Source organism: Pistacia vera, unplaced genomic scaffold (assembly GCF_008641045.1).
Source record: "Pistacia vera cultivar Batoury unplaced genomic scaffold, PisVer_v2 Contig344, whole genome shotgun sequence".
In the NCBI taxonomy this organism is placed as follows: Eukaryota; Viridiplantae; Streptophyta; class Magnoliopsida; order Sapindales; family Anacardiaceae; genus Pistacia; species Pistacia vera.
In genome coordinates this window covers 971,786-1,043,874 of record NW_022196162.1, presented here as the reverse complement: position 1 = coordinate 1,043,874, position 72,089 = coordinate 971,786, and the positions used below count along the sequence as shown (strand labels likewise).

At 37.2% G+C, this 72,089-nt stretch overlaps 3 protein-coding genes across 3 annotated transcripts in view; 2 read left to right on the top strand and 1 right to left on the bottom strand.

The window, feature by feature from the left end:
* Positions 1-38,793: 38,793 nt before the first annotated feature.
* On the bottom strand, positions 38,794-44,264 carry LOC116138876 (protein BOLA4, chloroplastic/mitochondrial). The gene is made up of 3 exons (XM_031424543.1): positions 43,983-44,264; positions 40,135-40,202; positions 38,794-39,130 (listed from the first exon to the last, which is right to left on the bottom strand). The coding sequence occupies exons 1-3, from the start codon at positions 44,262-44,264 to the stop codon at positions 38,977-38,979; spliced, it is 504 nt and encodes a 167-aa protein (XP_031280403.1). The 3' UTR covers positions 38,794-38,976.
* Positions 44,265-62,600: 18,336 nt separating this feature from the next.
* Positions 62,601-70,233, top strand: LOC116138873 (DNA-binding protein SMUBP-2-like). The gene is made up of 7 exons (XM_031424540.1): positions 62,601-63,452; positions 63,573-63,881; positions 64,042-64,325; positions 66,079-67,110; positions 68,221-68,389; positions 69,095-69,252; positions 69,939-70,233. The coding sequence occupies exons 1-7, from the start codon at positions 62,720-62,722 to the stop codon at positions 70,179-70,181; spliced, it is 2,928 nt and encodes a 975-aa protein (XP_031280400.1). The 5' UTR covers positions 62,601-62,719; the 3' UTR covers positions 70,182-70,233.
* Positions 70,234-70,506: 273 nt separating this feature from the next.
* Positions 70,507-72,089, top strand: part of LOC116138874 (DNA-binding protein SMUBP-2-like) — a 4,368-nt gene continuing 2,785 nt past the window's right edge. Inside the window, exon 1 of the mRNA XM_031424541.1 lies at positions 70,507-71,625. Coding sequence (XP_031280401.1) covers positions 70,522-71,625 — 1,104 coding nt within the window. The 5' untranslated portion in view covers positions 70,507-70,521. The remainder of the gene's footprint in view (positions 71,626-72,089) is intronic.

Below are 72,089 nucleotides of genomic sequence, written 5' to 3'. Positions count from 1 at the left end.
CTGTTCAGTAAATAAAGTAGCTGACCTACTGCGATACAATTGAACCTCTCTCATAAATGGATGCTTTTCTTCTATTAGAAGCAAGTTTTCATGAATGAAATTGATGTCAACTTTCATCTCCCTATCTTCTCTAAAATTTTGTAAGAAAAAGTAAAATGGATTGAGAAAGGTAGCTGCAGCATGTATCGGATGAATGATGTTGTTGATCCGATGGTTCTCAAACAATTCCCAAATTCTCTCATACTTGTTTGCCTCACTACTACATATGTCCTTGATTGCAACTTTTGCTCTCATCATTGCTTCATATAAGTAACCAGAAGTAGATCCATCACCATCAACCAAACGAAGAACTCGAACCAATGGCTCAATAGTTTTTATAACCTCTCTTCCTCTAGCCCAAAAATCAATCTGAATAATTTCAGTGACCCTTTTACTTGATTCGGTCTTATAATAATCAAAACCCCTCCATTCAGATGAGGCCATAAAGAGTCAAAGTTCATTTTCCAAATCCAACACAGATTGAAGCATTAAAAAATTTGAAGCAAATGTTGTGGCACAAGGTTGTCTCAATTGTCTATCTTTGGTATACTCTTTCATTGCTGCATGAAGAACTGTGTACTGTGTCATGAACATAACCATTATTCTTGCTTCATCTGTGGCAACTTTTACCTAATTAACTTTTTCATATATTTCTTTCAAAAGAAGCTGAATTCCATGAGCAGCACACCTCGTCTTATACATTCGAGGATACAATCCAATGAGCATGTCACCAGCAGATGTGAAATTACTACCATTATCAATTATGAAGTGCACAACATATTCTTGTCCAATTGATTCAATCATAGAAGCAACGATTTCTTTCAAATAAATCCCAGTTTTTCTTTCCTAGGAAACATTCAATGATTTAAAAAAATTTGCACCGCCAGGTAAATATGTCACAAGATTAATGAAAGATCGGTGCCTTATATCAGTCTATATATCACACATTATAGTGCAACCAGATCCAGATGTAACCCCAGAACGCTTCACCATAAAAACACACTCATCAACACCTTTTCTAGATTTTAGAATTAACTTAGCTCAAAGAGTTGAGCAAGATGGAAGCTTGTATGCTGCACCATATTCAGCCACTACCTTAAAAAATTCTCCAAAAGCACCAGTTTGTACAACATTAAAAGCGATATTGTTCACCACAAAACACTTAGCAAGCATTTTATCAACAAACTCCTTGTCATTTTTCTTATTCATTTCTAGTAAATTCTAGTAAAGATGCTTGACTTTGACGTCTTTGGCTACCTTTAAAAGTGGTGAAAATGGTGAATCTGTTTCTGCCTCATGATTATTAGAGTTTAAAGCAGTAGAAGAACCAGCAGAACTTTTTAATTTTTTGTTACTTCCACTGCCAGACATAGCCAAGAATGCACTTGCTTGTGTCTCATGATTGACTTTATTACAAATCTCAACATCATGACCAGTAATTCCCGACAAGTGTGTTTTAATTCTGTAAGCCTCACCACTAAATACTTTTTGACAGAATTTCCATTTCCATTTATTCCCTTGGAGCTCCTCAACATGCTTCCAAATTTTATCTTTTTTTCATACTATATTGATTTGAGTCTGCATTTACAATAACATAAAAGAGAACCACAAGTAAATAAAAGGGTAGTGATATGAATCAATTTGTTTAAAATAAGAGTAGCATTTGCATTAATCAATTTGTGGACATAATAAAGCCACGATATATGGGATTTAATTACTTTTCTAATATCAAAAAATCTATTTCTTAATCTTGATTCCCTAACATCTAGGGAGAAAGAGAGAGACTGTGGATCATTTCTACAATATCCCATTTCAAAACAAACAATATTATAACTCTTATTAACATCATGTAAGATATATATATGCTGCAATCTAGCTATAGAAATGTAACTTACCCAAGTTTGCAATGAGGATGCTGATGAAGAATACAGCGAAAAACTAAACAGATTTAAGAGTGTTAGCCATTTTTTAACTTATAATAGAGACATTACTGTTTCTAGCTAGTTAAACTTTTTGCATATGGTTTGTACATATCAATATATACTGAAATTGAGTGGTTTAATTAAATCAGTTCAAGAGACTAGCTTGTTGGTCATAAACTCAGCTTTACATGGATGTTTTCTGTTTTGGCTTCTCTGGTTTGTACACATCCACTCCAATTATGATAAAGCTCGATCTCTTAGCTACAATTATAACATGAAATTTAGTTCAAGGTGTAGCTTCTACTTCAGTTCAGATGACAAATGCTTTTATGTTTAGAAACCCTGAAGTAAAATCAATTAAGTGAATAATAATCAGTTATTGAAGCAATTTAAGTAACTCAGTTTGTAACTCGAATTAATCCCACTTCTACGTATGAGATTTGGAAGGCCACAAACTTCAGCAAGTTCAAGAAGTTTTGTTAAAAGAAATGGGTTTAGTTATTTTGAATTGATGATGAAGACTGGTTCGCTTGGTTTCTAAGTTGAAACTTTCATGGTTATTCTTCTCGATTGGAACCCTATACTCCTTTGTACTAATATCAGTCATTGACCAAGCAGCTTTTTACAAAGAAGCTTCAATTATAATTTAGTAGTAGCCTTGGATGAAAATTCAACCTATCATAAGCCTGACTTGTATTCTAGTTAGTATTATTAAATGTCAATGACTTATGAGGCTTGAGTTGAGTCAATCAAACGCTTTCACCTCTCCTTAACAATTTTAAGTTTCTCTTGGTTGTGCTAACTGGTGCGGTGATTAGGGCTATTTATGGAGTTGCTTAATCAGGTCTTGTTCAAGTTTGTACGCTAGCTGGAAAAAATTGGTTGACTAAAATTATTTAATGAAGTTGACAGACATGAAATTCTTTAATAGTTATTAAATTAAGAAGTCAAAAATTCAAAGAATCTTTTGATATTTAATAATTCAAGAGGCATGACTTAAGGACTCTTTGACATTTTAGGATTGCAGGAGTAGTGTAATAACTGCTTCATACTAGGATATGTATAGAAATACATCAAGTAAATATATTTATATTAGCAAAAGTAAATGGGCCCACAATTTTCTTTTAATACATTTAATCATTCTTTATACAAAGGAAGGCATCATAAGTAAAAGTTATCAAAAACAGTGGACAGTGTAGCTATTACTCCTCGCTTGCCGATGCCCATCCGACCGCGTCCTCACCTAGATCCTGCAAACACAAAGAAAAACAACGGGGTGAGCATAAAATAATGCTCAGTAAGTAAATCCTCTACTCATCTATCCCCGTAACTCTTTCTCTTAATTCTTTCCTTACACTCTTCTCATCTCATTTATTTTCTCTTTCTGTTTCTCTTTCACATAGCTCTTTTCTATTAACTTTCTGTTGTATGTCACGGCCTCATCTTACCGGAGGCACGGCTGAGTGGAGATCACAAAGCACCCACCCACTCTTCGTGACTTCTACTCATTCTCTTCCTCTATTCTTTCTCATATTTTCTCATTCTTTCTCACTTGAATGTCACGGCCTCATCTTACCGGAGGCACGGCCGGGTGGAGTTCACAAAGCACCAACCCACTCTTCGTGACTTCCGGTTGGAGTTCACAAAGCACCAACCCACTTTTCGTAACTTCCGGTTGGAGTTCACAAAGCACCAACCATTCTTAGATTTTCTCATTCTCTTTACTTTTAGAGTAGCCCATTCACAAAGTTCTTTACTCTTTCTCAAACTACTTCTCAATGCACAATTAATGCATAAGGATGGTTCATGCTTAAAGTTTCTTACTTAATGCACTTTTGAAATGCACAAATGCAATATTGCATCAAAACTGTCATTCTGCGCAGGTCACACTCAAGAAGGAATAACTTGAGTTATACACCTCGGATTGCTACGGTTTTGGTCTCGTTTTAAAGCTTAGAGACAGGGCTACAACTTTTATGTTTTGGTCTCAGCCCAGTTCAAACCGTAAGTCGCCCAAAAATTACCTAGAAAGTCACGGCAGTGACAGGGCAGATTTCACTTAGGCATTTCATCAAACAACTCATATGCATAAACAAACCCTAATTCAATTATCATTCTATTTAGTTCTCAAACCATCCAAAATGAGAGAAAAACTCTCTTGTAGCATCACATACCTACATGGCAAACACACTCCACAAAAATTTCTCCAATTCTTCCAATTTCAACCCATCATCAAATCATCACATATACTTCTCATATTCAAATATATCCAACAACAAGCATAATACATCATACATCTCATCTCAATTTCTCAATAATCACAACATATGCATATTTAAAATAAATCTCTACTCACTTGAATTCTTAAATTTTAGCTTGAGTTGGATTTTGAGTGGAATTTACTTACCTTGTGCTTGAGTAGTCTCTCCTAAACTCTCTACTCTTGTTGGATTCCAATCTTCTCTTAACCCTAAGCATAAACTTTATAAGAACTCAATCTTTACACAAATAAATCATAGATAAAGAGTATGAATCCTTACCTTTTGATACCTAGAATCAAAGCCCTATGAAAAACCACTTAAAAGCCCTCAAAAACCTTGGAGGATTGAATGAAAATTTGAGAGAAAATGGGGGAGGAGTGTGGCGGTGGAATGAAGAAAATAAGGGTTTCAAACCCTTAACACTTTAGTTTATAACCACACTTTCCCATTATGCCCTTATTCTTTCTTTGAAATTCCATCTATGTCCCTTAGTCAATGACCATAATGCCCTCATTTTTAATGCATTCTCTATGAAATTCTATCTCTTTTCACTCCCCACAATTTCAACTAATTTTGAGTGAAAAGACCATTTTACCCCTAATGAAAGTTTAAGGGATTTTCTCTACATTTTTCTCAAAATAACTTTAACAAAAATTCAACTAAGGCCAACCAACCAATATTAACAATATATCGACCCAAATAAAAGCAAAACAATAAACATTTAAACAATACACCATAACTTAACTATGTACCTCAAGTGGGGCGTTACAAGTAGAGATAAGAACATTCATCATGTTCACATTGCGTAAACTAGGGTGAACATTCATCATGTTAATTACTTAATTTGAAATCTCTCTCTTTTTTTTTTTTTTTTTTTTTTTTTTTTTTTTTTTTTTTTTTTTTTTTTTTTTTTTTTTTTTTTTTTTTTTTTTTTCAGTTTCAGTTTCACTCTTTGCAATGTGTTGTAGTAATTTCACTCTCACAAGCATTTCATCAAACTGGTTTCAAACAAATCTATCAATCCATCAGCCCCTCTACTACTACTACTCACACACCAACACAAATACAAGCAATCAACCAACATAAGAGATTCAAAGAAAAGAAAAGAAGTGTGTACCTTGAAGTCTTACTCTTGGGCTTGAAGCTTGGAAAAGAGAGTTAAAAAGAAAGACTAAAGAGAAACGAAGAAGAGATCAAGATTTAAGAGATGAAGAAAGCTATAAAAGAAGATTTGAAGAAGAGCCGAACTGCCAAAGACTTCAAAGAGAAGAGAACTACCAAAGACGTCAAAGAACCAAGGATGAAGATGAGAAAAGAGAGTTTGAGTAATTTGAGTCAAACCCACCCCAAAATGACATCGTTTTGAGGTGTTCAATTAATTTTTTTTCTTCAAAAATTCACGAATAATTCGCAAATTATATGGCTGGTCCAATTATACACAAATAATTCAGCCAGCCGTATAATTCACAAATTATACGGCTGGCCATATAATCTATGTATAAAACGCGTATTTACTAACTAGGTCTCAAAGTACCCGTAAGGTATCTTCAAACATAAAGAACATTGTCTCGATGGACGATTTGAAAATTCATGGTTTGAAATCTAATGACTGTCATGTACTTATGTAACAATATATTGTTACCGTTTTCCATTAGATCTCTTTTGCCCAAGAACGTGAGATATGCTATCATTAGGTTATGCTTCTTCTTTAATGCAGTGTGTTGTAAGGTGGTTGATGCGGGCAAACTAACCAAGATACAAAGTGATGTTGTTGTGACATTGTGCTTGTTAGAAAAATATTTCCCTCCTTCATTCTTTGATATTATGATATATTTGACAGTGTATCTCATTAAAGAAGTAAGGCTCTGTGGGCCTGTTTACTTTAGATGGATGTACCCTTTTGAGAGGTATATGAAAACACTTAAAGGTTATGTTTGGAACCATAATCGGCCTAAGAGATGCATTGCAGAGTGTTATATAGCAAAAAAGCATTAAGTTTGATGAACAAATTCTAATTCCTCGCAAGTGCATGAATTGCTATCGTACTCTAGTGTGCAAAAGCAAAGGTCGATCCCACAGAGATTTGTAAGCAATTTACTAATCCTAATAACTATGCTTCAATTAAATCTAATAACTAGAATTAATAATAAAGAATTCAGGAAAATCACTTGAGAAGTAACAACTGATTAAAACTAAAATTAAACAACTATTAAAATTATCTAAAACCCAATTGACCAAAACCTAGGGCTCCAATTTCATAGTAACTATCCAACTCTATATCAACCATCTATCTATTGTTTATCAATTCACTCTCTAGGGTTAGCACTCACTAAGTCAAGGTATTACCGTAAGGTTTTTAGGATTAACCTAGTATTTTTAACACAAGAGTAGCTAGGGCATATAGTTTAGCCTATGAGTTAAAAACCCACTAAACACAGGAATACTTGAAATCAAGAACAAAGGTGCATCTGTTAGGGCGTATGCACAAAGTACTAATCATTCATTCATATGAGTTCTTCAAGATTAAAACATAATATATGTCTAATCTCAACACATACAACATAATAATTCACACTAAGTGTTGTCACACAATAATGAAAATTAATGATTAAATTAATAACATGAATGAATCAAGATTTCAATTGAATTGATAAAAATAACATATGTTTAATAGAGAGCCTTCCGATTAGGCTACATTGGATCCTTAGGAAGAATTTAGTTACACATTGACATAAAGAAAGCAACCCTCAATTCCCCCAAAAACATGAATAATCCAAAACCCTAGGAAGAATCTCCTTTTGTTTCTTGCTACAAATTGGCTCTCAATTTAGGTCAAAGAGATTCCTCCCAAAATAAATTACAATGTCTTATTTGTACTTTTCCTTTGCTAGGAGTGTTTTAGGCGCTGTGGCGCCAACTTCTCCCACAAACCTTAAAACCTTGTCATGCCGTGGCACCAGCTTCTTCACGCCGCGACATAAACATTCTGCCTAAATCAGCTTTTCGCGTCGCGGCGTTGAACATCCATGTTGCGGCACCATCCAGTAATTTCACCTTCTCTCTTTTGCTTGACGATTCGATGTCTCTCTTTAGCACGTACGCTTCCAACCATCGTGTGAGCATATAATCATCACTTTTCCATCTAAAAACCTAAAACTCATACACATACCCGTGATTCTTGAAAATAGAAATATATAAAGAAACTTGTGTAAAAATAATCCATTAACGTCCTGAATTCCTTACTGTCTACCCATATAATCATGAAATATACATATCATTTCATCACTCATCACAACCCCCAACTAGCATTTTGCTAGTCTCTAGCAATCAAAGCGATCGACAATAAACTAAACCTATTATGATGACTTTAAACTAAACCACTTCCGTAGGTTGACATAATTGCATTTAGCGTATGCAATAAGTCTTTAAACCCCTAGGTCTCCTTAGTGGACAAGCTATAGTCTCGTAAGGGTTTACAGCGATGTTACCCACAAACATCCAACAATTCCTAACATAGAAACATTCACACATAAAATTAAAAGAAAACAAAAGTTTCCAAACTAATTCATATATGTGTTTCAAAAATCGTGCACACACACACAACATAGAGAATAATCAAACATCATCTCAAATCTAGGAACATCCCAAACATCAATCTCACATTTGTTCTCAACTCTCTAACGTCCATCAATCCACATCTGTCAATCATAATACTAGAAATAATTCCATATGCAACATCCATAGACAAAAAATTGATCCCAATAATTATGAAATATGAATAAAATTATGTAGCTTCAAACTCCAGAGGCCTACTTTTCAAACCACTCTCCACTAAATTAGAACAATCACACAATTTTTGATCATTAGGACTTTATTGAGCTTGTAATGTTTAGGCTAAGGTATTGGGTTATGAAAGAATGGAAAGGAATCAAACAAAATAAGAGGATTAATCTTACTTATTTGCAACAACATTGCTCAAAGCATATCACATTCTCTCTAAATTTCCCAAGCCTTTGTTACATCTCTTTTCCCAACCGCATTTGCATTTACACACTTTCCATACTTCCTTGATTCATTCATTTTTTTGTTTCTTTTCTTTTTCTTCCTCCTTTTTTTTTTTTTTTTGGTGGAATGAAACTATAGTTAGGAAGCATGGATATTACAATCATTCCCCTTGTTACCTTGATATTCACAATACACCACAACCCCCAACCTATTCTTTTGAATACCCTTCAAAATTTTGAAGAAACACTCTAAGCCACACACAAACACTCTCACTTTGCATAAATTTAGATTAAATCCTCTTAAAAATCATGGGTAGATTAGTGTTTAAGGGTTAAAAGGGTATGTTTTTGTGGGATAAATGAAAAAAAAAAAATCATGGCTAATATAAATTCAATATTGGCACAAAAGGGTGATAAGAGATAATAAAATATAGGGTTGGCTTGAAAGGCACTAACGGTCCAACAATGGCCTAAGTCATTTCTTCAGTCATGTGTTGTTTAGGATTTTGCCTCAAGTGGTCATCAAATAGGTTCTAGAATTTGGGGATCTAAAAAAAATGTCATAGGATAATTACACACAAAACATCCCTAAATGCTAGAACTAACCCACCAGACAAACCAGAAACACGAGAGTCTCAAACTTAGGCAAAACCAACATCCAAAATTATTCCTAAACTAAAGTAAAATTCGATTTGTTCTAAATGCCCATGTCATTGCAATCATGTTATTATCATTGACATATAAATTAATTTAGAAAAACTGAAACACACTCAATTAAAAATAAAATAAAAACACACCAAATCTAAAAAAAAAATCAATTAAGAAAATTCAGGAAAAGAGAACTTCCCCACCCCTAACCTAAAACCTACATTGTCCTCAATGTAACAATTAGAAAGGAAAAACAGAAAAGGAAAGAGAAAGTTACCCCCCCTTTAGAGACATCATCAAAACCTGTGTGGAGCAGAAACACCATTTTCATCACACCGCGACATTAAGTTGCTGCCCAAATTGCATTATGTCTCTTCCTTGCTCCATTGCGATGTGAAGTTCTTTTCCTACAGAACAACTAAACCATAAAATACAACAAAATAACCTAAAACAAAAAAACGAAAACACTTGAAAAACTAAAGAAAATAAAACCATAAATGAAATTAACATAAAATTCAAAGTAAAAAGTTGGGTTGCCTCCCAAGAAGCGCTTTATTTAATGTCTAGGCTAGACAGAGTGCACGATTTATCAGGCTCAATCATTGGAATTTGAGGGAAATGCCAAGGAATTGAAAACTAAGAACTCCACTATTTCATCCAAAATTGTCATAGTGAGCTTGCCATTCTGAACATCAATCATTGTCTTAATTGTAGCCATAAATGGGCGGCCGAGCAAAATGGGCAAATCTCTATCATGAGTTGACGACTTCTCCATATCTAAGACTACAAAATCAACAAGAATTATCAGTTTATCAACTTAGCTAAGACATTCTCTACAATACCTCTTGGATATTTAATTGAATTGTTAGCCAGTTGTAGAGACATTGTTATTGGCTTTAATTCCCCTAATCCTAATCGTAGATAAGTAGAGTAAGGCATGAGATTAATGCTTACCCCCAAATCTAGCATTGGTTGTTCTTCTTTCTATCACCACAGTAAAGTTGATGATGAAGCTACCTGGATCTTTCAATTTGGGTGGCAAATTCCTTTGAAGCACAACACTTACCTTTTCAGGAACCATTACTTTTTCATTAGGTTTAAACTCACGCTTGTGAGTAATCAAATCCTTTAAGAACTTTGCATAAGCTGGCATATTCCTTATCACATCAAGCAAGGGTAAATTCACATTAACTTTAGATAAAATATCATAAATTTCAAAGAATGACTTATCCCATTTTCTTTTCTTCAATCGACTCGAAAAAGGAATAAGTGGAACATAAGGCTTCAATGGAGCAACGATAGGGCTGATCTCTTCATTTTGAATGGATACACTTGATTGCTTCTCATTCACTTTTTTTCCCCTGCGTTATCAATTAAAGGCTTATTAGATTCAGAATTAATTACCTTGTGAATTACCTTACCACATTGAAGCACTATGACTGCTTTCGCTTGCTTAGGTTGGCTTGGTAATTTCCCAAGAACATGGCCTTGTATTGCCTCTACTATATGTCTTATCTGAACCTCTAGCTTTCTAATGAACACTCTTACTGCTGAAACCTTTGTTCAAAATTCTGTTGGTTTTGTTGAGACGTTTGGATGAAGTTATTCAATATCTCTTTTAGTGAAAACATCCTTGATTAATCATTTGAGCTAGACTGCTGATGATTATTATTCCATAAAAAATTAGGATGACTCTTCCAACCCGGGCTGTAAGTATTTGAAATTGAATCATATTTAGGCATTGGGTTGTAAGAGTTCATCGTATTAGCTTGCTCTGAATACTTTGAAAAATTCCCACCAGAAGGACAAGAGTTAGTTGCATGACCAATATTACCACAAATAGCACTTACCTGGTTACAAGAGATCTTATCTCGGTTAGATGTTTGGTTAAGAACTACGACCACAAATCTGTGGCCACAGTTGAATCAAGTGGGTGCTCAAATTCGATTTTATATAGTTGTAGATTCGACAAGGATAGTTTGAAGTAGACACTATTTCTGTACTTCAAATCTTTATGAGATAAAATATAATGCACGGTAACCATACTGTAGAAAAGGTAAGTCACTTTGCTAATTCTTTATTTGCTAGATAATCAGGAGGCCTTGCTAGAGGCCAATCTTGATCGGTGTACAGAACACTAATTAATTGATGCTTAATTAGTTATCAAGACACTACCACCAAAATAAAGAGCCTTCAAGTCACACACATTAAAAGCAGTTAAGAGGAGAAAACAAATTGAAGGGTATAGTTTCATCCTTTGGACGAAACGGGTATTATGGTAATTTTACTGTACAATTAAATTCGTTGTAAGGCCATTGCCAATATTCAATATTTATATTGAAGTTAATTTAGCAAAATTGGATTTATATTAATATTAATTTAAAACATTAATATTAATATGGAGAAATATATTTAATTAATTAAATATATTAAAAGCGCATTAAATAAATATAAATATATAAATATATATGGATTAAATAAATAGCAATATTTATTTAATTAGGAATATGTATTTATATAGGAATTAAATAAATAAAAATATTTATTTAATTAGGATACATATTTAATTAGGGATCCCACCTAAATAGGAATTGGGAGATTTATTCTCCTAATGAAACTCCTATTAGGATTGCACTATATAAGGAGGCCTTGGATTTTAGTTTATGTACATGCTTTCATAAGTTAAATAGGTTTTTAGTTGAACTAAAAACTACACCCAAATTAAACCCTAGCCGCAAACCCTAAAGAAAAGTAGAAGATTTATTCTTCTGAATTCCGCCACCCTCTTAAGCAATTGAATTAATCTAGTAGTCAATTTAATTGTGATCCCGTCGTACTTTTGTATGGATACTGTAGTGCTCAATTCTACCTTGGATCGATAGCGAAGTGTCAATGAAGAGTAATCATGAACAATGTCAGCAAACAGTAACTGTGAATAGTGTGGTGAACAGTAATTGTGAATAGTGTCAGTGAATAGTATGTGAACAGTGATGGTGAATAGTACTAAAAATCATCTAGAGAAGGAGCCACAACGAAGGTATAATTACTAAACATGAAATAAATTTTGGTTGTAACTCATCGGATTTTGATCTTGGGAAACGGGGTTCTATCGAAGTAAAAAAATTTGTTATTCTAAGCTTTATTCCAATAGAATCCCTGCACTTTTGTCATGCAAATAAGGAATCCATTCAACACATGAAGAATGTTTTGAACATTTTCACGAGTTGGGCCAGTCTCAAAGCAAACAATGCCAAGAGCAATATTTTCTTTTCTAGGCTCAAAGCTAAGTGCTTATCATGCTTCTATTGCGACAGAGCTTTCGTCAATGGGTTTGGTACATTATCATTGGTTGGTACTCTACAAATTTTCACATCACCCCTCTAAACAATTTCTCTGATCAAATGGTATCATCTAAGTATATGTTTTAATCAATGATGAGACTGTGGTTCCTTAGCCTGAACTATGGCACCATTGTTGTCACAATAAAGCTCTACCGAATCAACAATTCTCGGAACCACTTCAAGTTCTGAAAGAAACTTCTTGATCTAAACCGTCTCTCTGGTTGTATCAGATGATGCTATGTACTTAGCTTTCATTGTAGAATCCACCACAATGCTTTATTTTGAACTTTTCAAACTCACTACAACCCCATTGAGACAAAACACATACCCTAACGACGATAAAAAATCATCGTTATTAGTCAAGAAACTAGCATCACTATATCCACTTACGAGAGCTCTTTTTCTCCTCCATAAACCAAGAATTGTCCTTAGTCTTTTTCAAGTACTTAAAGATGTTCTTGACATCTGTCCAGTGTTATTCACTTGGATCTAATTAACATCTACTACAAACGCTCAAGGCACATGGGACATCAATCCGAGTACACAATGTAGCATACATAATAGATCCTATTGTCGGGGCATATAGAACCTTACTTATATTATCTATCTCTTCTTGTGTCCTAGGAAACATGTTCTTTGAGAGATATACGTCATGTGACATCAAGAAGAAATCTTTTCTTGGACTCTTTCATGGTAAATCTCTTCAGTACTTTGTCTATATACGTACTTTGACTTAGGCCAAGCAACCTATGAGATCTATCACAATAGATCTTAATGCCAAGGATGTAAGCTGCTTCTCCTAAGTCCTTCATGGAGAAGCACTTGGATAACCAAGTCTTTACCGATTGCAAGTTCGGTACATCATTCCCAATGGTTAATATGTCATCGACATATAATACTAAGAATGCAACTGCGCTTCCACTGAATTTCTTGTATACACAAAGTTCGTCTTCATTTTTTATGAATCTGAATTCCTTAACGGCTTCATCAAAATGAATGTTCTCGTTCCTAGTCCTAGATGCTTGCTTGAGTCCATAATGTTAGGATTTAATCAAAGATAAAGGCAGCGGAAAATAAAAATTTACCAATTAAAACCCTATAAGCCCCAAAATCCATATATGAGTATAATGATATTTACGTGCTTTAAATCAACCAAGACCCATGAAAGATTCAAAATCTTACCAAGGTTTGGAGGCTCCACCTCTTTTTCTTCTTGGATGAAAATGCTCACAATCCAAGTGTAGGATTGAACCGATGATATCCACACAAAGGCAAGATCCAACACAAATGATTTACTAGATGATTTGTGTAGTCTAAAGAAGATGGGTGAGTGAAAGGGTTGAGAGAAAAATTTCTCTCAATGAACCTTTCCTTAAACGGCCAAGAAAGGAAATAATGAGAGAGTTATTTGATTTTAGGGAAAAGTGCCATTTTATAGGGTTGCCCTAAAATCCCTTGAAGGGTATATTACCATCAATAAAATAATGCTACGGACACCAAATGCTAACACCGAATTTTTGTACCGACGTATGTGGCATCTGAATCAGACGCAGCCACGTTGGACACTAACAAGTCTTCCATGAATGAATGACCATCCATCAAATATGGACAAGTGCCCATGATTGTTGGACGACCGTTCATTTCAAATGGACTCCCGTCCATCTATCTCGTATGAAAATAAATATATATGGACGAGAGTCCATTTACTATGGACGACTGTCCATAGTTTAAATTATAAAATTATAAAACAATAAGAATGGACACCGGTCAGCCTATGTCAATGGATGGTCGTCCCTATTAGATGGACGACCATCCATTGACATAGGCTGATTCTTCTTCACTCTCTTCAACATCTTATTCTTCTTCACTCATGGCTGATTCTTCTTCACTTTCTTCAACATCTTATTCTTCTTTCTCTATTCCAAATATCTCTCCCTTGTCATTTTCTTCCTACTCAGCAACCTTCTTTATTCTCTTATCTTTTTGATCATGCTCTGCAACCTTCTTTAATATTTTATCTTATTCTTCCTGCTCAGCAAACTTCTTTAATCTCCTATCTTTTTCTTCCTGCTCAAGAACCTTATTTAATCTGCTATATTTTTCTTCCTGCTCAGCAACCTTCTTTAATCTCTTATCTTTTTCTTCCTACTCAGCAACCTTATTAAATCTCTTATCTTTTTCTTCTTGCTCAGCAACCTTTTTTCTCTTATCTTTCTCTTCCTGCTGTAGAGCCTTCTTCAGCCTTTTCTCATACTCTACTTGTTCAACATCCTGTTTAAACTTGTTCTCATTTTCTACCTGTGCAAATAATTTTTTTTTTTTTTTAACTTTACAACCTTTTTTTTCAATTTACAAAAAAGATTAGCCTGAATTATGGTACTTTTTGCAAAGACAAAATGATAAAAAGCAACATACAACAACCATAAGGTTGGAGCAGGTTTTCAAGCTGATAAGTGTTTTTGGGAGCAGATATTCAAGTTTTTCTGGCCGCAAGCAGGGAAGAACTCAACTTCTCACAAATGGAAAATTGATAAGATGGGTGAAGAAGTTAAGTTTTCTTGGACTAAGCAAGAACAGGAAAAATTCAAGAATATAGTGAGATTAAATCCTCCATCTCTTGATAAGTGTCTTTGGGACCAGATATTCAAGTTTTTTCTAGCCCAAAGTGGGGAAAAGAAAAAGCCAAGAAGAAGAACAAGAAAAGAAAGAGAGACAAACCACTTATTTTAGATGGACGCCCGTCCATATAATATGGACAGGCGTCTATTATGGACGGGCATCCATATGAGGTGAACGCCCATCCATAGTAAATGGACGGAAGTCTATTTTTATTTTCGTGGATGCTCGTCCATTCGTGATAAATGGTTGTCCATCAAATACGGGCTAGTGTCCATAATTGTTAGACAACCGTTCATTCATGGAAGACGTGTGTTATATCTAATGTGGCCGCACCTAATTGGATGCCACGTACATCAATACAAAAATTTGATACAAATTATCAGTGTCCGTAGCATTATTGATATTACCATTATGCCCTTCCACTAATTAAATAATTAGTGTCCATGATTTCCAAACAAAATCATATCCTAGGTATTGAACCATTATTACTTTTAACCTTTAATAATGTTCTTTCAATTTTTAAAACATATATACACCAATATATACATGTAAATATTGATGGTTTATTTATTTACAATATATATGAGACAGTATACATATTTAAATTAATAACCAATCTTACATATTAAATCCAATACCGGATTGGATCTAGGCAATAGCCTTTCCAGCAAATTTAATTACTCTGTAAGATTTACCAAAATACTCCTTCGTCAACAAATGACAGGTAAAATACTCCTTCGTCAACAAATGACAAAAATGCCTCTCACATATGATCTTCTTTAGATTTCCTTTTATGTGTGTGACCCGAATGCTCCTCATCACGCCGGTAGTGTGTAATATCGCGATTAACACCAAATCAATCATCTCATTACACACAGACCAAGATTGGCCCCTAGTAAGGCATCATGACCACCGGACGAATTCAGATTCAGTGTATTCGCTACCTATCAACAATACAGTTACTGTGCAATCAAATCATTTCATCATCTATTATCTCATCAAGGTTTGAAGCATAGAAGTAATGTTAGCTTCAAGTATAAACTGCCTTGACATGTTCAAATTCGGTTATTAGACCAATCAACCAATCGAGCTTCAACTCGATTCCATTATGGCCACAGATTCCAAGGTCGTTTTCCTTTACCAGAATCTCACTAAGATAATATGTCATATACATAGGAGTGATGAATTCTTTGTTGATCCTATTAGAGTAGATGCCCAAGAGCCTACCAATTATTGTAAAATTGACTCTTTGTAATAATGTTCATTGATCAATAAAAGACACTTTATTCTATATGTGTAAATCATATCTGTATATATTGATATATGTCTTTAGAATGGTAGAACCATGACGAGGGTATCAAGTGTTTCAAATCTTGATAGTGAGAACCCTATGAGCACATATGGTGACCATTCTAGAAATGTCCGTAGCCTTAGTGTTATTCTGACCAAGACACAAATAATACGGTAAGACTATCATCATAGTGTTGAACGACCATGTCAAAAGGCAGTGATTGATCTCACTTGTCAAGGTTGTTGCCGACAACCTGGTGCAACACATAGGTGCTTGCTATGGGCAAGTTCACTAGAATGATCAACTAGAGGATTCCATATAGATGGTAACCTTAGTGTCTATGGAACAAATCCTCTAACGAATGGTGGTACATGTGATCCATAGACTTGAGATCAGTGGAGCGTCTTGTGCACCGATTGGTGTAGTTTGACACTAGCCCAACGTAGTTCTATACAAAGCTATTAATACAGTAGTGATTAGCTGCATCAAGGAGTGTATCAAGACTATGGTGGATCGACAGAGGATTCATCACTCCCAAGTATGAGAGAAGTTATCTCATTACGCAATTCAGTAAATGACAATGACACTAAATCTATGGCCATAGTGGGATTGAGTTGTTGCCCAATCCAATTTATTATTCTAGCCATTAGTCTAGTAACTGAATACAAACATATCGAGAATAACTGAGGTTGAAACTATTTCTGTACCTCGGTCTCGATGAGATAACAGATAATGAAAGGATTTGATTGTATGGTAACCATATCGTTGATAGGTAGCTATTTCGCTAAAAATGAATCTATCAGGTGGTCATGATGCCTTGCTAGGGGCCAATCTTGGTCTGTGTGTAGTGAGATGATTAATTGGTGTTCATCACGATACTACTCACTGCCAATATGATGAGGAGCCTACAGGTCACACACATAGAAGATAATTTAAGAATCGGTTTGTGTAAGGGGCATTTTTGTCTTTTAGGATGAAATGGTATTTTGGTAATCTCACAGTGCAATTAAATTTGCTGAGGTCGTTGCCTATATTTAATTTAATGTTAAAATTAAATGAGTGAGATTATATTTAAATATATGTATGCATATATTTAAATGAATTATTATTGTTAATTAAATGTTAATATATTTCATAAATATATTAATTGACTTTAATTATAATAATAATTAATTTAAAATAAAAATACCACATGAGAGGTGTTTGGATACAAGGGTTGGAGCTCATGCCTATTCCTCGTTGGAATAGGGTTTTGACACATGCACTATATAAGTGCATGTGTGTTAAAGAATGAATAATTAATTCATTCAATCAAAAAGAGAGAAAAGGAGGCAGCCCTCTCCCCTCTCATGTTCTCCCCTTTGCTTTGAATCGAAGTTTTTTCTCGGATTCAAGTTTTGATTCTTAAAGCTAAAGAGGATCTAGCAAATCTCTCTTTGATTGTTCGGATTTTCTTTGTGTGGATCATCATTCGTTCAATCATATTCTTGGATCGGTAGCGAAGTAAATTCAAAGATATTTGAAGGAGCTCCAAACGTGCGTAAGATCTCTGATCCTTGTCTGGATTAATGTTACATTTGTTCTTTTCAATTTAAGCATGTAAAATATATACATATCAGACCCTGATCTTGGGTTAATTAGAGTAATCAATGGGAAATATTTTTTTTTGGGTTGTGTTTACCCCATCGATTTACTTATAGATCCACCATAGTCGTCATGTACTTCTCAATGTAGCTAATCACTACCATACTAATAACCTCATCAGGATTACGTTTGGATAGCGTTAAACTACACCAATAGGTACACATGGCACTTAGGTGATCTCAAGTCTAAGGACCACATGTACCACCATCTGTTAGAGGATTTATTCTATGGACATTTGTGTTACCATCTATATGGAATCCTCTGATGGGTCATCTGGTGAACTCGTGAATAACAAGCACTCATGTGTTGCACCAAGTTGTCACCAAACAAACTTGACATGTGAGATCAGTCACTACCTTTTGGTAGGGTCGTTCAACGTTGTGATAGCTTTACCGTATTATTTGTGCCCTAAGTCAGGATAATACTACGAGTACAGATGTTTCTAGAATGGCCACCATAAGTGATCATAGGGATCTCACAATCAAGACTTATCACTGTTTGATTCCCTTATCATGGTTCAACCACTCAAAGGGCATATATTAATACATACATATGAAATATGCATTACATAATATATACAATGTCTTTCACATATTGAATAATCATGATTGAGTCAAAATACAACAATATGATTGGCTCAAGGGCACCTACACTAACATATAAATAGATCTTTGTAACTTGCTTACCTTATCTCCTTGTCCATCAAAACAAAACCACCCGGTTGCATCATATAGATGGCCTCTACAAGGTTTCCATTTAGGAAAACATTTTTGACATCCATCTGCCAAATTTCATAGTCATAGTATGCAGTCATCGCAAGCTTAATTTAGATGGACTTTAACACCGCAACTAGAGAAAAAGTCTCATCATAGTCAATGCCATGTTTTTGCTGTTAGAATAGATGCCCTAGAGCCAATCAATTATTGTAGAATTAACACTCTGTAATAATGTTCATTGATCAATAAAAGGCATTTTTATTCTATATCATGTAAATCATATCTATATGTATTGATATATGTCCTTAGAATGGTAGAACCATGACAAATGTATCAAGTGTTTCAAATCTTGATAGTGAGAACCCTTTGAGCACATATGGTGGCTATTCTAGAAACGTCTGTAACCCCAGTATTATTTTGACCAAGGGCACAAATAATATGGTAAGGCTATCATGGTGTTGAATAACCATGTCTAAAGATAGTGAAAGATCTCACTTGTCAAAGTTGTTGGGTGACAACCTGGTGTAACACATGGGTGCTTACTATAGGCAAGTTTACTAGACTGACCCACCGAAGGATTCCATATAGATGGTAACCCCAATGTCTATGGAATAAATCTTCTAACGAATGGTGGTGCATGTGATCCTTAGACTTAAGATCAATGGAGCGTCTTGTGCCCCGATTAATGTAGTTTGACACTAGCCCAACGTAATTCTATTCAGAGTTGTCAATATAGTAGTGATTGGCTGTATCAAGGAGTGTATCAAGGCTATGGTGGATCGACAGAGGATTCACCACTCCTGGGTATAGGAGAATTTATCTCATGGCGCAATTCTGTAAATGGCAATGGCACTAAAACTGTGGCCATGGTAGGATTGAGTTGTTGCTCAATCTAAATTATTATTCCGGTCATTGGTCTAGTAACTAAATACATACATATCGAGAGTAACTGAGGTTGACACTGTTTCTGTACCTCAGTCTCGATGAGATAACAGATGATGAAAGGATTTGATTGCACAGTAATCATATCGTTGACAAGTAGCTGCTTTGCTAAATCCAAATCTATCAGGTGGTCATGATGCCTTGCTAGGGGCCAATCTTGGTCTGTGTGTAGTAAGACAATTAATTGGTGTTAATCGCAATACTACACACTGTCGGTATGATGAGGAGCCTACGGGTCACACAAATAGAAGATAATTTAAGAATCAGTTTGTTCAAGGGCCGTTTTCATCTTTTAGGGCGAAACGGTATTTTGGTAATCTCACAGTGCAATTAAATTTGCTAAGGTTGTTGCCTATATTTAATTTGATATTAAAATTAAATAAGTGAGATTATATTTAAATATATGTACACATATATTTAAATGGATTATTATTATTATTAAATGTTAATACATTTCTATAAATGCATTAATTAAGTTTAATTGGAAATAATAATAATTATAATTAAAATATCATGAGTGGGAGTGTTTGGATATAGGGGTTGTTTGGGTTAAAGCAAAAGCCTATTCCTTAATGGAATAGGGTTTTGTGAGCACTATATAAGTGCAAGGTTTTGTGATTTTTTTTTTTTTTTTTTTTTCGATGTGAAGAGATTATTCCATTCAATCATTTATTCATTGAAATAAAACAAAAACACATAGCCCTCTCCCAAGTCTCACGCCACCCTCGTTATATTGAATCAAAATTTCTTGATTTTTGATTTAGTTCTTGAACCTAAAGAGGATCTAGCAAATCCTTTTTTAGCTCTTCAGGTTATCTTCGTGTGGATTACCACTGGTTTAATTCTATTTTGAATTGGTAGCGAACCTAGATAGAGACAAGTTTGAAGGAGCCTCCAAACATGCGTATGAACTCTAAACTTTACTCTGAATATTCATATAGCAGATTTTGATTTAACATATAAACTGTATAATTTGTGCCTTGATCTTGGTTTAATGGGAAATGATATGTGCTCTAAAACTTTCGTTTTCCATTGCCATGAGTTTGGTCGTTTCCTAATAGTGGTACCAGATTTTACAGTTTAATGTATGGTTGATTACATGTGTTTGATTGGTAACATGTTGCCTTGTTGAATTTGTATAAAATTTGCCTTGAAAGCACGTTTTAAGAAATCAATATACTTGATTCATTTAATTTGTTGATGATCTGCAAGATTGGTATATTGAAATCTGGATTTTTGTTGAGATCTAATGTTTAGATTGATTGCAAAATCTGAATGGTGTTTCGATTGTTGCTAGTTGAACTGATTTGTTATAGATCAGTGTACGCTCGCCGTGGCGATATAAATCGCCGCCACAATCGTTGTTTGGCATACTCGTTGGTTGGAAATTAGCGCTCGTTGCGGAAATATAACCCATCATTACGGCGATCATCCTTAGAGCGATCACTGATTGAATATCAGTGCTCGCCATGGTGATACAACTCATTGCCAGGCGATCGTAGTCTAAAGTGCACGCTGACGTAAATCAGCGCTTGTCGCAGCGATATAGCCCATCGTTGTGATGATCGTACGTGGTGAGTGTATGCAACAAAAATTAGCACATGTCGTGGCGATATATCCATTGCAGTAGAGATCGTACTTTCGAGTGCACAGGGGCCAAAGTGAAAAATTTTAAAACTATTGGACCAAATGTAGATCCACAAATTGCCAGAGGGTAATTGATAATTCACCCACCCAATTAAAAAATTGATTGTTTTTTAATGTATGCAATGTACTTGTTTGAATATTGCATGTTGCCCGGTACATGAGCCTTAAGACCTATGGTGAATGTTTTAAAATATTTTTGGGTATGTATGGTTGTAATTTTTTAAAATAGGGTCTGCGTGTCTTGCCTTTCTTCCCTTTCTCGATGTATATTCTCTTCTCATCTCATTCCCCTCGAATATAAATCAAGGTTTCTAAATTTATTGATGTAAAATTAGTTTGCGATTAATTTCACTGTAAATTTAGAATGATGCATTTTGTAATGTACTTGAAGACAGAGCAAAGGACGAGGCAATCATACTTGAAGACTCAAGATATTTATTACAGGACCCTTAGGTGACCATCGATTCCTCTAGGCTCGAGGAAATTGGTTTTAGTTGGGCCATGTACCGGCACGTTTATATTTTGTTTAGAATGCATGCTAAAGTTGAATGTTCAATAACATGCCAAACAATGTCATTCTAACAAAGATAACAATCTTGTGAGACATTAAAATAAAACCCTCAAATAAAGTATATTAAGTCATAAGTATGTCTTCCATCACCATGGGTTTAATCAAACCACTGTTCGTCGGAACCTTGTTCGCCACAGTGAAGGGTACACTTTTACCAGTGGGAGGTTAAATTTCATTGGAGTTTTCCTTAATGGTGATGGGTCGGCTTAAAATGACAGTTTTGCTTGTTCGCCACAGCAAAGGTTGATAAACATGTCATAGGCATAGTAGAGAAATACACATGTTGTGTACGTGGTGACATGTAGTGTCCACTCTATTGATACTGGGAATCACATTTGAGGATGATGGCTAGGCCGTTGGATTGTGTGATTGGCTTGTTAGCTTGTTTCACATTTGAGGTTGGTAGTAGGAGCTATCAATTGGTGTGGATTAAGTTTGTTAGCCTACCTAATCAACCCATTTTGGCTTGTTCGCCACAGTGAAGGTTTGAAATGGGCCATATGGGATCTCAGTCCACTAGGAAAGCCGATGGGCTTTCCCGAGTTAATAGTGAGGGCTATTGAGTTGAGTAAAATTGTGGGAGCTTTGTTTAATAAAAGACCATATTAAACGTTAATGAACACTATAATGACTTTTACTTTTCTGCAATTGTAGATTCACCAAAAGGAGCATTATAAACCTACGGTCGGTAACAGTTGGATGGATCCAATTTCTTGGACTGGTATCATAATCTTCAAATTATACTGAAGTTTGAAAAGAAATTGTATATCTTTGATAAGCCATACATGGCTGAGCCTAGTCCTGATGCCACTCAGGAAGTGAAGGATACTTATCAAAAGTTCCTTGATGATGCTGATGGCGTTCAATGCCTGATGTTACCATCGATGACACCTGAGTTACAAAAGCAGCATGAGAATATGGACGCTACTGCCATTATTCTGCACCTCAAGGAGATTTTCGAAGGAAATGCTCGACATGAGAGGTACAAGGTGTCGAAAGCACTGTTTGAAATCGCATGACTGAGGGAGCCGAAGTTGGCCCTCATGTGCTCAAGATGATAGAGTTGATAGAGAGGCTTGAGAATTTGGGGTTTGGGTTAGATGCAGAATTAAAAATGGATTTAAATCTGCAATCTTTACCTAATTTTTTTTGCACCGTTCATTATGAACTTCAACATGAATATGATGGTGAAACCTTTGTCAGAGCTTTTGAACATGCTAAGGACTGCAGAGCAGGACATGAAAAATTCCAAACCTATTTTACTGGTTGTTTCCAATAAAGGAAATGGTAAAGACAAAGGAAAGGCCAAAGCCAAACCCAAGTCTAAACCCAAAGGACAAGGTGCTCTTAACCCTAAGAGTGGCATTGGGAAAGGCGGGAAAGTAATTTGCTTCTATTATGGCAAGCCTGGCCACTGGAGAAAGCACTGCAAGGCTTTCCTCACCAGCAAGAAGAAGTCAGAGGCTTCAACTTCAGGTATGTTCATGATTGAGATTAACTTCTCTCCTTCAACATCTTGGGTCATTGACACAGGATGTTGTACTCACATTTGCACTGATGTGTAGGGACTAAGGCAAAGTAGATTGCTTGCCAAGGGAGAAGTGGACCTACAAGTTGGAAATGGAGCACATTTGGCTACATTGGTTGTAGGAACTTATTGTTTATCTTTGCCTTTTGGCTTATTGTTGGAACTTCATAACTGTTATTGCTTACCTTCTATTTCCAAAAATATTATTTCAGTATTCGCTTTAGATAATATAGGATATCGTTTTGAGATTTGTAATGGATTATTATCCTTTAGTTTGAATGGTATTCTATTTGGAACTGCAAGGTTATATAACAGGTTATATGTTCTTGATTTAAACAATAAGGATATTCTCAATGTTGAAACCAAGAGAGCTAAACATAGAGATCGAAACCAAACATATCTCTGGCATTATAGATTGGGTCATGTTAATCAGACTCGCATTGCAAAACTTCAAAGGGATGGAGTTTCAAACCCTTTTGACTTTCAGTTATTTGAGGTATGCGAATCATGCCTTTTAGGCAAGATGACCAATCTCCTTTCACAGGACAAGGTGAAAGGGCCTTTGAACTATTAGGCATCATCTATAACGATGTATGTGGTCCACTAACTATTGAAACCAGAGGTGGATATTCATACTTCTTTACATTTACTGATGATTTCAGTAGATATAGTTATGTCTATCTTATGAGACATAAATCGGAAGCCTTTGATAAATTCAAAGAATTCAGGAATGAAGTACAGAATATGTTGGGCAAAAGTAATAAAGCTCTTCGGTCAGATCGAGGAGGTGAATACTTAAGCTCAAGGTTTTCTGAATACCTAAAGGAATGTGGGATAGTATCACAATTCACCCCTCCATATACACCCCAACACAATGGAGTGTCAGAAAGGAGGAATATGACCTTACTTGATATGGCTAGGTCCATGATGAATTTTAGTGATCAACCTACATCATTCTGGTGTTATGCCCTAGAGACTACGACTCACGTTTTAAACCGTGTGCCGTCAAAGTATGTAGATAAGACTCCATTTGAATTATGGAAGGGCAAAAGGCCAACTTGTTTTATCTAAGGATTTGGGGTTGTGAAGCTTGTGTCAAGAAATTGACTTCGAACAAGATAGGCCTAAAATCTTGTAAATGTATATTTGTGGGGTATCCAAAGGAGACCAAAGGATACTATTTCTACCACCCAGAATAGCGCAAAATTTTTGTCGCTCGTACTAGTGTCTTCCTAGAAAAGGAATTTTTTTAAAGAAATTCTAGTGGGAGAAAAGTAAAACTCGATAAAGTTCTAATACCACAAGATACATTAGATGAAGGATAGGAAGATGTGCCACAGGAGGTGGTTGAATATCGTGAGGAGGTTACTCCACAATTTGTGGATCAAAGTGAACCACCTCAGGTAGCACAGGAGCTACGTAGATCTGGGAGAGTACGTCGTGAGCTCGAGAGATACAGTTATCTCGTGACTCAACATGGTGATGTACTGGTCTACCAAGACAATGAACCCAGAACCTACGAAGACACTATATCGGATCCAGATTCTGTTAAATGGCTAAAAACCATGAAATCTGAGATGGCCTCCATGTATTAGAACCAAGTGTTGTCTTTGGTGGATCCACTTGAAGGGGTAAAACCCATAGGGTGTAAATGGGTCTTCAAGAAGAAGATTGACATGGATGGCAAGGTGCATACATATAAGGCACGACTAATTGCCAAAGGTTTCAAACAAATTCATGGTATTGACTATGAAGAAACCTTTTTGCTAGTTGCCATGATTAAATCCGTCCAGATTATGCTTGCGATTACTGCATATCATGACTATGAGATTTGGCAAATGGATGTCAAAATAGCTTCCCTGAACAAAAACCTTGAAGAAGATGTGTATATGACATAACCCGATGGATTCATTGTTGATGGGCAAGCTGACAAGGTATGCAAGTTACAGAGGTCCATTTATGGACTCAAGCAAGCTTCAAGGAGCTAGAACATTCATTTAGATGAAGCCATAAAAGAATTCAGTTTCATCAAGAACGAAATGAGCCCTGTGTTTACAAGAAAGTGAATGGGAGCGTAGTGGCATTCCTAGTGTTGTATGTCGATGACATACTTCTGATCGAGAATGACATATCGAACTTGCAGTCGGTAAAGACTTGGTTATCCAAATGCTTCTCCATGAAGGACTTAGGAGAAGTAGCCTACATCCTCAAAATAAAGATCTATCGTGATAGATCGTGTAGGTTACTTGGCCTAAGTCAGAGTATATACATTGACAAGGTACTAAAAGATTCAATATGGAAGAATCCAAGAAGGGATTTCTTCCGATGTCACATGGCATTTATCTCTCTAAGGATATATGTCCTAGAACACAAGATGAGAGAGATATGATGAAGATGATCCCATATGTCTCAACAATTGGATCCATCATGTATGTCATGTTATGTACTCTAATTGATGTCTCATGTACTTTAAGCACTTGTAGCAGATATCAGTCTGATCCAAGTGAGCGTCACTGGATGGCTGTCAAGAACATTCTTAAGTACTTTAAGAGGAATAAGGATATGTTCTTAGTTTATGGAGGGCAAGATTAGTGATGCTAGTTTCCAAATGGACAAAGATGATTATTGTTCGCAATCCGGGTTTGTATTTTGTCTTAATGGGGGTGCAGTGAGCTGGAAGAACTCCAAGCAAAGCACTGTAACAGATTCTACAATGAAGGCTGAGTATATTGCATTATCCAATGCGGCTAAGGAGGCAGTCTGGATTAAGAAGTTTATCACCAAACTTGGTGTGATTTCCATGATTATTGACCTAATAGATGCTATTGTGGTAACAATGGAGCAATAGCTCAAGCTAAGGAACCACAGTCTCACCAAAAGTCCAGACACATACTCAGACAATTCCATCTCATCAGAGAAATGGTTGAGAGGAAAGATGTGTAGATTAGTAAAGCGCATACTGACGAAAATCTCGTAGAAGCATGAACAGAACTTGAGGTCATTTGGTATTAAATACATGACTGATTGGCTATAGTGCAAGTGGGAGATTGTTAGAGTAGTTGCCCTGGAGCCAATCAACTATTATAGAATTGATTTTCTGTAATAATGTTTATTGATCAAGAAAAGGCATTTTTTATTCTATATCGTGTAAATCATATCTATATGTATTGATATATGTCCTTAGAATGGTAGAACTGTGACGAGGGTATCAAGTATTTCAAATCTTGATAGTGAAAACCCTATTAGCACATATGGTGGTCATTCTAGAAACGTCCGTAGCCCCAGTATTATTCTAACCAAGGGCACAGATAATACAGTAAGGCTATCATAGTGTTGAACGACCTTGTCGAAAGGTAGTGGCAGATCTCACTTGTCAAGGTCGTTGGGTGACAACCTGGTGCAACACATGGGTGCTTGTTGTAGGCAAGTTCACTGGACTGACCCACTGGAGGATTCCATATAGATGGTAACCCCAATGTCTATGGAATAAATCCTTTAACGAATGGTGGTGCATGTGATCCTTAGACTTGAGATCACCAGAGCGTCTTGTGTACTGATTGGTGTAGTTTGACACTAGCCCAATGCAGTTCTATTTAGAGCTGTCAATATGGTAGTGATTACCTGCATCGAGGAGTGTATCAAGACTATGGTGGATCAATAGAGGATTCATCACTCCTGGGTACGAGAGAAGTTATCTCACGGCGCAATTCAGTAAATGACAATGACACTAAAACTGTGGTCATAATGGGATTGAGTTGTTGCTCAATCTAAGTTATTATTCCAGTCATTGGTCTAGTAACTGAATACATACATATCAAGAGTAACCGAGGTTGACACTGTTTCTGTACCTCAGTCTCGATGAGATAACAGATGATGAAAGGATTTGATTGCACAGTAACCATATTGTTGACAAGTAGCTGCTTTGCTGAATACGAATCTATCGAGTGGCCATGATACCTTGCTAGGGGTCAATCTTGGTCCATGTGTAGTGAGATAGTTAATTGGTGTTAATCATGATACTACACACTGCCAGTATGATGAGGAGCCTATGGGTCATACACATAGAAGATAATTTAAGAATCAGTTTGTGCAAGGGGCGTTTTCATCTTTTAAGGCGAAAAGGTATTTTGGTAATCTCACAATGCAATTAAATTTGCTAAGATTGTTGCCTATATTTAATTTGATATTAAAATTAAATAAGTGAGATTATATTTAAACATATGTACACATATATTTAAATGGATTATTATTATTATTAAATGTTAATGTATTTCTATAAATACATAAATTGAGTTTAATTGGAAATAATAAAATTATAATTGAAATATCATGATTGGGAGTGTTTGGATATAGGGGCTATTTGGGTTAAAGCACAAGTCTATCCCTTAATGGAATAGGGTTTTGTGAATTTTTTTTAGGTGTGAAGAGATTATTTCATTCAATCATTTATTCATTGAAAGAAAACAAAAACACACAGCCCTCTCCCAAGTCTCACGCCACCCTTGTTATATTGAATCAAAATTTCTTGATTCTTGATTTAATTCTTGAAGCTAAAGAGGATCTAGCAAATCCTTCTTTAGCTCTTCGGGTTATCTTCATGTGGATTACCGTTGGTTCGATTCTATTTTGAATTGGTAGCGAACCCAGCCAAAGACAAGTTTGAAGGAGCCTCCAAACGTGTGTATGAACTCTAAACTTTACTCTAATTGTTCATATTACTGCAGATTTTGATTTAATTTATAAATTGTATAATTTGTGCCCTAATCTTTTTTTAATGGGAAATGATATGTGCTCTAAAACTTTTGTTTTCTGCTGCCATGAGTTTGTTTGTTTCCTAACATTTGCCTAAAATGTTTAGTAATTAGATGTGCTTTATGGGTTTGCACGTTACCATCCATGTTAGTTTTCTTCGTGAAGACTCATTTACACTCTATGGGTTTTACCCTTTCCAGTGGATCCACCAGAACCATACTTTGTTCTGGTACATGGAGTCCATCTCAGATTTTATGGCTTCCAACCATTTTGCGGGATCTAGAACCGACAAAACATCATGGTAGGTTCTGGGTTCATTGTCTTGATAGACCACTATGTCATCATGCTAAGTCACAAGAAAGCCATATCTCTGGAGCTCGCGATGTACTCTCCCAGATCTACACAGCTCTTGTATTATCTGAAGTGGTTCACTTTGTTCCACAGTTTGCGGAGTGACCTCCTTACGAAGTTCAACCACTTCAAGTGGCACATCGTTTTGTCCGTTGTCTATTGCATCTTGTAAATTTAAAACTTCTTCGAGTTCTTTTTTCCTCCCAATATATCCTCTTTGAAAGAATTCCTTCTCCAAGAAGACCCCAGTACGAGCAACGAAAACTTTATGCTTATGTGGGTGGTAGAAGTAGTATCCTCTAGTTTCCTTAGGATACCCCACAAAATTGCATTTTCAGATTTTGAGGCAATTTGTTCAAAGTCAATTTCTTGACATAAGCATCACAACCCCAAACTCTTAGATAAGATAAAATGGGTTTTTATCTATTCCATAGTTCATATAGTCAATTTCTTTGACGATACATGATTTAGTGTATAAGTTGCAGCCTCCAAGGCATAGCCTCAAAACGATATGGGTAAATCTGTAAAACTCATCATAGATCGAACCATATTTAACAAGGTTCGGCTCCTCCTTTCAGACACACCATTATGCTAAGGTGTATAAGGAGGTGTGAGTAGAGATACTATCCCACAATTCTTCAGGTATGCATCAAACTTTGAGCTCAAGTATTCTTTTTCCCTGTCAGATTGAAGAACCTTGATATTTTTGCCTAGTTGATTCTGTACTTCACTCCTAAATTCTTTGAACTTGTCAAAGGACTCAAATTTAAGTCTCATTAAGTAGACATAACAAATCTACTGAGTCATCAGTAAATGTGATGAAGTAAGAATACCCACTTCTGGCTTGCACTGTTAGTGGTCCACATACATCACTGTGGATGATGCCTAACAGTTCAATAGTCATTTCACTATGTCTAGTGAAATGTGACTTGGTTATTTTGCCTAATAGGCATGACTTGCATATCTCATAAGACTAGAAGTCAAATGGGTCCAAAACTTCATCTTTGTGGAGCCTTGCAATGTGAGTTTGGTTAACATGACCTAGCCTACAATGCTAGAGATATGTCTAATTAAAATGGCCACTCTTGCCTTTCTTACTCCTAAGATTGAATATTACATTATTATTTAAATCCAGACTATACAAACCATTATGTAATGCCATAGTTCCATAATGAATATCATTTAAACTAAATGACAACAATCCATTAGCAATTATAAATTGATATCCATTACTGTCCAAAGTGGACACATAAATTATGTTCTTTGAAACTAAAGGCACATAATAACAATCCAAAAGTTCTAATACAAGGCCCGAAGGAAAAGAAAAATAATAACCTCCTACGGCCAATGCAACAACTCGAGCTCTATTTCCAACTTATAGGTCCACCTCTCCTCGACTGAGTGATCTACTCTGCCGCAGTCCCTACACAAAAGTGAAAATATGAGAACCACATCCAATGTCAATGACCTAAGATGTAACAGAAGAAAGATTTATTTCAATCATATACATACCTTTAGAATAAGATTCTGAATTCTTCTTCTTGTTTGCTAGGAAGGCCTTGCAATGTTTCCTCCAATGGCCAAGCTTGCCACAATAGAAGCAAACCACCTTCCCATCCTTGCCCATGCCACCAGCAGGCTACAGAACATCTTGGGTTTTAGGCTTAGACCTAGGATTGGCCTTAGCCTTTCCTTTTCCTTGTTTACCCCTTCCTTTCCCAAGTCCAGCAGCAACTAACAACACTAGTTTGGACTTCTTCATGTCCTTCTCTATTGTCTTTAGCATACTCAGAAGCTCTAAGAGAGACTTCTCCATTACATTCATATTAAAATTCAATATGAATTGGGAGAAAGAGTGAGGCAAGGATTGCAGAACAAGATACATTGAAAGTTCTACGTCCATGACAAAACCCAAAGTCTCAAGCCTCTGAATGTAACCAATCATCTTGATCACATGTGGGCCAACTTAGGCTCCCTTAACCATTCAACATCTAAACAATGCATTTGAAACCTCATAGCATTCGTGTCTGGTACGATTCTGAAAGAAATTACTCCCATTATTTTACTCAAGCTTAATAGCTCTCACTATTAAACTCAGGAAGGCTCGTTGATCTCCCTAGTGGGCCAAAATCCCATCACTTCTATTTCAAACCTTCGCAAGGGCAAACAAGCTAAAATAGAATGATTAGGTAGGTCAACAAACTTTAATTCACATCATATAATAGCTCCCACTATTAAACTCAAATGTAAATAAAGCCAACAAACCAATTACACAATCCAATGGCACCAACCATTGTCCTCAAGTGTAATTTTCAGATCAGTGAGTTGGACACTACATGTTGCCGTGTGCATCAATCAAATGCACTACTCTACTATGCCTCTAGTGTATTTATAAACCTTCGCAAAGGCAAACAAGCAAAATACACCTAGTTAAGTTTGACCCATCACTATTAAGGAAAACTTCAATGAATGATTAACCTCCCACTGGTAGAAGTGTACCCTTTGTAGGGTCGAACAAGACCACGACGAACAGTGGTTTGATTAATCCCACAGTGATGGAAGGCGTGTGGTTATTTATGACTTAATATCTAAATGAGGGGTTTTAATTTAGTGTCTCACCAATTTTATTATCTTATTAGCATTTTATAGTCCGGCATATTAAAACATTCAACCTTAGCATGCTTTATATGATAATAAAGTAAACGTGTTGGTATATGACCAATCTAAAACCGAATTCCTTGAGCTTTGAGGAATTGGTAGGACAACCTTGGTTCATGCAAATAAGCGCAAAGTTATAAAAAAGTCTTTGGGACATGTTGCATGCCTTTGCTTTATATTCTTTACAACAATGAATTACAATAACTAAAACATTTTCTAATTTACATCAAATAAAGTAAAAACCTCAAGTTACATTTGAGGGGATTTAGGGGAAAAGAGAATTACATTGAGAGTAAAAAGATAGGCCAGACATGCAGATCCTATTTAATAAAATTTATTACAAGCATTCAATCTCATAATAAAAATAGATAAAATAAACCTAAGGTTGATGGCCAAGTACCGAACACCATAATCATATATCAATCAGATACAGCTTAACATTCAAAAATTCAAATTTGAATTCACAAGGTAAAATTACGATTACCCCTTTTAATTTTGTAGAATTTATTGGTCCCTAAACTTGCAAAACTTGTAGTTTAGTCCCTATTTAGTGAAAATATGAACTGGGCAGTCCAGAACAGCCATGATTGCTCCACTTTATGGTGGCTTGACGAAAAGTTCAAAACGTCAATTTGACAATCCCCAAAATTCCCTTCTCCCGCAACAATGTGAGAATACCTTTACCCTTTGATTTCCACCACAAAATCATGTAGGGAAACTCCCATAAATGGGATGTTTTATGGGAGTTTCCCGTAGTAACAGACAATATCCCAGTAGCCCGAAAACGGGCTGCTCCTGTGCGCAACCACAACACCATGGGCGGTTGCGCAAATGAGTGCGTACTGGCCTGATGCAAGCCATGGGTAGGCAGCACGCAGTTGTGCGCAACAAAAGACAAGGTCATGCACAAGCGAGCGCGGCCAAGGGTCTGATGAGGGTAGCTGCGCGCTGCAACGCGAGGCCTGTGTGGGGCAGGCTGCGCGCCTGCGTGCGGTATGCACAGCCAGGGGATAGTGGGCTACACGCGGTAGCATGCAGCCAGGGACAGCCACGCGCGCCAGTGGGCGCGGCCAGGGAGCCACCATGCGCGGCAATGCACGGCAGCAGGTAAACCACCAATATTTCGATTTTTTTTAATTAATCCAACAATTATTCATCAACAAAATCAAAACCAGATTTTAATCAATTAAATTAATTAAAAACGATTGGTTATAAAACCCTAGATTATGCAATCAATCAAATCGCAGATTAAAACCAAATACAATAGATTGTACATATCGAATCTAAGCTTTGATACCACCGTGGGATTTTCAATTGAATAAACGCAGAATAAAACAAAAAAAAAATTATTCAATTTTAACCCAGTTCTCATGATCAGGAATGATATAATGCAATCTATTAATTAAAAACTAATTAATCATACAAGGATTAATTCAATACTACATTGGTGGCTCCTTCAAACGGATTCTGATTCCGACTTCGCAAATCGATTCAAACGTTGAATTGAACAAGAGAGTATCCACACAAAAGCAGGACGGGAATCACAAACAAATTAACTGCTAGATTAATTGGTTTGCCCTAAGAGAGAAAACGAAATTTAGAGGAAAAAAAAAAATCTCTCTTTTCAAGGAGTTGTGGCTATGGTTTTTGAGTGAGTGAATAATATGAATTCATTCACTTAAAATCTCCTATTCTTTCTTTATATGGTGAGGGACTAGATATCCCTCATTTACAATAGGAATATTGCTATTCATATTTGGAATAGCATTCAAATAAAATATACTATATATATACAATTTTTGTTATTTAAATATGTTTAAACTTAATTAAATATATCCCATAATGATATTAATGTTTTATATTAATATACTTATAATTTTGCTAAATCAATTTCAATATAAATATTGAATATTGGCAACAATCCCAGCGAATTTAATCGCACAGCAAAATTACCAAAATACCCATTTCATCTAAAAGACGAAATTACCATTCATTTCATTATTCTCCTTAAACTGCTTTTAACGTGTGTGACCCGTAGGCTCTTTATTATGCTAACTAGGGGTGTTCAAAAGAATTGATTGGAACCAGAACCGGCAGGTACCCTGGGTTTGGTTCCGGTTCCTATAGTTAGGAATCGGAACCGGAACCAGAAATCAGGAACCGAGATTAATATAAAATAAAATTAAAGATTGGGGGGGTTAATAAAAACTTTTGTAGAAAAAGTAATGTGAATACATTTAGGGTCAGTTTGGTTCGGGGTTAACTGACATTACTGGGGTAATGTCATCTTATATTACTTGATTACCACGTTTGGTTGTCAAGTAATATAAGATACCAGTAATCTTCAAATACCAATAGTGGTTACTATTGGTAATATAAGAGGTAATCTGATTACCTCCATTTTCTTAGGTTTTCTGAGATTACCAGGGTTATCTTTTTTTGTTACAATTTTATCCCTTATTAATAAAAATTTTGGACAATAATACCCCTACTTTAAAACAAATTTACATTAATATCCTATTTCAATTTTACCCTTGTTTAATTAAAATTTTGGACAATAATGCCCTTATATTTAAAATAATTTACAGACCACCACTGCCACCAAGCCACCACCACCACAGCCACCCAGCCACCACCGCCGACAGCGGGTCAACCACCACGGACCACCGCCGGAAAATTGCCGGAGTCCCTAAAAACACTGGAAATTCTGTGGGAGGCTCCGGGAGGCTTCGATATGGCCGTTTTTGGCCATATTGATGGCCGAAAACGGCCATATCGGGCCAGATCTGGCCGGAAATGGCCAGATCTATTCTGGCCATTTCCGGCCAGATCGAGGGATCTGGCCGTTAACGGCCAGATCCCTGGCCATTATCGGCCAGGTCTGGACCAGACCTGGCCGTTAACGGCCACGGATCTGGCCGTTAGCGGCCAGATCTAGCCCGATATGGCCGTTTTCGGCCATCAATATGGCCAAAAACGGCCATATCGAAGCCTCCCGGAGCCTCCCACAGAATTTCCAGTGTTTTTGGGGGCTCCGGCGATTTTCCGGCGGTTGTTCGCGGTGGCGGCAGGCGGCGCCAGGAGGTGGGGGTGATTTCGTCATGAATTAAAGTTTTTTTATAAGCGGGGGTGTTTTAGCTAAATCTGAAATATTGGGGGTTAAAAAATAATTCAAAAATTAATAATAAAAATAATATTATATTAATATTTAAAAGAGGGTCAATTTAGTAATTTAAATAACATACCCACCAATTTATTCCCATAACCAAACATATTAATATAACATACCCACTAACTAACCAAACATATTTTCTTAAAAATTCCCAGTAATCTTCCAAGGTAATCTATCTTTCCAGTAATCCAATATTCCCAGTAATCTAACATTCCTGAACCAAACGCCCCCTTATATTTATATTTCATAACATTTAAAGTAAGTTGGTTTGACTTTTGAGAATCTACATTTACAAAGTAATGGAGTTTGGGGGGGGATTTGTAAGTTTTTAAGGCACAAATGAGGGTTTTTTTGGCCATTTTAGAAACTTTTGGGGGGTTCATTGTAATTTTATAGGGTACCCAGAACCAGAACTGGAACCGAAATTATTGTTACAGGTTCTGGTTCGGGTACCTAGGAACCGGAACCATCGGTTCTGGTTCTGGTTCTGGTTCCAAATTTTAAGGAACCGTCGGTTCTGATTCCTTCAAAAAGTGTAAGGTACTTGTAACCGAATACCCCTAATGCTAACAGTGACCGGATTCGTAATTAAGCATCAACTAATTAGCGATCTGTACACCAATCAAGACTGCCATCTAGCATGGCATCATGATTACCTAACAAATAAAGATTCAGCGAAGTTGATGCCTTTCAACAATATGGTTACTATGCAATTCAAATACCTTTATCATCATTTATCTCATCAAGGTTTGAAGTACAAAAGTAGTGTCAACTTCAATCATTTTACCTTGATACGTTTGCATTCGATTATCAAATCAATGACCAAATAAAATTGGATTTGAGCAGCGACTCAATTCCACTGTGGCCATAAATTTGCAATCATAGTTACTAACCGAATAACTCAACGAGATAATTTTTCTTGTACTTAGGAGTGATGAATCCTTTGTCGATTCACCATAGCCATAGTGTACTTCTTGAAGTAACCAACCACTATCGTACTGATAACCCTCAATAGGACTACGTTAGGCTAGTGTCAAATTACACCAATATTTACATATGGCGCTCTGGTGATCTCAAGTCTAAGGATCACATGCACCACCATCTGTTAGATGATATATTCCATAGACACTAGGGTTACCATCTATATGGAATCCTTTTATGGGTAAATCCAGTGAACTTGTCAATAACAAGCACCCATGCATCGTACCAAGTTGTCACCAAACAACCTTAACATGTGAGAATTGTCACTATCTTTTGGTAGGTTCGTTCACCATTATGAAAGTCTTACCGTATAATCTGTGTCCTTTGTCAGGTTAATATTGAGCTCATAGACGGTTATAAAATGGCCACCATATGTGATCATAAAGTCCTTACAATTAAGATTTGAAACACTTAATTCTCTCTCGTCATGGTTCAGCCCTTCTAAGGATATATATATATATATGAACATGTAAACAAATGCCATGATATAGAATTTATGTCTTTATTGATATTCAATATAATAGTACAAGAGTCTAATATTATTGGCTCTAGTGCACCTATCCTAACACATTCCACTTTAGATACATGAACTTTATCTTGATCTTCAAGGCTTGTCTTCCAAGATTCGCCAAAGGCGCGAAATGTTTGAATTTTGAGAACTTTGACTTTTGACTTGGATGGAATAGATTGTGTCGTTGAGAGCAACTTGACTTCATTTTGAACAGAAGCATGCACGATCATGTGGAACGATGTCGTGCTAACAGGAACGTGCATCTAGGCAACTTAGTGAAACAAAGAACAATCGTTCCTTTGTCTTACACGATCATACCAACTGGGAAAAATGCATGTTTTTTGTTATGGCTTCTTGTCATACCTTAGCATGTTTGTTAGAGAACTAATCAAGTCTTTGATTAGTTTTGGCACATCAAAACACATGAGGGCTCAATATAGGGTAGTGATGACATGGATGACTTAGATGATAATGTGAATGAACAAGTGACATTAGGTGTCTATTGTCTACTCCTATTGCAGATAGCGATTGGAAGCGTACTAGTCTTTTTAACACCTTTATCCCTTCTAAAGGTAAGACTTGTAAGCTAGTGGTAGTACAATGAATGTAGTATCCATATATACTATTGATAGGCTTAATCTCAAGATTGAACCTCACCCTCATCCATTTAGAGTAGCTTGGGTTGACTCTAGTTCCTTACCAGTTAATGAGAGATGTCTAATTCCTATAAAGTTTGGGTCATACTCTAAAAAGGTATATTATGATGTTATTCCTATGTTATTCTAAACAAGTGTCAATAGGTGTCTGTGGTATACTTCTATTGTAGATAGTGATTGGAAGCGTACTGGTCTTTTTTACACCTTTGTCCCTTATAAAGGTAAGACTTGTAAGCTAGTGGTAGTACAATGAATGTAGTATCCAAATATACTATTGATAGGCTTAACCTCAAGATTGAACCTCACCCTCATCCATTTAAAGTAGCTTGGGTTGACTCTAGTTCCTTACCAGTTAATGAGAGATGCCTAATTCCTATAAAGTTTGGGTCATATTCTAAAAAGGTATATTATGATGTTAGAGTAAACGACATATTCCCACCCAAGGTTTGACGAAATCCCAAGTTGGTACCACAAGTTCCATTTATTCTAGATTCCTACCCTTAAAATAACACTGTTAACATTTTTTAGGATAGTGAGGGTGCAATTACCATAATGCCCTTTAACCCTAAATTAATAAATTATATTTTAACCCCTAAATTACTAAAATTATAAAATTAACCATCTTATTTTGAAATTACATCAATTACACCCTTAGTGATTGTGCACCGTCTCGGTTTTCACAAGATCTGGGCTATTTCCGATGCCGGCGAAACCCCTGGTCACCTCCATCACCTTCCCCATCATTCGTCGTCTAAAACCCCTCTGGTTCCCGACTCATTGGGCCCTCCGATCGCCGGTGCCATCAAGCTTAGGTTTTCGTCGTTCTTCACCGGATTCCGGTCGATTCCAGTGATGAAAATCTAATTCGATGTCACCACTGCAACCAGCGTCTCCTAATCTACAAAACCCCTATGTCCCAGCAACCGTTTAGTGGCCATTTGCCAGTGGACACCGACGAAAACCAGTCGCATGTGGCGGCTGTCGTGGATGGAGATCGGCGGGCGATGAGGGGTTGTCAAGGGTATGGTTTTGTAGAGGGGAGGATGAGGGTTAGAATGGTGGTGACAAGGGTGATTTTGGGTGGAAGAATCGCCGGAAAAGAGCGAAAAACGACGGCGGCGATGTTGCTAACGTGCGCCGGATTTTTGTTAAGGGTGGCGATCTGCTAATGTGCGCCTCCTCTGTGAAATGACCAATTTACCCTTGAGCCGTTATATCTAACAATTTCTCGTTACTTTAAGGGTGGGAATCTTGAATAAATGGAACTTGTGGTACCAACTTAGGATTTCGTCAAACCTTGGGTGGGAACATGTCGTTTACTCATGATGTTATTCTAAACAAGTGTCAATAGGTGTCTGTGGTATACTTCTATTGTAGATAGTGATTGGAAGCGTACTGGTCTTTTTTACACCTTTGTCCCTTGTAAAGGTAAGACTTGTAAATTAGTGATTGATGGTGGTAATACAATGAAAATAGTATCCAAATCTACTATTGATAAGCTCAACCTTAAGACCGAACCTCACTCTCATCCATTTAAGACAAAGTTTGGTTCAACCTCCGTATTAGGTACCTGGGTTGATGAAACTGTTAACCGAGTTAAGTAGTCTCATCATCGCCACCCATTGTCACAAATTGTTTATACCACCCTTGTTCATGGCGTTCATATTCTTCTAATTGTTTCATTTCTCTAGATTGTGCCGTTTTGATCTGAAGGAATAATCTTTAAATTGCGGCAGCGATCTTCCTGGATCACAACTAGCGGCCAACTATAAATATTTTCAATTATTTAAAAAGAAATTGTATGTTCTTTATTACACATTCAATATATTGAGATTAATTTTTATGTTTTTCTAAATTGAATAAGTTTCCACACAATGTTTTCATATTTTATAATTTTTTTATAATTAATATCATGTTGGTTTCGTTCATAAGAGGTCTTTAGCCAAGTGTATAATTAATTTAATTTAACTTTTGAGGTCAAGGGTTGATTCATTTAAATATCAATTTATTCGAAGTTTAATTTGAAATGTCGATTTCACCCTTGACAACAAAAAATAAAATAACCGGCCACAAGTGTAAGTGGTTACCTTCGAACATGGAAGCAAAGTGTCATTTAGTCTACTTCCAGGGAATGTAAGTGTCATCAACCCAAATTAAACAGACAGCTCAGCTGGGAGTGTAAGTGACTATTTCGAACTTAGTTGGGGCACAATCATTTGGTCTACTTGTAAGGGGTGTAAGTGTCACTAACCTATTATAGACTTCGAGCCTCCTATCTTACCAATTCAAAAGAACAACTCAAGTTGTCTTCTCCTTAATAAAAGACACATGTAAAACAAGTGGCGTCTTGATCATAATCCCATGTGGAATATCCACATACCCCAAAAAAAAAAAAAAAAAAGCAGTATCACCCGACAAAAGTTTACCATATTTGCAAAGAGGGCATGCCATATTCCATTTGCATAGAATATACTAAAAATCCCAAGGCTCTATAAAGCAAATCAGACCTACAAATGGGGTGAGATAAATGGAAAGCAGATGAAAAATTGACGGGGCAACGAAATTATGGAAATGCCATTGGAACACGGAAAAAGTCAATTGCTTTCTTCAAGGTATAACCAATTACTAATAAAAATTGTGACCATATGATTTAAAAAGGTAAGACATGGAAGAAAGAAAGACGAGAGAGTTTATCCTCTTATTGACATTTATAACTTCTTAATCATTTCTGGGTTTCTGCTTCAGCAGGAGTTCTAGTAGTCATCTGGTCAACTGCATGAACTGTGCTTTGAAGCTCCTCCCATATGGCTTTGTACACCATCCTCTGCCTATTCACAGCCGATTGTCCCTCAAAAGCTGATGAGATAACATCGATCCTGCAAATGTGAGAGATTCAATATACGTGCATCAACCAAGAAAAAAAAAAAAGAGCAGCAATAAATTTTATCAACAAAAAGTGAAATGGACAATTCAGAATTTAGCTCATTTAGATAGCCCAAAATCTTTTCATCATGTATTTAAGCCAAATCACAATATGACCTGAAACCTCCCAATATTACACAAGAATAACATTAATTAACTAACTAGACCTGACTTCCATCTCACTCTATTAGATGGATTCAAAAAGGTGAAATAACTACATTGGGATTACAACAAGGATCAACTATATGAACACAGCAGCAAAAGGAAGTACATAAACATTCTTGCTTTGTGTGTGCACCGGGCGTCAACTACATTATCATCAGAATTCAAGACAAGTGGACTAAATGTTACATCTCCAAGTATTAGAAAACATAGGACTATAAATTTAATGCATAAAAGGAAGTTGGCGTTTTAGAAAGTGGAAAAAAAAAAATTGTAGAACACATGTCAGACAAAATATATAAAACATCTGAAGAAGAGTCATGGATGATCTTGATTCTATAATCAACTGGTTTCTCTTCTAAAAAAAATAATAATAAGAACTAGTTTACACCAATCCACAATGCTATACAAAAAGACGAAGACAAATAAATAAAAGCTTAGGATCAGGAGCCCCATTTCTTTTACACAATTTTTGAGCCATTAGATTAAAGCATTTGAATAGTTGAGATTGCATCTTAATTATGGTATTTGAAAGTGCATTAATTATGTAAGTTGTATTGAATCTCAAACACCCAAAGTCCTCTAATCCAAGACTTACAAATTGTGTCATATTTTGTGTCAAAAAAGTGATGCACTTGAACCTTCGCCATAAATAAAATCACAAAATATCCTACAAAGGCAATTCTAAAAGATAATTAAAGGAGCCAACATATTGAGAAAAATAAAATAAAGCAACCAAAGCCAAATCTTTCATTTTCTAATTTAAATTGCCCGTGGGAACAAAATAGGAGCTCACCTAACATGGCGACCATCCCCATATGCATCTTTTACAAAGACCGATTCTGCATTTAGAGACTCCTTGATCTGTTGCAGAAAATTGAATGTGAAATTTAAAACAACAATATATAATCCAATGAAATATCATAAAATGAAAAAAAAAAATTGCAATAGCTCTAAAGATGACAGGAGACAAGTGACCAACAAGAGATGAAAAAACAAATTGCAGATAAAACAAGGAGGATTTTAGGAATGTAGTTGTCAAAAGAAAGGAAAAGGAAAAAGGGTGGAAAATACAGTTCCAAAACTAACAGGGTATTTGAAAGTTTTCATTTGCATGTCCAGAGGGTAAGGGTTTGAGAATAAGGTTTGAACTAAGCTCATCGTTATAGATGATAGTGTTCATATCTCAATCTTAAGCATTGCTGACATCCAAATGGGTGTTGGGTGAAATTCATCTAAATTAACAATTCACATGCAACTCATCACTTACATGGTGCTTTGCGAAGATGTGTTTTTATCCAGCTTTATAGCTCAAGTTACAAATGTAGGTTGTCTTACAGGTGTGCTGGGATGAGCCATCATTGAAGAAAGTAATTTTGAGTATATGCTGGATTATAGGATCTCACATTTGAAGTATTTGAAGAAGCAAAACTAATTTTAATTTAGATTTCTTGAGATTTAAATGTGTTGCATGCTGTGGGTAAAAGGTTCAAACCAATCTACAATAAGAGAAATCCCACAATAAAAAATAAATAAATAAATAAATGTTGATTCATAAATCACAAAGTATGAAAACTGCTATGGAAAATGTTTGATCCAATCTATAACTATGAAACTTTCAAAAACACTGCTGATTTACAAAGCAGAAAACCAACTGGTGTAATTTTTCATTTTGTGATTCAATCATCATATTCATCCCAGATCTAGATCCAACAAGTATGATTTCATCACTTCTTTTTAACATCTCGAAATATGAAAACTTTAAAAACTAACCCTATGTTTCAAAAATTATCATGTGGATACCACATTTTGCACTTTTAAACAAACAATATCTCATATTTTTAATAACTTAATCATTCGGTACCCTAATTACGAACTTTGGGCCAATAGAAGTTAATGTTGGAGAGATAATAGTGGAAACTAACAATGACCTTAGGGGTTTATGAATTCAAACAGCCAGCAATGGGTTAAAAGGATGTCCAAAAACTATTGGTTCCAAATAGGATGCAAAAACCCAAGAGCTTTGGCCAACAAAAACAAAGCTACTTGATATTGGCAATGTTGTCACACACACACATCTCCTATAGTGCATGTGGTTGCCAATGACAATAACCTTAAACTATCCAAAAGAAAAATTATAATTTAATATTGTACTTATTCAATATTAATATGATTTTGTTAAAGAGTAGTTATTTTATTTAATACAACGTATTATTTAATGTATGATATAAAATAACTTATTGAATATTAATTACTTTATGCACTATGTTAAACACTATGAAATTACATCAACCAATTATTATTCATATTAATTACTATTTAGTATATTTTGATATATTTTTAAATATTTTATTTTTTATAAATACTTTAGAAATAAGCCTGAATTTATTTGTAATTTTTCATATTCTTTAAATTGTATTTTTAATGACAGTTATCAGCTATCAGTACGGTATTTTGGTCATTGGGCATTTAAACCTATTAGTATACTTAATTATTTTGTCAAAGCGTAAAAGTAGAGGTAAAATAGACTTTTCACACTATTACTAATGCTATTACTACTAACAAACTAATGGAATTTATCAATAAGGGTGTTGTATGACTAATTTTGAGGGAAAAAAAAAAGTGTGTTATGTTAATAAAAATGTCAAATATAGCACCCACCTGACAATTTATAACAATATAGAGATAGTAGTTCACCCATCACATATAACGAGTAAATAAGAGGTCAAGTGGTAAATGAGAGCAGCATCACGAGCTCTCATTCTATATTCCAGCAAGAGAGGTTGGTTTGCTTAAGTTGGTCAACTTGAAATGAGCTTCAGCTTGGTTAGTTTATTTTTGTTGAGGAAACTTCAGCGAAGCTTTGATAGACTCACTAGCAAACAGCTCACAAGTAGCTTGGCCCATTTGCAACAACATGAACTTAACTAATTTAATTAACACTTCCGCTAAGCTTCAAAAGTGCACCAAAGAAAACTTGAAAACTTTTGCTTGACCAAAAAAAATAATAATAAATAAATAATAATAATAATAATAATAATAAAAATTAAAAAAAAAATTGACACATTTAAATTATTCCAAGTAGATTCAGCCTTCATTATCCCAAAATCACTCCATTTTTTGATTATATGTTCATTACATTATTCATGAATTTCTTGACAATTATCAGTGTCGTCAAATTATATTGGTAATGTTAATCTAGAAACAATATTCAGATGTTTTATATTTTCACATGCCCAAAGGTCAAAAACCTAATCCAGATCAGTTTCTTTTTAAAAGGTCAGATCAGTTGAGCCTAGCAACATGTAAAATAGAATGAACAGTGGGGCTTCCACTCTGAGTTAGAGACTATGTTAAGAGAAACTTTTAAGATTATCAAAGTCACATTTATTTTCCACCAAAACCTTTTGCTGTTTTTTGATAGGCTATTATTGGATTGCCAAGTGGGTAGTTATTTATTTTCTCCTCAACTACATCGGTAACAGAAACAAAAAGATTCTAAAGATAGCCCACGAGGGTTGTTTCAGATATTTAGACCCTTGGTTCCAACCAACAGGTCAGGGGTTCAAATCCCTCAGGGAACCAATTTGGGTATTCTTGCAAATAAAGCTTTAAGGTTAGAAGTAACCCATTGTTAGAACTTGGTCAGAACGAGAAAGGTCAGGGAGTTATGGGTACTAATAAGAAAAATAAATGATGTGGAAAATAGATATATTAATGACGATTCCAAATAATATCAATTAAATTTTTCAAACATACCATCAAGGCTTTAACTGTTTCATATTCCATAGGCATCACAATTTCTGAAATCATCAAAAACTTGATAAGTATAAGCTTAGTTTTCTATTCAACCCTTCAATGTATAACTTTTTGATTGACCAGGCACCCAATACCAACAGAGGTGAAACTAAACACTATTAATTCTTTATCAAAAACCCAAGCTAAATGGGAATCTGCGACCCATGCTAATATTCCTTAGATGACATTTTCCTTGTTCCTAAAGCCTAGAAAAGACGAGATAATTTCAGCTTTGGTTGGGCTTGAGAAAAGCAATTATATGGGCCTTTCAAAATCACAGTGAAAATTTATTAAGCATTTAAAATGGCATGGGGATATTTCGTATAGCAGCCCATGCTGATAAGACTAGACAGCATCACAGCACAGGTTGGGAGAGAGTCACTAAATTTATTCATATTTCTTGAGAAATGCCGATGAGGGTATCAATTTCCTAGTCCAAAGTGATGGTTTGTCAAAAATCTTACATGAGATAGTTTATAAAATATCATGTCCATGCCAATTTACTAGAGATTTTTGATATCTCAGAGCCTTTCCATAGAACATTAAACCTGGAAACTATAATCATCACTAACCAAGATGCTAAAACTTTTAACCTGAAACATATAACTAATTAAGATGAAAACACCTGAATTTTGGATATTTAATTTAGTCCTGCAAAAGCTTCTATGTATTGTTTGGATAGAATTTAAAGAACATGCCTCAGCTAAGCTACTACAAACATTGTAGCTCACTCTTTAGTTATTAAAACACAAACTACAGCTATTACGAGACTCGGAATCAATTAATAGCAAAATTGAATCTTTCAAAACTAACAATAAAATTGAAAATATAGGGAAAAAAGAATACCTTTTTCTCCATAGATTGCATGAGAGGAGAGTCAATAGAGCCAGCATCATTGACATGGGTGGCTTTAGTGGTGAATCTACGATGACCCACAAAACCAAACCTGGAAGAGTTGGATGCAATGGCACAATTACCGTGGATTTGAAGCTTGTTTCTGCTGCTACTGTTGCAAGACAACAAGAAGCTTTCGTTTACCAAGATTCTGGTTTTAGAAAGAAAGTACCCACAAAAGCTTCTCGATGATGACGAAAAAATGTACGGACGAGACATCAGAGTCTTGGCCATGGTTAAAGTGTGGCGCAGATGCAATTCTGAATTTGAAATGGGTTTTTATTTTCCCTGTCTGAGAAATGCTTATTATACAAGGCTTTTAATAATTTTTTTATTTTTTTTTTTTTTTTTGTTTTTTTTTTATGGGTTGGGCTTAGCAAAGTCTGATCTGTTTTCTTTACAAGGCAGCCTAGCCCTAATTTGGAAACGCTTCGTCAAACATCTTTCGATTTCTACACCTAGGTTTCTAAATTAATTTTCATCTGTAAATGACATTTTTATCCTTAAATCAGAATATTTCATCAATAAACTAAGCTAGGACAAATGGACAATGTCACCCTTCTTAATCATTCAATGAAGCTGAATTGAGACAACTCGCTGGACACAAACCCTAGTCATTCTTCATCTTCCTTTCATCCACCAAACCTTTTAATTGTTTCAATTTTCTTTCAGTTTCTTATTAATTTTTCCCTTTGTCATTTTGTTCTATGCCTTGCGTTTCTCTGCGTCAGGCTTCTTACAAGAAAATCGTAACAATTTCAACATATAATTATGATTTTAATGAGGCTGGAGCAGTAAGATGGTGCTTTCTCTGGTCAAGAGGATACCAGTGGACCTCTATCAAATAGCATATTGAGATAGCTCCAAAATTTGTGTGGATCATAATGATTGACGATGTTTAGTTGTTCTTGTACCATTATGCTTGTGACTCCTTTTTATTTTCAATCTCAGTTGTTGATGCATCTTGACTAAATTTTAGTCATGGACAAATCATATCATTAGCAATTTGGCAACAAGAGTTTGTTGTCTCAAAGAGTAAAGCATAACACTTTCAACAAAATGGAATAAAGTACTTCAAAATTCGTAGTCCCTACTCAATAACTTAACTTTTTGTAAGTTGCATTTATAACTTTAAATATTTATAAAACAACAACGAAGTCAAAGAAGGCCAATAGGAGTGGGAACTGTTAGGGCCAAAAAATGTCATCGGCCTCAGTGGGCCCAAAAAACAAAATACCTTCAACAGAGCTCAAAGCCATGGCCCAAATTCGATTGGGCCCACAACAGAATTCACGTAATGGGTCAGCTCATTACACCCACCAGGTTGCTTACAGATTAAGCCCAATCACTAAGGCCTTAATTAACTTACGCCTCGTCATCAGTTTATCTAGGCCCAGGCCCATTGATCCAAGATCATCTACTAGACCTAGGGCTTACTTAGATCCTAAGGCTACCTACTTCCTACTTTGGTACTATCCGGATTCTCTCGAAGAGATCCATCTACATCCTGATTCGTCTAAGATCTAAATCTTAGACTAAATAAGACTCCTTCCCCTACTAAGGCAAGTGAATTGAAGACTTTCTTTTTCACTGAATCTCAACCATTATGGACTCATAGTTCTACTAGGATTCGGAGATCCTACTATTGCTATATAAACAGAGGTCTACCCTCTCACAATTCATTCAACATTACACCTTCAAACCACCTAGTTCTCACCCTTGAGAGCTATACACCATCGTCGTAGTTTTAGTCTACAACTAAACTTCCGATAACCCTATCTTTCCTTTACCCTCACTAAATTAGCCTCATTCAGCCTTGCTGACTTAAGCGTCAGAATGCTTATGGCAAACACCACCCTATCTTTCCCGTTCGCTTCATGCTTGTTTATTTGTGTGTGCAGGTGCAGCGAATTGCTAGTGGCCTCAACCTCACGGGATCAGACCCCCTTTTCTGTAACCGTAGCTTTTACCGTCTACAGTTTGGTGCTTATCGTGGGGCCTCTGGCAATCATTCATCTTATGACACTGCTTCACAAGGAAACACCTCATGGCTAAAAACTCAAACAACACCAACCCTGGCCTCGAGGCCAAGCTCGAAGCCCTTAGTGCTCTTATGCAACAACACTCAGACAAAGTTGCAGTGTTAGAAACTGAGAATGCCTCCATCCAGGTCGAGAACCAAACTTTTAAAGAGAAGGTAAGTCAATTCTATAATCTTGAGCTTCAACTTAACCAAGTAACGCCCAATCGCTTATGCACACCAGTTATGCCCATGCAACCTCTCTAGACTTCGGACCCGAGATTGTCCAATTCAGATACCCAGTTATCCCAGCTCCACCCATCACTAGTGGATGGCTTGCCCTAGAATCCACCCGCACCTTGACAGCAAACACAACCGCTCTTGGCCAAACCCTCTTCAGGTGCATGATCAAGGCATCCAGGTAAACCCAAACCTATCACTACAAGAACAACCAATTCTTAGCCTTCCAACTCATCCCCAACCAAACAGCAATCCTAACCAAGCCCCACTCGGCTTGACTGACCCTCATGGGTTGAGTGGACTCCAAAACCTTCAATCCACCTCGCTCGGGTCCATCCACTCTCACGAACTGAATGACTCCCAAATAACCCCCTTCTTTATCCATGCTGGCCGAAACACCTAATCAGTCACCCTCGGAAAGATTCAACCCGGAAGGATGAATGGAGATCCCAATTAACAAACACCATGTGATGGAACGAACACCCAACCCGCTCCATATGACTCAACTAATCCCAACATGTTGAGTGCGAGTCACATGTCAAACCAAGCCAAACAAGCCGGCCTGATGGCCTCCCCCTCACCCTTGAAGCAAATATTAGCCAAAAGACTGGCCAACATGGAAGCAATGATGAGGTGCATACCTAGAGTGTCAACCCTAACCAAGAAGAGCCAACCCTACAACTATGCCGATTCACCCTTCGTAGACGTCATAGCCCTAGTCGAGATGCCACACAAGTTTTCCATCGCTAACATGAAACCTTACTATAGCACAACTGACCCGAATGACCACATTGTCTCATACAAATAGTGGATGTTCGCTACGACAGTTGAGAGAAGCTTGCATGTGTAAAAACTTCGGTTCCAGCCTCTCTAGACCGGCCCTCTAATGGTATGCGAATCTCTCAAACAATTCAATAAGCTCATTAGCCCAACTTATCGACACCTTCGTTGAGCAATTGGTCAGTCACAAGAAATTCGAGAAGTTGTCAGTCGACCTGTACAAAGTCTAGCAAAAGAGGGGGCAGCCATTGCTAAAGTATGTCAGTCGATTCAACAAAAAAAAAAAAAAAAAAATTTTATCCCATCCCGCAATCCCGAGACAGTAGTAGATGCCTTTAGAAAATGACTTCTTTAAGATGGAGAACTATACAAAGATCTGACAAATCTCGACTGCAACACAATGGAAGATGCCTTAACCAGAGCTATAATCCAAATAGATGGGAGGAGGATGAGGCGAACCAAATGAGGCACACAAGATATGAGGATCGCCACCCAAGGTGGAGTGAAAAAAGACCAAAGTGTAGGGCGTATGCACCCCACTATCAACCTTCACCTCGCAATTCAAGCAAAAACAGGAAACCGTATAACTGCTAACCAACCAGACCAACAAACAGATCATCTAGTTCCAGTCAGTTCAAGATCCCAAAGTACAACCTCAACATTGAACAAGCCCAAGTTGTGGCAATCATGAAAGGAATGGGACCAACCGTAATGGCTACCTGAGCTTAGTCCCAATGTTAAGAGGGACACCTCTAAATGGTGTGAATTTCACGACGACCACGGTCACAACACCGCTAATTGCATCGCCCTAAGATTAGAGGTGACAACTCTATTGAAAATGGGACACCTCTGGGATTTATTGACAAGTAAGGGTAAGAACACAGTCAACCAGAGAAACAAGAAAGAACCATCTCCTCCTCCACGAAAACCAACACCAAAAGGATTCTGCTCTATTATCTCCGGAGGATCAAAAGTTAATAGCGTAAATTACTCCTCAGCCAAGCGACAAGCTTGAGCCAGCCATCACCTAGAAGTCTACTCTACATCTACCCTTCCAAGCACATACCGATTATATCATCTAGTTTGAGGACGACAAGCCAGCCACCTTAGCCGCCCCTTATCATGACTTCTTAGTCATCTCCCTTCAAATAGCTAACATCCTGGTCAACAGAGTGTTAGTAGATGGGGGATCCTCAGCCAACATCCTCTTCCTTGAAGCAGTGAAAGTCATGGGACTAGATAAGTCGAATATCAAGAAGAAGACAAACCATATTCCTGGTGCTCAATTGCCCCTCCCCCTATAATGTCATCTAGGGTTGACCTTGGATCCATGACATGTAAGCTGTCTCATCCACTTTCCATCAAACTATTAGATTTCCAACCAAGTGGGGAGTGAGAGAGATCAAAGGTGATCCCAAAGCCACGAGGGATTGTTACAAGAATGCCTTCAAGGGTAAGAGTCATGCTTTATAGCAATTATAACACAATCTAACCCTTTCGACCGAACCAAATCAACCATCCATGGAAGAGTTGGATGAAGTACAAATACACGTAGACTATGCCAACCGAAAGACCCAAATTGGCTCCTGTTTGAGGCCCAAGATAAGATAGCGACTCATAGACTTCCTTAAGCAAAACCAGGATTGCTCGCCTGGTCCCATGCTGACATGACTGGGGTCAGCCCCGAGGCAATCGTCTATCACCTTCATGTAGACCCAGATTGGCTCCCATTTGAGGCCCAAGATAAGATAACGACTGATAGACTTCCTTAAGAAAAACTAGAACTACTTGCCTAGTCCCATACTGACATGACCGGGGTCAGCCCCAAGGCGATTGTCCATCATCTTCATGTAGACCCTGATCACCCTCTAATAAAGCAGAAAGGAAGAAAATTTACCCTAGAATGCAACCAAGTCATTAATGAGGAAGTTGACAAACTGTTGAGTAATGGATTGATCTGAGAGGTGCATTACCCTGATTGGCTCAACAACGTAGTCGTCTTAAAGAAAAAGAATGAAAAATGAAAGGTCTGCTTAGATTTCACAGATCTAAATAAGGCATGCCCCAAAGACTCCTACCCACTCCCCCACATTGACATGATGGTCGAAATGACAGCAAGCCATGAACTCATAAACTTTATGGACTCCTTCTCGGGCTATTACCAGATTTTGATGCATCCAGGTGACCAAGAAAAAACAACCTTCATCATTGAGAGGGGAACTTATTGTTACAAAGTGATGCATTGTTACAAAGTGATGCCCTTCAGTCTCAAGAACGTTGGAACCACTTATCAGCAGCTGGTCAACAAAATGTTCGTTACACACCTAGGAGATACCATGGAAGTGTATATTGATGACATGCTAGTCAAATCCTTAATAGCCAAGCAGCACCTCGACCACCTTAGCCAGGCCTTCGCTGTCCTCAAAAGTACAATATGAAGCTTAAATCAGCCAAGTGTTCATTTAGGCCCTCATTAAATTCTTGGGATACATGGTGACTCAGCGTGGGATAGAAGCCAATCTTGACTAGATCCGGGCGGTCCTAAACATACCATCGCCCACATGCATCAAAGACATCCAGCGCCTTACTGAGCGAGTGGTTGCCCTAAGCCGTTCCATCTCCCGGTCAGTTGACAAGTGCCACTACTTCTTTGCCACACTTAGAAAATACAAGAAATTTGAGTGGACCCTAGCCTACGAAGAAGCCATACAACAACTGAAGAGGTATTTACCATCTCCCCCACTCCTCTCCAAGCCTTTGACAGGAGAAAAGCTTTACACCTACTTGGCAGTCTAAAAAACGACCATCGTAGCAGTACTAGTCTGAGAAGACAATGCGAAGTAGCTATTGGTATACTATGTCAGTAAATCACTCCTTGATGCTGAGACTCAGTACAACCAGTTGGAGAAATTAGCACTCGCTCTCATTCATGCATCCAGAAAGCTTAAGCCCTATTTCCAGTGCCACTCCATAGTCGTCTTCACCTCATTCCTACTTAAGAAGGTACTTCATAAGTCAGAGTTATCAAGACGACTCACCCAATAGGCAGTGGAGCTTAGTGAGTTCGACGTATCCTTTCAACCACGCACCGCCATCAAGTCACAAGTTTTAGCAGATTTCATTGTAGACTTTACTCCCAACACTTCCATTCAGGCGGAGAAAGAGCTACTATGCATGACTAGTGGGACATCTTCAAAGTGTACTCTCTCTATGGACAGTTCACGCAATGTGAATGGAAGTGGATTGGGCATCGTATTGATCACACTAGAGAGGGACATCATCCAGTGGGCCATTCGGTGTGGGTTCAAGTGCACTAACAACAAAGCTGAATATGAAGCCTTGATAGCTGGTCTCTCACTGGCCAAGGAGATTGGAGTAAAAAATTTGGAGGTATAATCTGATTCCTAACTCGTAGTAAACCAACTGCAAGGTACCTATCAAGCTCGAGACTAAAAAATGAAAACGTACTTGAACCTGATCAAGGAACTCCAGTTAGCTTTCGAAGAATTCTCAATCACCCAAGTCCCAAGAACAGAAAACACCCATTCCTTGGCTTAGCCCTTCAAGGCTCTTTCGAGTCATCCATCCCATTCCTGTTCCTTTAATGGCCAACCGACAGGAAAGAACTTCCAACCAACGAGTTACCCAATCATCAAGAGCCTACAAAAGTGATGGATGTTGAACCAACCGATTCATGGATGACCCTCATACTCAAGTGCTTAGAACAAAATGAGCTCCCAACCGACAAGAATGAAGCATGCCGCCTGAGGGTCAAAGCTGCAAGATTCACCATCTACGAGGGCTAATTCCTCAAGAAGTTATTCTCCCACCCCTATCTCAAATGTATAACTCCAGAGGAATCCATGTATATACTCGTCGAACTCCATGAAGGCAAATACGGGAACCATGCAGGAGGACGTAGTCTCGCCCACCAAGTGATCATTATTGGATATTATTGGCCCACCATGCACTCTGACTCAGCATCCTATGTAAATAAATATGATAGTTGTCAAAGGTTCGCATATGTCTCACACCTCCTGCCAGAGCAACTCAATTCTATTTCCACACCTTGGCCATTCATGAAGTGGGGGATGGATATAGTTGGAAAACTCCCAACCGTACCTGGGCAATGAGTTTAGATGTTGGCAGTCACCAACTATTTTACCAAGTGGATCAAAGCCAAGGCACTTGCCCAAGTCAGAGACAAAGAGGTAAAAGCCTTCATCTAGAAACATGTTATCTATCGATTCGGTATACCGAAGGAAATAGTTACCGACAACGAGTCTTAGTTCATAAACTCATGATTCAGAGACTTCTGTGACATGTAGGGAATCAAGCTCAACTTCTCTACCCCTCGCAACCCCTAGTCAAATGGCCAAACTGAATCATCCAACAATCATGCAGACTTTGAAGAAATGCCTCTAGAAAGCTAAAGGCGCATGAGCAAATGAACTACCAGGGGTCCTTTGGTCTTATCAAACAATAACCTACTCATCCACTAGCGAAACTATTTTCTCCCTTACATACGAATTTGAGGCAGTCATCCCAACCGAAGTATCAATCCCCTCCATAAGACTCCAATGGTTAAATGAAGAAGCCAACAGCCAAAACCTTTGCTGCAACTTGGACATAGCCGATAAGCTCCGTGAGCAAGCCAAATACGTAATGCCATCTACCAACAGCAGGCTGCTCGGCACTACAACCGTAATGTTAGAGTGAGAACTTCAAAGAAGGCAACTAGGTCCTCCGAAAAGTCTTCCAAAACACCAAGGAGATCAACTCTAGCAAACTCAACCCTACTTGGGAGGGACCCTACAAGATCAGAAAGGAAGTAGGAAAGGGCACCTACAGACTCTAATCCCCCGAAGGCAAGGACATAAGCAATAGTTAGAATGCAATCCACCTCAAACACTACTACTTCGAATAGTATTTGTCTCAGCTTCATTTTTTTATTTGTTATAAAAAAAGGATGACTGGGCCTATCCACCTCTTTCACCTTCAATCGGCCTCATAGTTGGCGTGCTGTCGTAGGCACCCAGAATTAAAACCTTCCGAACCTAACTACTGAACTATAAATAGGGTAAGCAAGGGTCGATCCCACGAAGAGTGTCTACCCGAATTTTCTTTGATGTGAAAAACGCTGGGGGGTTTGTGTAAAAACAGAAAACAATTTCAGTAAAAGCAAAAACAATTTAATTCGAATTCAATCAAAAGGACGAACTTGGTCTCTGTCAACATCCACCATCGGAATCTTATAACTGATCATTGATGCAAAGAAAATCAATTCACATATTGAATATTCACCGTTGAAAATAATTTCCTATCTCTCCTTAATTGTAATTATACAGGAAACAAGCGATCCTAATTAATCTTCCCCTAAACAACCCTAGACAAGCGCTCAAGATTTAATCTAGTGCACCTTAAGAATTAGAAGATCGACGAAGCTAAACAACACAAACACAAGCAGTGTATTTAATTTAGTTGAATGTTCTTCGTAAGGTTACTAATTCCTGACGCAGCAAATTACTTACCCCAGTTGCTTCACAAGTTGGAGGGATCAAACAATTACGGATTTGATATCAAACTTAGCAGTAGATTTCAACAAATAATACACTAGTAGGCCTCCTAGTATTAATGCATCAATCATAAAAATATGCACAGAATAACATTCAATACTCAAACATGAATTTAACACTAAACATAAAGATCTCACACTTTTATGTGATTCCGAGGTTTCCGTTTCCTTCGACCAAGTTACAAAAGTTCTAGCCGCTCATGGCCATCACAAAAACTCAAGTGAAAGAAAATTTCAGAGAAAGAAGAGAGAGAGGCGTGGTCCCCCAAAACCTAATCTGATCTCCCTTTTAAAATCTAATTTAAGAATTCAAATCCCACTCAATCTCCTAAAAGAAATATTCTCCTATCCTAAAATAACATTAATCCTAATTTAATTCTAATTGGAAATAAAATAAAATAGAGTCCTAATAAAATAGGAAGGTGGTGTTTCCAGCTGTAATTTTCGTGCAGCATGTATGTCTTCAAAACGTGCAATAAAAGACTGACTTGCATAACAAGTCAGAACGCTCTAGGACGTCGGTAATGCAGGTGCGTCAATTTCAAGCTCAATTACAACCTTGATTCAGTCAGTATCTCTAACAACTCAAAACATGAAAGTTGTAGATCTATTTCTTAGCGTTCCACAGCACTTTGAATCATCTCAATCGGAGCTCGGATGAGAGAATTATGCCCAGAATACGAAGCAGTGGCAAAACTATCCGAATTCCCCTAATTAATTCCGTTTTTCAATTAACACCTCCATTTGCTTCCTAAACCAAAATAAAGTAATAATAAGTACAATTAGGAAACAAATACATATAAAAGACTAAACATTAAGGGGGTTAAATATGACATTTTGCATTCCCATCAATAGTCTGGATTCAATAAAAGTACTATTCAATGAAAAGATTGCATACACCTTCTATTTACATCGACTCGGCCACACGGCCATTTAATTCACCTTCAGTCGGCCTCATGGCCTGGGTCAGTTAAAGAAATATACAACTACAAGTTTACATTCACCTTTTGGCCACACGACCATTGAATGAATACATTCACCCTCAAATGATTCACACTAACTCGGTCATCAGATCACAACATCCTAAGGTTACAGCTTCAGTCAGCTCATACCGACTGGACGATAAATGATCACCTTCAAACGGTAACGCCCATACTCAGTTAGACTACACCTACTCAGCTAACTCATCCGAACAAGTAACATCTACAAGGCAATATAAAGAAATGAGGGTCAAACCCTCCAACATTTACTATCAATCAACTCAACCACCCACAAAGAAGGAACAAAATGGAAACACATGCTGAATCATAAAAAGCCTTAAATGGCCAAGTATCAAAAAAACGCATACACCATGTATAAACACAGGCAACTCAGGCCTCAAAATACAATAAAGAAAAAATAAGTGAAAGTCTAAGGAGCATCATGCCCCATGTCATATGTACAAGTCATCTTGTCCATTACCGACTCGGTCCATATGTCACCTCCCCCAATATACGTCCTAGTGTTCTATTGTAGGCAACCACAATTAAAATCTATACTCCAAAAAACGAATACATGTAGTAATGTGAGTAAAGATTATTCCCACAGAGAATGTCTAGCCTAGTTTTATGTTACGTGAACAAGGATAGGGGGATTTGAGTATAACGAAAACAATTTCAGGAAAAACAATCAAGGAACAATTCAAATTAAATTATTGAAATCAATCAAAAGAACAAACCTCGGTCTAAGTCAACATCCACCATCGAAATTTTACAACTGATCATCGATGCAAGCATATATCAATTCATACTTTGAATATTCACCGCTGGAACTATTTTCCTATCTCTCCTTAGTTGCAGTTAATTAGGAAACAAGCGATCTAATTAATCTTACTAGTAAACAACCCAAGACAAATGCTAAAGGTTTAATCTAGTCAGCCTTGAGAACTAGAGAGATCAATGAAGCTGAACAACACAAACACAATCGATTGTATTTAATTTAGTCAAGCGTTCTTCTTAAGATTTAATAATTCCTGACGCAACAAATTCTTAAATCTTAGTTACTCATAAATTAGAGGGATCAAACAATTACAGATTTGATATCTAATTTAGCGATAGATTGCAACAAATAATAAACTAGTAGGCCTCCTAGTAATTAAATGAGAAAATCATGAAAATAGGCATAGAAGAACATCCAATACTCAAAGCATATATTGAACACTAAAAACATATTTGATCTCATAGTTTTATTGATTCCGAGGCCTCCGTTTCCTTCGACCAAGTTATGAAAATTTAGCCGCTCATGGCCATCATGAAAACTCAAAGGAGAAGTTGAAGAAGAGGGGAAGGAGAGCCGTGTGTAGTGTATCCCAGTCTGATCTCTCTCCCCCTCTTAAAATATCCAATTCAAATATTTGAATTCTACTCAATCTCCTAAAAATATTCTAAATTTTATCCTAAAATAACATTTATCCAAATCTGATTAATTAAAAATAAAATAAAGTCCTAATATAACTAGGAAAGTGGTGTTTCCAGCTGTGACTTTCGTGCACCGGATCTTCAAAACTTCCAATAATAAACCGCATATTTGACTTGCATGATAAGGTTGAATGTTCCAGAACGTCAGCAGTGCAGGTGCATCAACTTCAAGCCCGATTACAACCTTTATGCAGCGAGTATCTCTCCAAACTCAAAACATGAAAGTTGTAGATCTATTTCTTGGGGTTTCATAGCATTTTGAATCATCTCAATCAGAGCTCAGATGAGAGAGTTATGCCCATATTATCAAGCAATGTTGAAACTATCTGAAATCACCTAATTAGTTTGGTTTTGCATTTAACACCTCCATTTGCATCCTAAATCAAAATAAAATAATAATGAGTACATTTAGGCACCAAATAAGTATAAAACACTAGAAATTAAGGGGAAAAATATGACATTTTGAATTCTCATCACGTCCCTCCAGCCTGGTCGCCAGCATCAGCTCCATCCCTCGACTCTGTAGTTGTCCACCCCAATTGACCAGCAAAATCTAAGATCTAGTCCTCAACCTGCTTCTCTGTAAGATAGCCTCGCCCAACAGCCTCCTCCTTCTCTATCTCTCACCAGAGCTAGATGTCCTCATCCGGATTCCAATGGGCAGTGTTTCCGGACTTGTAATCCTGCATCAGCTCTCCTCTAGCCTTGATGATTGCGTTGTCAGCAATGGTGAGGCACCGACCCATCAATGACTCAATCTCTACATCCTTCTCAGCCAGCTCCTTCTTCAGTTGCTCCAACTCAACTTCGACTTCTTTCACCCGCTGCTTGCTCTCCCTCTCGGCCTTTTAAGCTGCCACCTCTCTTATTTGTAGGTTGTGTTGGACTAGGAGATTTCTTGTGTCTTCTTTTCCTGCGCCATGGTGGACTTCTGGAGATGCAAACTGCTCGTGAAAGCCTGCATAAAATCACTCAATCAGTGTTAAGTCACACAGCAAATACAGTCAAATAAAAACCCAGTTCATACCTGGAAGGCTCGAGAAACCCCCAAATCAACAGTTGAGGCCACCCCCATCTGACTTAACCAACTCTCGTCTATAGGAAATAGGAACGAATCAGCAAACTTGCTTATACAAGATGTATCATAATATGTCAACCTTGAAGCGAGGACACTGTAGGTTAACATCTCACTCTCCTTGTCCAAGACTATCGCCTTAAACGACCCAACCTCAATCACAATCGGCTGGTTGGGAGGAGTCACGACCATATCCTCCACCCTTCTCTCTTCCCTTGATGAATAGTCTCTTTTTCTATTCTCGTGAAACCTTACGATGGACTCACTCGTACTTGGGATAGTTAACTTTTTCATAAGTCTTTCTACAATCGTAAATTCCTCAACAGTTAGTGAGTTCAGCCATGACTTACCAAACAAAATATGATTGCAGTAACGAAAGAGTAGCACGTCCCACGTCTACTTCAACGAAGGGAAGGAGATACCTCGTTGAATCGCCCAGACATTGGCCCACAAGTGACTCGACCTCAAGTTGGCCTCCTCCAACACCACTCGTCAGTCCCTCTGCTCCTTCAGTATGGCAAGAACCTCTCTAGTCGACACATCCAAGCCATCTCCACTCTGACCAGTTTGGTTATAATCAGGATCTACAAAGGAAAAACATAATAAGACTTTAGTAATCAAAGTACAAGTCAAGAATAAGTTTCTCACTAGTTACTGCCAAGTATAGGGGATCTCGCCTTGGCCTCTCTCTCTAAAGACTGCTTTGCCCCTTTAAGAAGATGAAGCGCTCCTTTCAATTTTTGTCACTCGACCATAAGTTGGTTACAAGGTGGATCCAGTCGTGCCTTAATGTCACTGCGTATCTACCCTTATTTTTGTCCTACTCCTTCAAAAAATATGAGTATAACAACTCATGCAACCCAAACATTACTTAGTTCTGCACATAGAGAACCTCCAAAGCCATCAGTAGTCTCCACCCGTTTGGCATGATTTGGGTGTGCGATCATAAAGTGGTTCAACACCTCTCAAACGAGGCGGAGTATTGGAAGCCTCAGCCTTGTCATGGAAACACTTCTCATAAACACTCACCCAGCCTTTTGCTTCCCAGTCGACCCTCTCGTATGACTTAGGTATCCTTATTTTGACCGATTCAGGAATATGGTACAGTGTCTTGATCCTCCACACATCATTCTCCTTTAGTAAGAGTGGATAATCCACATTAAGTATCTCCTTATTGGGCCGACTCAACTTGTCCTCTGAACCACCACTAGTCTGGCAAGTCTACAAAACTATCAGACTCTTCCCCACTCGTCCCTTGCCCTTCTGAGCTATCTTCATCGCAATCATCCCCACTTGGCCTAGGAGCAGCTACGCTCAATGCCTTTGGTATACCTACAGGTACATCTCCCTCTGGCATCACAACCATTGTTAGGGCTCGCTCGTACTCATCACCTACCTTCATCTCTGCCCCACTTGACTCGCTCAACTCTGGATGCGTCATCGAAGTTAATTCACTCCTTACTCCAGTCGACCCAGGTAACCAACCGAATCTCCACCAAGTCTAAGGTACGTCACCTTTCAACTAAACACAACTTTGTCACTTGGCTCGGTCAGAACAACCGAGCGATTAACCCTTGTTGGTTTTACTACCAAGTCTTAAACACACTCAACTTGGTCAGGACAAGTGACCATGCCCCAAACTTACTAACTCAACCTGCACTCTCCACTCAGTCTAGGAGGTCGGGCGACTTAGGCGTCTTAACTCCAATTCAAAAAAATTCTCCAATCCCCAGCCCTTAATCAACCACCTTACTTAACTTGGTTAAACAGATTGAGACGAACCGATTGGAAGCCTTATGCAAATTGATTTCATCTTCTATCTTTCCAAAACCCAAAAACTCTAGAAATCAGCCAAAAACACACCGTAAATGGCTTGAAAAACCTAGAACCTCACTCTCCAAACACAAAATGAACCACACCAAATCAAGCCTAAATGCTCAAAATCTCTTAAACACCAAAACAGAATAACCAAATCACCACAGAAACGTCTGGTTCAAACCGAATAACCTCACACTTTTCTCTCTTCAAACTCTTCCAAAAAATATGCCAAACTTCACCCAAATTCCTTCAAAACCACCATAAACACAAAAAAAAGCAGAAGAGAAACGAAAAACAACAAGAGAAAGCAATGTTTACCGTGAAGATTCCCGAAAACCATTGCCCAAAAAAATGAAGAAATGGAGGAAGAAACGCGAAGAAAGAGAAAAAATGAAGTAGAATGGTAATGAATAGTCACAAGGTTCAATTTTAATGGCAAAGGTACACGTGCTAGCCTCCGACTGGTCATCGTACGACACAATTCTTTGTTTTCCTGCCTAAGTGTATAAAGGAGATCTTAACCATACACGCGTCCCGAGATAAGTTACTCCGTTTCGTGTTTCCTACTCAAAGTTCAGAGCTGCCATGTCATGCACGTTTTACAAAGCCCTAAGGGCGCTAACCAATCGTTCGGTTTGCCCAACCAAATGAAGTTATCCCCCTATGATGCAAGACACCAACATCCAACAACTCGGTCTTTCCAACCGCATGGCTACATTGGGAAGAAATTTGACCTTCATACAAGTCAATAGACTCACTCGATATTGCGAACCAGGAGAAGATCCTTCATGATTTTGCCATTCCTACCCACTTGGTCCAAGGCGCTGAGTGAACGCTTCTCCAAGAAATTGGTTTTCCTTTCACTTGGATTGATGCACTGAGTGATGACACCTTTATAGGATGTGCCTCACATCCTCTCACTCAGTTCGATGCACCAAGTGAGGACACCTTCATGGGATGTTCCTCACATCCTTTCACTTGGCTCGATGCAACAAGAGAGGACACGTTCATGGGATGTTCCTCACATCCTTTCACTCTGCTCGATGCATCGAGCGAGGACACGTTCATGGGATGTTCCTCACATCCTCTCACTCGATTCGATGCACCAAGTGAGGACACCTTCATGGGATGTTCCTCACATCCTTTCACTTGGTTTGATGCATCGAGTGAGGACACCTTCACGGTATGTTCTTCATATCTACTTGCTCAGTTCAATGCATCGAGTGGAACACACCTTCAAGGAACCGCACAACCTTCACTCGGTTCGATGCATCAAGTAAAAACGCCTCTGGATATGCCTCGTACTTTCTTTCGACTCCATGCACCGAGTGAGGTCTCTGTTTATCGCGTTTTCTCACTCGGTTTGATGCGTCGAGCGAGAACAAATTCCCAATTTACTCCTACTCACCCACTCGGCTTGGCACACCGAGTGAGTCACCTTCATAGAAGGAATTTTACTCAGGACCTAGTTCCATGAACCGAAGAGTTGACATCTACATTGATACTTGCATAGTTGGACAGGTAGACCAACTGAATACACCTTTACGCAGTAGTAACTAATCTCTAAGCTAAGTACTTCTTAACTTAGAGAGTAGGGGGCAAACTATTAAGGCCAAAAAATGTCCTCAGCCTCAATGGGCCCAAAAACGAAACACCTTCAATAGAGCTCAGAGCCATGGCCCAATTTCGGTTAGGCCTACAATAGAATTCACGTAATGGGTCAGCTTATTACACCCACCAGGTTACTTACAGATTGAGCCCAATCACTAAGGCCTTAATTCACTTAAGCCTTATCATCAGTTTATCTGAGCCTCGGCCCATTGATCTAAGATCACCTACTGGACCTAGGGTTTACTTAGACCCTAAGGCTACCTACTTCCTATTTCGGTACTATCCGAATTCTCTCGAAGAGATCCATCTATATCCTAATTCATCTAAGATCTGAATCTTAGACTAAATAGGACTTTTTCCCCTACTAAGGCAAGTGAATTGAAGACTTTCTTGTTCACTAAACCTCAACCATTATGGACTCATAGTCCTACTAGGATTCAAAGATCCTACTATTTCTATATAAATAGAGGTATACCCTCTAACAGTTCATTCAACATTACACCTTCAAACCACCTAGTTCTCACCCTTGAGAGCTATACACCACCGCCGTATTTCTAGTCTCCGACTAAACTTTCGGTAACCCTCTCTTTCCCTTACCCTTACTAAATTAGCTTCATTCAGGCTTGCTGACTTGAGTGTCGAAGTGCCTACAGCAAACACCACCCTAGTGTTTCCTGTTCACTTCACACCTGTTTCTTTGTGTGTGCAGGTGCAGCGGATTGCTAGTGGCCTCAACCTCACGGGATCAGAAACCATTTTCCGTAACCGTAGATTTTAACGTCTACAAGAACCTTTCGACGTTCAAGTCAATTTGAATGTATTTCTCCTTGTCCAAAACATTGCTCCGAACTAGTTACTTAGACCTTAAAAACTAGACTATCCCTATGACATTAGACTTGTCAGCCCTCAAAATTACCCCATTTTGTGTATTATTAAATAAAAGACTCTAAAGAATATCCTTTGTAATAGTAGCGAGAGAATGGACTTTCCTTGTTTTTTCATGGCCGAACGACATGCATCCACCCCTAGTTTGCCGTAAAAACAATTTGGTACCTAAAAAGTTTGGAAATGACAAACAACTACTTTCTATCAAAATCTGTTAGTGAATTTAGTTTGAAGAAGGACAATGTGATAATTTTGCAGAATTTTCCCTCTCCTCTCTTCTTTTTTCTTCTCTTCCTCATCTTCAATTATTTTTTTTCTCTTTTGCAGATTCGACCAATCGCTTTTCCTTTTCATCTTTTTCTCTTCCCTCCCTTCTCCTCTCTTTTTCTTATTTCTTTGGCCAACTACTTCTCCTTTTTCTTCTTTTGCAAATCTGGCCAACAGCTGGGATTTGAGAAAGACAAGGTATTTTGCTTTCTCTCTAGGAACAGATTGAGAAAGACAAGGTTTTTGAAATGGCTTTGAAGGAGAAGGAGCTCTGCCCGAAGCAGGTTGAGAAGGAGTTTGATTAGAACTTATTTGGATTATTTGGAGGAGTAGATGGTGTTTATGGTGGAGGTGAAGCTTTTGGTGGATCAGATGGTGGTGATGGAGATGAATTTGATGGCGGAGGAAGACTTGTTGGTGGATTGGCCGTTGGTGGTGGTGGAGGGGAATTCGTTGGTGAAGTAAATACTGGTGGTGGTGGATTAGATACTGGTAGTGGTGGGGGCGATGAACTCGTTGGTGGACTGGATGCTATTGCTGGTGGTGGTGGTGGTCGAGATGAAATGGTTGTTGGATTAGATACAGTTGGAGATGGTGGTGGTGATGTAGGTGAAATGGATTGTTGAGGAAGAGGGGGAGAAGGTGTAGATGTCAATGGGGGTGGAGATGTATTTTGAGGAGGTGATGGTGAGATAGGTGGCTGTGCAGGAGGTGATGGAGTAGGTGTGGAGGGTCAAGTGGATTTGCATTGGGCTCAAGTGAGGATGTTGTAGGAGAGAGGACTGGTTTGGCATTACATAACAAAACTGTAAAGCTCTAAATATGTAGATCACTAACGCCAACATTACATAACGAAATTCAAGCCCCGCTGCTCACAAGTCATCCACATCTAACCAAATTTGAGTTCGCCATCCCACATGCGCCATTGACTCACCGAAGCTGGAAGTGGAAAAAGAGATACAAACCTCATATTCTTCAATTTGTGCTCAAACTCACAGCTTGCCTCATTGCATATATATATATATAATTGTGGGAACATTAAGCGAAATTATATATAAATTGGTAATAATAGAGAAATTGTTTAGATTAAGGAAAATACTACACCCACAGTCTCTTCTCACAAACTTCATTTCACAACTCCGACGTGACAATTCGCAATTAGTCAGCTTCTAATATGTCTCACTTGACTAATTGCGAGCTACCACATCGGGATTGTGAGAAAAAGTTTGTGAAAATAGGTTGTAGATATAACATTACTTTTAGATTAAATATAAGCCCAAAGTTAAGATCTATGTAACCTAATAATAATAGCCTTTTGAAGAAGATAGAATCAATTACATGCGAGCCTTATGTATAATATGTGTTCCGTAATTGTATTTTATTTCGTAGTCAACAAGGGACATCATTTTTAAGCATTTGTATTCCTTTTCAAGATCTACACTAGAGTATCTCAATACTTAAAAAGAAAAAAGAAAATGCTATTACTGTATATCTTGCAAATTTCATCCCGTTTTCAGATGGCGAGACGAATCAAAGTCCGATCCTTAGTTGTAAAGGAGAGATTATAGAGTGAATATGGGAAGTTTCTAGAGACAGAATGTTGACTTTGAAATGTTAACTCATATATTTTGATGGTGAGAAATGAAGCACGTCTACCCTAACAAAAGGAAGCAAAAGGAAAGGATTAGAAATCAGAATTTAAACACGTTAGCCACCAAACAGCCCGTGGTACAGAATCACACTTAACCAATCACACTTCAACTTGCTGATCTCCTCCTCTGTCTCTGACAACGACTTTCTATTACTTTTGAAACTATCATATTTAATAAAAATCCCTCCCTCCCTTCCTCTCCTCCTCTCACCTCATATTGTTGTTTGCGGCTCTAATTTTTCAACATGAAATTGAAATAAAACGATGAGTTCCATTTATTACGAAAATCAAATCAGCATTAACAACTGAAAATGGAAGTAGCCTCATGCGGTTTTTGCGGAAGCAGAAGCAGAAGCATCCCTACAACTACATTTGCTGTCAATGCTGCAAATCCTCCCTTACACTTCTCCTTCTCTTCTTCTTTTCGATCTATATGTTTATTCATTGGACGCCAACAACAAGAACGACATCGTTTCATTTGCAGCAACGACAGTACTAGTAGCACCCAGAAAAAGCCTAAACCTAAGCAGCCTCGCAACAAAACCAATTTTATTACGAAATCAAGAGTTTCCAACACTAAAACTAGTAATGTCAATGCAAATGTTATAGTTGAAAGATCAATTAAAGAGACGCCAGAGAGGAGCAAGACAGTGAATGTTGGAACTTTATATCAAAATGGGGATCCGTTGGGGAGAAAAGATCTTGGTAAGAGCGTTGTTAAATGGATAAGTCAAGGAATGCGAGCAATGGCTTCAGATTTTGCTTCTGCAGAGGTTCAGGGAGAGGGAGAGTTTTCTGAGCTGAGACAGAGAATGGGTCCTGGTCTTACTTTTGTAATACAGGCTCAACCTTATTTAAATGCTATTCCAATGCCTCTTGGTCTTGAAGCCATTTGTTTAAAGGCTTGCACTCATTATCCAACTCTCTTTGATCACTTCCAGAGAGAACTCAGGGATGTTTTACAACTACTACAAAACAAATCTGTGGTTCAACAATGGCATCAAACTCAATCATGGAAACTCCTTAAGGAGCTTGCCAATTCAGGTACCTTTTTTCTGGTACTTACTTTTATTGTTAGATTAAAACATTAGCTTAGCATTTTGTTGATTGAGAATGAGATTGGGTTTACCAATGAATCATGAAATTAGTATGGTGCATTTGCAGCTCAGCATAGAGCTATGGTTCGCAAGGTTACGCAACCAAAGCCTGTGCAAGGTGTTTTGGGAATGGATTTGAAGAGGGTCAAGACTATACAGGAAAGAATTGATGAGTTTTCAAATCGGATGTCAGAATTACTTCGCATAGAGAGGGATGCGGAACTGGAGTTCACACAGGAGGAGCTGAATGCTGTTCCTACTCCTGATGAGACTTCTGATTCTTCGAAGCCGATTGAATTTTTGGTTAGCCATGGGCGAGCTCAACAAGAACTATGTGACACCATCTGTAATTTGTATGCAGTTAGCACATCCACAGGTTCTCAACAATTTATCTTTACCATGAACAATTTTTTCTTCAGTGTGATATTGATCAGATATTTTATTGATTGGGATGTTATCTGTGCTTGTAAATTGCTAGTTAGCGTGCTTAATGATCAATTTTAGCTTATCATGTGGTGTGAATTGGTTTTGTACAGGTCTAGGAGGAATGCATTTGGTGTTGTTTAGGGTTGAAGGTAATCATCGATTGCCACCTACCACCCTTTCTCCTGGAGACATGGTATGCGTGAGGATTTGTGATAGCAGGGGTGCAGGTGCCACTTCCTGCATGCAGGGCTTCGTTCACAATCTTGGGGAAGATGGCAGTAGCATCAGTGTGGCTCTCGAATCTCGTCATGGTGATCCCACATTCTCTAAGCTTTTTGGCAAGAGTGTGCGTATTGATCGTATCCAAGGATTGGCTGATACACTCACTTATGAGGTACCTAATGAATGGAGTCTATCAGTAACTCTTGGTTTATGCATTGCATATAGATAAAGATTTTAGTTTTACAACCCAAGGGCTTCTTAAGTTTCTTTAAGGTGCAACTTAAATAGTATAAGGCCTTACCTGTAGTGACTATTACATGTTCCAAAGTCTCTCTCATGGTAATTTAGAAAATGCGATTTCATGTCTTCAATAATTCCCTCTCGGTGAGAAGGGAACATGGCAAAAGTGGCTTAAAATGGGCAATCTTATTCTAAATCACATTAAATCATACTGCTGAGAGTTTTCATCTGCTTTCTTGATACTCACTTTATGGCCTGCTCTTTTTATGCTTTCCATGCCATGGCCTCTTCTAACCTCCAGAATTATAACAGTTGTTTAATACATAAGTTCTTACATCACTCAAGCTATATGAGCTGGATTTTCAGCAATGTCTTTGCTAGCCTCTTGTTCCTTTTATTTATTAACTCTTCTTGGTGCAGGTTTATTAGCTTTAACCCTTGTTTGTCTTAGATACCTTACTCTTCTAATTTTGCTTCACTGTTGTTCTGGATTCACCTTACTAATAAATTACATTCTTTTTTCCAATGAAAAGGTAAGTGTTCTGTATGATTAGGGAATCTGGATTTTTTTTTTTATGTAGATTAACTGTATGTATCTGCATCTTCAAAGTGATTTTAAATCTCTAAGGTAAGAAACAATATGAAAGATTATTTTAAAGTAAAAGAATGAAAGAAAGAAAGAAAGCTATAATCTTGACAAAATTAGTGTGTGAGAAGTTTAGCAAACCCCAATTTTGGGCCTTGAATGGATGAGTATAATTTTCCTAAATTTTTTTTGAACCAGAACATAGTTTGGTAACAGTCAAAATTTTATTAATCATTTATTTTATATTTTTCTGCCATACTACAACATTTTTCCTTTAAACCAATCATGCTAAGGAAAGACAAGTCACTGTGGAACTTGTTTGGGGGTTATACTGAATAGACCTCAAAATATATGGAAAGCTTATATTTTTTCTGCCTTTGTGTACTATCAACCTAATTTAATTTGTTGGGTTGTGTGAATATTTAGTTGTGTAATTTGCAAAGATATTATTAGAAATAGACAATTTTGTTTTGCTAAGTAATATGTGCATTCTCAAATGTCTGGTGGACAGTTATTATTTTTCTGGCCATCTAAAATATCATATCTATCAATGGATCCTTGTTTTAAAGTAGTCCTGTTAAGTCGTATGAATTAGATACTTTAAATATCCCACAATCTTGAAACCTGAGTGGTTTGTACAACTTGTGTTACTACGAATCGTTGACCTTTAGTGAGAGTTCAGGTATCAGTAAATTAAGCATATTGGAAGATTATTAACTGTATAATCTTGCTTCTGTCAGAAAATTTGTAAAAATATTATTTAATATTTAAATTAGAATATACTGTAACTGTTACCTAAAAACATCATTATATAAATTGGATAAAGATTTCCCACAAAGCCCAGTGAAGATTCAAACATTCAAGTGAGGTAGTTACTCTCTGAATAAATGAAAAGAGCAAGCTTGATAGTACGATAAACTAATCCTGGGTTATTATTATTATTATTTTTTTTTTTGGTATCAAATTCCCACTTTTCTGGTACATAAGGTTGCAGTGTTGTACCATTTTGCCGCCTATTATAAGGCACATGCCTGTTTTAGGTTTGGTTTGGTTTAAATTTGCCTCTTTTTTTCGTGATGGTGTCTCTCTTTGCTTACAGCGCAATTGTGAAGCATTGATGCTGCTTCAGAAGAGTGGTTTGCATAAGAAAAATCCTTCGATTGCTGTAGTGGCTACACTATTTGGAGACAAGGAAGATGTTTCATGGCTGGAAGAGAATGATATAGCAGATTGGGCAGAAGTGAAATTGAATGGACAGATGAAGAATGGAACTTTTGATGTTTCTCAGAAAAGGGCAATTGCCTTAGGTTTAAATAAGAAGCGGCCTTTTCTGATTGTCCAAGGCCCTCCCGGTACTGGAAAGACAGGTTTGCTTATGGAACTTATTGCACTTGCTGTCCAACAAGGTGAAAGGGTATTAGTAACAGCACCTACAAATGCAGCTGTTGACAATATGGTTGAAAAACTTTCCAGTATTGGGTTAGATATTGTACGAGTTGGAAATCCGGCACGCATATCTCCAGCTGTAGCATCAAAGTCTTTGGGTGAAATTGTCAATTCAAAGCTTGCAACTTTTCTGATGGAGTTTGAAAGGAAGAAGTCGGATCTTAGAAAAGACTTGAGACATTGTTTAAAGGATGATTCATTAGCTGCTGGCATTCGCCAGCTCCTAAAACAGCTTGGGAAGACACTGAAGAAAAAGGAGAAGGAAGCAATAAAGGAAGTACTATCAAGTGCCCAGGTGGTGCTTGCCACTAATACTGGAGCAGCTGATCCATTGATTCGAAAGTTAGATACGTTTGACTTGGCTGTCATAGATGAAGCAGGGCAGGCAATTGAGCCTTCTTGCTGGATCCCAATATTGCAGGGAAAACGTTGTATTCTTGCTGGTGACCAATGCCAACTTGCTCCTGTGATTCTATCTAGAAAAGCCTTAGAAGGTGGCCTTGGAGTATCCCTGCTGGAAAGAGCTTCAAATATGCATGAAGGTGTTCTTGCTACAAAGTTGACAACTCAGTACCGTATGAATGATGCAATAGCTAGTTGGGCCTCTAAGGAGATGTATGGTGGATCACTAATCTCCTCTTTAACTGTTGCTGATCATCTACTTGTTGATTCTCCATTTGTCAAGGTATGATAACTATCTATGAATCGTCCATTATATACACTACTTTCTTGTGTTTGTTATATTTCTTTTATAATATTTCATTGCTCAGTATATTTCCTAATATTTGCTTTATATTTTTGCTTTGTAGTCCTTGCTTTCACTGGCACCCCACTTCTGTTATACTCCTTTTTTTTAGTTGATAGTGATGATGTGCCATTAAGTTGACAGTCCAAAGAATCTAAGAAAGAACACTCATAAAATGCAATAGATGGTTAACAATGTCTAAAATAGAGCTTTCCCTGGTAGAGAATTTTGTTAGATTTTGACAATCTGACTCTAATAGGGTGTACTATCCTTTAGGCTCCCTTAACTGTTAAAATCATTTTCTTGTTGTGTCCTTTGTCTTTTGGAAATCATTGAGTTGTTAATGGAAGTAATATGTTGATGGAATAGCATGTAAAAATTATTTGCTGCGAAGTACTTTTGAGTGTAGAAATATTATTGACATGGTAATTTTGTGCATCACTTGCTTATTACACTACTTAAAATAAAGTGGAGATTGTATTAAATACCCCAAAATAAACAATAGTTGATTCTATCCGATTTATTGAATAATCAGCTCATCGATGCACTTGTTTTATTAATTTGTTTCAGAGACCAGCTTTCTTTCAAGCAATCTGTGTCACCCATACTTAAAGCATGGATGCTTCTTGATTTTCATAGTATCTACCGTGAGATCTTAATAATTTTGGATGATTTATTGAACAGATCTTGACGTTAAAGTATAAATTGTGACTGTTAAAGGGTTTTATTAAAATGCATACAACTCTTCTGTTGCTTTTGGCAGCTTCCAGTCTTTTCCATATTTAAGTTTCTACAATTCTTCAAGTACTATCGTGTCAGAAAGAATTTTGTGATAAATTAACTTTCTTACATAAAATGAAGGCATATCTATGTGGAATGAAAGTGCCTTTCTGTGGACAACCAGAAATTATCTTTATAAAGAAATCTTAAATGAACTTAAATTTTGCTGTAAGGGGGTTTTAGAAGCTTGTAAGGCCACCTTGTAATGGAACACTCTTTTACTGAAGATTACAAAGCATTAGTCAAAAGCATTTCCATCTATTGTTGCAGCCCACATGGATAACGCAATGCCCATTGTTGTTGCTCGATACAAGAATGCCATATGGAAGTTTATCTGTTGGTTGTGAAGAGCATCTTGATCTAGCTGGCACAGGCTCATTTTACAATGAAGGGGAGGCAGAAATAGTGGTGCAGCATGTCTTTTCCTTGATTTATGCTGGTAAATATAAACTTACATTCAAGTTGTTCCTGAATTTTCATTGTTGACCATGCACTCAATTGAATTGTGAATTAATGTACAATCACGCACACATATACATGGGCTGCACATAATAAATAAGAAGTTTGATTTGGTAATTTTACATACGAAAACATATCTATATGGACAAATGATTTGTATTGAAAAGATTAAAGAGAGAAAACAGTTAGAAAGAGTGGAAACTTTTCATTTTTTCCGTATGAATGTATAAATACATACATATGCATACATATATTACATATTCTTGTAGCTCAACTACTAGATAAATGGTACCTTATTTGAAGCTGTTGAGTCAGTGTAAAGTGTAAAACTGATAGCTGAACGACTCAAAACAACATGTCTATCATAAACTAACATTTTTCATAACTAATTCCTTTTCTAAGTATTCATATGAATTCTACATTTTATTTCTTATGCTGAAATTTTACTAGAAACAAGATTTTAAATATAAAAATACGTCAGGCACTGAAAATCTAAGGATGTTCATGTAGGGTTTTAGTCTAGAATGAAATATAACAGTTATTTCCATTTTTAAAACCTGGAACCCAGAACGATTCTGTGTTGTGGGCTTTAAATTTTGTTTTTACAAAATCAATTTGTGATATAAATACATCACCAATTTTTAAACAAGGAAAATTCATGTTTTTTTTCAAATCCACCATGCAGGTGTCAGCCCAACAGCGATTGCAGTGCAATCTCCTTATGTTGCTCAAGTGCAACTCTTGAGGGATAGGCTTGATGAGCTTCCAGAGGCTGGAGGTGTCGAGGTTGCAACTATTGATAGCTTTCAAGGCCGAGAGGCTGATGCAGTAATTATATCAATGGTATGGTTCTATTTTAAGTCTGAGGTTGCACTCATCACTTTTTATAGCTTTTGATGATTATACTTATTGCTCCTGAGCCTTTGCTTAAGTGCTGATTGGATGTGGTGGGGTCCAAAAGGTCTTGGATTTTACTCATCTAGCTAAATGAATATACTCGGCTTCTTTTTTGAGACACTTTCCATTAACATTTTGGTTTCTTCCTTTGAGAAGAAAGCCATTATTAGAAGTTAATAATCTAATTTATGAGACTATCACAGTTACTGACTTATAATCAAACATTGTAGAGACTGACTTTCAGATTCCTGTGGTTTTTTATGAAGATAGTGAAACAATGTAAATTAGAAATTAGGCAGCTTGTCCCTCAAAATTCATTTTTTTCTTATTAGCCTGTGTGCGAAAATATTTCTATGATAGGGAAAATGTCTTAGAGTCCAGGAGGATACTTCCTTTTTGTGGTTAAAAGAAAAAGATAATTGAGAATCCAGAAACATGAGAGATAAAATTGCAAATTTTTGAATGAAATAGAAGAACACTGGGAAGTTAGATTACCCATTAGGCATGGAATATTTCCAAATTGTTTAATGTGAAATCTAAATCAGTTGCAGTGGAAATCAATGATTGACCCAATTTTTACACATTTCAAGCACTTTTGTGCATTAACCAACAATGTATGATGTATTTTTCAGGTTCGGTCAAACACGTTGGGAGCTGTTGGATTTCTTGGGGATAGTAGGCGAATGAATGTAGCGATAACAAGGGCACGTAAACATGTAGCAGTTGTGTGTGATAGCTCAACAATATGCCACAATACTTTCCTGGCGAGGCTCTTGCGTCATATCCGTTATTTTGGTAGGGTGAAGCATGCTGAACCTGGTACATTTGGGGGATCTGGATTTGGCATGAACCCAATGTTGCCATCCATCAGTTAACGCTTAGCCTAGCAGATTACTTTAATTCTTACTAAGCATTGATTGTTTGGTAATGCAGATATTCTTGGAATATGCTTCTGCATCAATTTGTGTATAGCAGTTTTTCTATTTTTGTTACAGAAAAATCGATAGCAACATTTCAGTCATTTATTAAATTTGTATATAAACAATACACATGATTATTTAAAAAATGTGAAGATTGAATTATACTAATGATAAAAGTTTACTGGAAGTAAGTTTGTTTTAATCCTGTTAGTCATTTATTTGCAGTATCAAATTCCCACTTTTCTGGTACATAAGGTTGCAGTGTTGTACCATTTTGCCGCCTATTATAAGGCACATGCCTGTTTTAGGTTTGGTTTGGTTTAAATTTGCCTCTTTTTTTCGTGATGGTGTCTCTCTTTGCTTACAGCGCAATTGTGAAGCATTGATGCTGCTTCAGAAGAGTGGTTTGCATAAGAAAAATCCTTCGATTGCTGTAGTGGCTACACTATTTGGAGACAAGGAAGATGTTTCATGGCTGGAAGAGAATGATATAGCAGATTGGGCAGAAGTGAAATTGAATGGACAGATGAAGAATGGAACTTTTGATGTTTCTCAGAAAAGGGCAATTGCCTTAGGTTTAAATAAGAAGCGGCCTTTTCTGATTGTCCAAGGCCCTCCCGGTACTGGAAAGACAGGTTTGCTTATGGAACTTATTGCACTTGCTGTCCAACAAGGTGAAAGGGTATTAGTAACAGCACCTACAAATGCAGCTGTTGACAATATGGTTGAAAAACTTTCCAGTATTGGGTTAGATATTGTACGAGTTGGAAATCCGGCACGCATATCTCCAGCTGTAGCATCAAAGTCTTTGGGTGAAATTGTCAATTCAAAGCTTGCAACTTTTCTGATGGAGTTTGAAAGGAAGAAGTCGGATCTTAGAAAAGACTTGAGACATTGTTTAAAGGATGATTCATTAGCTGCTGGCATTCGCCAGCTCCTAAAACAGCTTGGGAAGACACTGAAGAAAAAGGAGAAGGAAGCAATAAAGGAAGTACTATCAAGTGCCCAGGTGGTGCTTGCCACTAATACTGGAGCAGCTGATCCATTGATTCGAAAGTTAGATACGTTTGACTTGGCTGTCATAGATGAAGCAGGGCAGGCAATTGAGCCTTCTTGCTGGATCCCAATATTGCAGGGAAAACGTTGTATTCTTGCTGGTGACCAATGCCAACTTGCTCCTGTGATTCTATCTAGAAAAGCCTTAGAAGGTGGCCTTGGAGTATCCCTGCTGGAAAGAGCTTCAAATATGCATGAAGGTGTTCTTGCTACAAAGTTGACAACTCAGTACCGTATGAATGATGCAATAGCTAGTTGGGCCTCTAAGGAGATGTATGGTGGATCACTAATCTCCTCTTTAACTGTTGCTGATCATCTACTTGTTGATTCTCCATTTGTCAAGGTATGATAACTATCTATGAATCGTCCATTATATACACTACTTTCTTGTGTTTGTTATATTTCTTTTATAATATTTCATTGCTCAGTATATTTCCTAATATTTGCTTTATATTTTTGCTTTGTAGTCCTTGCTTTCACTGGCACCCCACTTCTGTTATACTCCTTTTTTTTAGTTGATAGTGATGATGTGCCATTAAGTTGACAGTCCAAAGAATCTAAGAAAGAACACTCATAAAATGCAATAGATGGTTAACAATGTCTAAAATAGAGCTTTCCCTGGTAGAGAATTTTGTTAGATTTTGACAATCTGACTCTAATAGGGTGTACTATCCTTTAGGCTCCCTTAACTGTTAAAATCATTTTCTTGTTGTGTCCTTTGTCTTTTGGAAATCATTGAGTTGTTAATGGAAGTAATATGTTGATGGAATAGCATGTAAAAATTATTTGCTGCGAAGTACTTTTGAG

What these genes read in the sequence shown, in the direction of transcription:
- LOC116138876 (XM_031424543.1), bottom strand. Translation starts at nt 44,264, where the DNA reads ATGGCCAAGACTCTGATGTCTCGTCCGTACATTTTTTCGTCATCATCG. An exon ending in TGCAATCTATGGAGAAAAAG is followed by an intron (nt 40,203 to 43,982) that starts GTATTCTTTTTT and finishes TTTCTGCAACAG; the next exon opens with ATCAAGGAGTCTCTAAATGC. An exon ending in GGGGATGGTCGCCATGTTAG is followed by an intron (nt 39,131 to 40,134) that starts GTGAGCTCCTAT and finishes TCACATTTGCAG; the next exon opens with GATCGATGTTATCTCATCAG.
- LOC116138873 (XM_031424540.1), top strand. Translation starts at nt 62,720, where the DNA reads ATGGAAGTAGCCTCATGCGGTTTTTGCGGAAGCAGAAGCAGAAGCATC. An exon ending in CTTTTCCTTGATTTATGCTG is followed by an intron (nt 68,390 to 69,094) that starts GTAAATATAAAC and finishes TCCACCATGCAG; the next exon opens with GTGTCAGCCCAACAGCGATT. An exon ending in ATGCAGTAATTATATCAATG is followed by an intron (nt 69,253 to 69,938) that starts GTATGGTTCTAT and finishes TGTATTTTTCAG; the next exon opens with GTTCGGTCAAACACGTTGGG.